The sequence below is a fragment of the Balaenoptera acutorostrata genome, chromosome X, assembly GCF_949987535.1.
Source record: "Balaenoptera acutorostrata chromosome X, mBalAcu1.1, whole genome shotgun sequence".
NCBI lineage: Eukaryota > Metazoa > Chordata > Mammalia > Artiodactyla > Balaenopteridae > Balaenoptera > Balaenoptera acutorostrata.
The window spans coordinates 128,601,057-128,662,004 of record NC_080085.1 but is presented as its reverse complement, the minus strand read 5'-3'; the positions used below and the strand labels follow the sequence as shown (position 1 = coordinate 128,662,004).

Here is a 60,948-nt window from a genome sequence, read left to right as displayed (position 1 = left end):
TTCCAATTTGAATTCCTTTTATTTCTTTTTCTTCTCTGATTGCCATGGCTAGGAATTCCAGAACTATGTTGAATAATAGTGGTGAGAGTGGACATCCTTGTCTCGTTCCTGATCTTAGAGGAAATGCTTTCAGTTTTTCACCATTGAGAATGATGTTTGCTGTGGGTTTGTCCTATATGGCCTTTATTATGTTGAGGTAGGTTCCCTCTATGCCCACTTTCTGGAGAGTTTTTATCATAAATGGGTGTTGAATTTTGTCAAAAGCTTTTACTGCGTCTATTGAGATGATCATATGGTTTTTATTCTTCAATTTGTTAATATGGTGTATCACATTGATTGATTTGCATATATTGAAGAATCCTTGCATCCCTGGGATAAATCCCACTTGATCGTGGTGTATGATCCTTTTAATGTGTTGTTGGATTCTGTTTGCTAGTATTTTGTTGAGGATTTTTGCATCTATATTCATCAGTGATATTGGTCTGTAATTTTCTTTTTTTGTAGTGTCTTTGTCTGGTTTTGGTATCAGGGTGATGGTGGCCTCATAGAATGAGTTTGGGAGTGTTCCTTCCTCTGCAATTTTTTGGAAGAGTTTGAGAAGGATAGGTGTTAGCTCTTCTCTAAATGTTTGATAGAATTCACCTGTGAAGCCATCTGGTCCTGGACTTTTGTTTGTTGGAAGATTTTTCATCACAGTTTCAATTTCATTACTTGTGATTGGTCTGTTCATATTTTCTGTTTCTTCCTGGTTCAGTCTTGGAAGGTTATACCTTTCTAAAAAATTGTCCATTTCTTCCAGGTTGTCCATTTTATTGGCATAAAGTTGCTTGTAGTAGTCTCTTAGGATGCTTTGTATTTCTGCGGTGTCTGTTGTAACTTCTCCTTTTTCATTTCTGATTTTATTGATTTGAGTCCTCTCCCTCTTTTTCTTGATGAGTCTGGCTAATGGCTTATCAATTTTGTTTATCTTCTCAAAGAACCAACTTTTAGTTTTATTGATCTTTGCTATTGTTTTCTTTGTTTCTATTTCATTTATTTTTGCTCTGATCTTTATGATTTCTTTCCTTCTGCTAACTTTGGGTTTTGTTTGTTCTTCTTTCTCTAGTTTCTTTAGGTGTAAGGTTAGATTGTTTACTTGAGATTTTTCTTGTTTCTTTAGGTAGGCTTGTATAGCTATAAACTTCCCTCTTAGAACTGCTTTTGCTGCATCCCATAGGTTTTGGGTTGTCGTGCTTTCATTGTCATTTGTCTCTAGGTATTTTAAAAATTTTATTTATTTTATTTATTTATTTTTGGCTGCGTTGGGTCTTTGATGCTGTGCGCAGGCTTTCTCTAGTTGCGGTGAGTGGGGGCTACTCTTCGTTGCGGTGCACAGGCTTCTGATTGCGGTGGCTTCTCTTGTTGCAGAGCACAGGCTCTAGGCGCCCGGGCTTCAGGAGTTGTGGCTCGCGGGCTCTGGAGCGCAGGCCCAGTAGTTGTGGCACATGGACTTAGTCGCTTCGTGGCATGTGGGATCTTCCCAGACCAGGGCTTGAGCCCATGTCCCCTGCATTGGCAGGCAGATTCTTAACCACTGCGCCACAGGGAAGCCCTAATGACCTGATTTTAACTTGATTACCTCTGTAAAGACCCTATTTCCAAATAAGGTCACATGCTGAGGTACTGGGGGTTAGGATTCCAACAAATCTTTTTCTTTTTTTGGGGGGTGGGGTGGGCAGGCACAATTCAACCCATAACGGAAGTCAAAGAGAACAAAAGGCATATAATACAAAGCAAAGGTCCTGTGCTCTGCCCCTCAGCACCCCATTCTCATTCTAAATGTTTCTAGTTTCAGTTCGTCTGAGAGTTTGCCTCTGCCTTTGTAAATACTATGCTTATATCTATATCAACATTTTTATGTTGTCAACTTTAGACATTATCTGCTGACTTCCTGCTATGCTAGATGAGATTATAGTTCAGTCATCCTTTCATCTTTTTGCCTATATTTTTAACTTTTGACTATGGTAATTGATCAAACATATACAAAAGTACAGAAAATAGTATAATAAAACTCACATGCCCATCACTGAAGTTCATCAGTTATCAACTCATGACCAATTTCCTTTCATCTCTCCCTACCATTATCCCTTTTCCTCATAATATATAGATATATCACTATTTTCAGGCCTTCTATTGGCTACTTTTATATCTTTAAATAATATCCCTATACCTCTATTTCTCTTTCCCTCAACTAGGAAAAATAACTATTGATTTTCTACTTTGTAATGATATTAATGTGCCTCCACTTCCCTCCACTTCTCTTCCTCCCTTCCTCTTCTCAACTTTCTGTCAATTGTTGTTGCAGGTTGGATTCCCACAGAAGCAGGCTCTAAGGTGAGATTAATATGCAGGAGTTTCTTTGGGAGTTCTCTCAGGATCAACACCTGTGGAAGGGAAGGAAGGGAAGAGAAAGGAAGGGAAGGAATCAGGATTGGGTAGATGGAGAAGGTGGGCTGTAATGCCGTCTCAAAAAAGGCTTCAGCCAACCCTACAGGGATTTCTGAAGCTGGGATGGTCTTTCAGAGATAATTTGGTTTTATATTATATTAATTATATTAATAGATATAATTTCCTAATATATATGAATATATTATATAAGTTATGGTGGGGATAGCAATGGTGGTGGTCTTCCATACTTCCTTTGGTTGCTAGAGTGCATCCTTAAGTAACCTAAGAAAGGGTCAAACAGGAAGTAAGTTTTTGAATTCTTACATGTCTGAAAAAGTCTTTATTCTATTCTCATACTTATTTGACAGTTTGGCTATGTATAAAACTTCACTCTGAAATTTTGTATAATTTTTTAATCTCTGCAAGCTTTTAGAATCTTTCCTTATCCTTGGTGCTCTGAACTTTCACAAAACTATGCATAAGCTTGGGTATGTGTTCATTCATTGTGCTAGATACTCAATAAACCTTTTCAGTATGAACTATTTTTTCTTTAGCTCTAAAGTTATTTTTCTAATATATCTTTAATTTCCTCCCCTCCATGTTTTCTCTTCCATTTCTATAACTTAGTAAGATGTTAGTCTTCCTAATTGTCTCATATTTTGTTTCATACTTCCGAGATTTTGTTTGCCTATGTTATTGAGTAATAACTTACATACACTAAAGTGCACAAATCTTAAGTGTAGAGCTTAATTGTTTTTCATATGTACTCACTCATATAATCACTAATCAGATAAAATACTAGAACATTTCCAGCACCCGTGAAGACTTCCTCGTGCCCCACTCCTGTTCCATACCTTCCCCCCAAAGGTAACCACTATTCTGACCTTATCACCACACATCTGTTTTGCTGTTCTAGAACTTCCTATAAATGTCATTGCACACTATGTACTCTTTGATGTCTGGCTTCTTGCAATTAACATGTTTTTTGAATTTAACTATGTTGTTGCATGTATCAGTAGTTTGTTCTTTTTACTGCTGCATTGTATCCCATTTTGTGATTATATCACAGTTTATCTATCCAAATTATTGGATACAATTGAAGGACCTTTGGGTTGCTTCCAGTTGGGGGCTATTACGAATAATACTATGAACATTCTTGTCCATGTCTTTTGGTGGCTAGAAGTCTCACATCTGTTAGGCATATGCCTTGGAGTAGAGTTGCCAGTTCTTGGGGTAGGCACATGTTTAACTTTAGCTTTGGCAAATTCTGCCACAGAGTTTTCCAAAATAGCTGTATCAATGAATGCTCCTACAAGCAATGTGAGAGAGTTTGAATCGCTCCACATTCTTGCCAGCCCTTGGTGGTGTCCTTTGCTATATTTCTGTTCAACATTTTAAAAGTTTCTCTCAACTTGACTTTTCAATTCTTTTATTGAATGTTGAACTTTACAACCATAGTTCTAATTTCCAAGTGGTCTTTAATGTTCTGTTGTAATTTTTCCATAGCAATCTATTCTTGTTTCATATATTCAATCGCTTCTCAAGTCTTTCTGATGATCTTAATAAAGGGTATTTTTGTTTGTCCTTTAAAAATTATTCTTTTTGGTGCCTTAGTCATCTCTTTCCTTTAGGGCCAGCTTTGCTATTTGTTTTTCTTGATATTTCTCTGTCATCTTGTATGCCACCTTCAAATGTTTGGCCTTTCTTTGTTGTCCGATTACACTTAAGAACGAGGCCGACTGGCAGCTTTGAGTACATGGGAGGGAGTTATTGATTTGCAGGCTTTCTTTTAAGATGAAGAGACAGTGTGCTGATAGTTTTGTTGGGGGTCCTCAAAAATTTCATAATATGGAGAAATTTTTTTGGTGGTGGTGGTTTCAATACTGACTCCAGTTTTCCTAGCCCTCCCCGAGACAAATTATTCAATTTCTTTAGAGAAGAACCCTTCTTTTTTTTCATTCTTGGGTTAAAGACTGGCTTTGGGACCTTCTGGGGGAGGTTAACGGCCATATAGAAACCTTCAGTTAATCTGTCTGGGTTAAGTCCCGTGTCTTACTCTGCCCACTGTCATACCTGCTGTCTCAGAATTGGGAGACTGTCTAAGCTAAGTTTGTTCCCTCCTTAGCTGAAGTCCCTTTGTAGGTATTCTAGGCTGTGGCTTCATCAGTCTCCACTGTGGCAGCTTCCAGGAATTTGGGGAAGTTTTTAAGCCATTGTAGGTCCCCCTCCCTTTTTTTTTTTTTTTTTTTTTTACTTTTTAAAAATTGAGATAAAATTCACATAATGTAAAATTAACCATTTTAAAGTAAATAATTCAGTGGCATTTAGTGCATTCACAGTGTTGTACAACCACCACCTCTATCTAGTTCCAAAACATTTTTATCATCCCAAAGGAAACCCTGTACACATTAAGCAGTTGCTCCCCATCCCCTCTCCCCCAACCCCTGGCAGCCACCAATTAGTGTTCTGTCTCTACAGATTTATCTCTTGTGACTATTTCAGATAAACGGAATCATACAATATGTGACCCTTTGTGTCTGGATTCTTTCAATTAGCAGGATGCTTTCAAATTCATCCATGGTGTAGCATCGTCCATGGTGTAGCATGCATCAGTACTCCATTCCTTTTATATGGCTGCGTGATATTCCATTGTATGTATCTACCACGATTCATTTATCCAGTCATCTGTTGATGGACATTTCAGCTTGTTCTACTCTTGGCTATTGTGACGTGCTGCTATGAACATGCATGTACATATATTTGTTTGGGTACCAGCTTTCAAATCTTCAAACCTTCTACCTAAGAGTAGAACCACTGAGTCAAATGGTCATTCTATGTTTAATTTTTGAGGAACTGAAAACTGTTTTCCACAGTGACTGAATCATTTTACATTCCTAAGAGCAAGGTATAAGGGTTCCGATTTCTCCACATCCTCACCCATGCTTATTATTTTTAGTTTTTTGATATTACTCAGTCTAGTGGGTGCTACTAATCAGTCTAGTGAAAGTGCTACTTCCCTGTGGTTTTGATGTACAGTTTCCTAATAACAATTGAATTTGAGCATCTTCTCCCATCCTATCTTGCTGTCCGGTTATATTATCTTTGTTCCTTCATGATGATTTCAAAGGGCAGAAGAGATGTGAACACAGAGATGCGCCACTCAAGCCCCCTCTCAGTGAAGGCCTTCTTGCCCCAGTGGCTGAGACGGCAGCCCTTTAGGGCCATCTACCCCTTCAGGGCTTGCCTCAGCTGCGGAGAGCCACTTTGCCCAAGATCACAGCCCTCCAAGGGTAGCCACATTCAGTGACTTATCCAGGTGATGTACAAATACCTGGCCATCTCGGCCTAACTCGAGACAACTCTGAAGGCCTATTCTAGCTCTAGACTGCCCCGTGGGGTTAGCCAAGGCCTGTAGCACCACTCGACTGCTCTTTCTGTCCATTCTTACTCCCTTCCCACCCTTTCCACAGGTATTTCTCCTGAAGGCACTCCCTAATAAACATCCTGCACACTTAACTCTGTTTTAGAGTCAGCTTTCTGATGAACCCAACCCATAAGAGACAATAAATGCATGTGTCTTGTTAGTCAATTTGAGCTGGAAGTGGAACCAATTATTATTTATTTAATATTCCAGAAATATAGTTAAGATTGGCTTGTATAAACTACTTTATATTGAAAGATTGGGACTCTGTGCTCTGGATGCCCCTATTAAATCTCACGTAGGCATTGAGCTACAAAGTGGTGCCAATTTTGAGACATCCAAGGCCTGATTTTATGATGTTTCCAGCTAAATATTTTAGTTTTTAGTGAAACTAGGTTACTCCCTTAACTGCTCAATGAATTGGAGCCACTGTATGAACGCAGCTGATATTGAAGAGGGCATTCACATTCTGGTCTGTTGGGATGTTTAAGTACTTTTTTAAAACTCAGCTTTGAAATTTCAATCGTGGGAGTCATTAAAGTCAAGGGTATCTCGAGCAGTCAGGGCTGCTTTGTGTTCCTGAAATTGGACTATGTGTCCAACAAAGTCAGTCTTCAGTGTTTGTTTTCACTTCTCCTCCACCATGATCTCCCTCTACTTCTGCATTTCATCTTTCAAGCCTCGCCGGTTGCCCTCCAAGTTCAATCTCAGCTGTGCCTGTGGCCTCTTGGCCTTTGTTGGAACATTGAAGGCCTCCCCTCTTCCCTCAGTCTTTTTTTTTTAATTAATTAATTATTTATTAATCTATTTATTTATTTATTTATTTATTTATGGCTGCGTTGGGTCTTCGTTGCTGCACATGGGCTTTCTCTAGTTGCGGCGAGGGGGGGCTACTCTTCATTGTGGTGCATGGGCTTCTCATTGCGGTGGCTTCTCTTGTTGCGCAGCACGGGCTCTAGAGCACAGGCTCAGTAGTTGTGGCGCACAGGCTTAGTTGCTCCGCGGCATGTGGGATCTTCCCGGACCAGGGATCAAACCCGTGTCCCCTCCATTGGCAGGCAGATTCTTAACCAGTGCGCCACTAGGGAAGTCCCCCCTCAGTCTTTTCTTTGATGACGGCCATAACAAGGTTGAGGACAGAGAGGCCATCTTTTCTGTCCAGAATTGTGTAGCCTTCACACACCCTGGCAGAGCTGGTGGATTGGTGTTAATCGGCACGGTTTCTGTGGAACCATTCCAACCTGCTCTCATGGACTCTTATGGCATCAATGCTTTCATAACCATAAGAAGACTCTTCCACATCTGCTTGAGTTTTGTTAGGGTCTCCCTAGGAAGGGATCTGACCTTGCAGTCAAAGTTCTATTCATTTTGTGAATGAGCAATGTTGTATTCACCTTGTATTGCTTCATAATAAGTTATCACAAATTTAGTGGCTTAAAACAACACACATTTATTAGTTCACAGTTTCTGTGGGTCAAGAGTCCAGGCACAGCTTAGCTGGATCCTCTGCTCAGGGTCTCACCAGGCTGCATTCCCTTGTGGAGTTCAGAGTCCTCTATCAGTCTCTTGTGGTTGTTGGCCAAATCCATTTCCTTGTGGTTCTAGGATTGAGTTCTCTTGGCTTCTCAATGACTGTTGGCTGGAGGCCACTCTTAGGTCCTAAAAACCGCCCACAGTTCCCTGCCATGTGGCTCTCTCTAGGGGCAGTTACAATATGGCTTTTCCAAGACCAGCAGGAAATCTCTCTGTGCTAGCAAGATGGACCCTTATACACATCATAATGTAGTCACAGGTGTGACATCCTGTCTCGCCTTTGCCAGATTCTATTGGCTAGAAGCACAGGTTCCACTCACACCCAATGGGAGGAGATTATACACGGGCATGACTCATTGATGCTCACCTTAGGGGTGTGTACACCACGTCTGTCAATGGATGCTAGCTGTGCACCTTTATTCAAATTTAAACTCTTCCAGAAAGATGCAGCTGAGACTGCATGCTCAAATGCTCATAGGCCTCTTGTCTGGTCTCTCATATCTGTCATTAGAGGCCCGGCTGTTGTCTAGACGGGCTCTCCAGCTGCTCCTTCTTGGTGTACCCCAACACCTCGGCAACAAGTCAGAGGCTGCTTAGATCAGTGTTGGACTGGGTGAATTTGTCTTCACATCTGATTGCTTCCTCTGGAGAAACTCTCTTTTTGACAAATCAGAAGTCCACCTCTGTGATGGTGATCAGGTCGTGCTGCTGTCCCTCCTCCCCACAGGTAGTACATGGCTGGGGGGCTGCAGGCAAGGACCCGTCTGCCTCCTGATTCCTCATGCATCCTTCTCGCCTCCCGCCCCAGGGCCTGGACGGGATGGTGCTCCGGAAACGTTTGCAGTCTTGAACGGAGTCCACAAGAGAACTACAGACATTTTTAGAGGTGGGAACTGTGTGTGACTTTTGCCTCATTCCCTTCCTTGGTCAACCCTGGGGGTTACTGAATGAATTTTTGTTAATGGCTTTTTGATAATGACAAGTATGATATCATTTGCTCCTTAGTTCACAAGCTCTCAGGAGACACCTGTTGCTATGAGAAAGTATCACAGATGCCAAGGAAAGAGGAAATAAGGATGAGAGTAATTTTCTAAATAGACACTGGAGTCCTTGTTGATGTTGGGCTCAGAGTTTCCTGAAACATTAGGGGCCATACTTTTGGGAGGAAAGAGGCAGCCACCAATACAAGGGAAGTGTCAGGATGAGGAGGGACAGCTGAGGTGCCTCCTGAAGCCTGGCAGCTTGGGCACTTGGCTGGGGCTGGCCCACCCCGAGGGACTCGTCCTATGCTCTGGCCTGGGGAGTGCAGGTGGAGGCTGGCCCTTCCCAGGGAAGGGGGCGTTGCCAGCCAGGCTGCAGTGTGAACAGCCAACCTGCTGGGACCCCAGGATACAGCAAATGAGGTGCAGCGGCAATGGCAGCAAGCCTCCTGCGATGACTGCGCTCTGGCTACCAACCGAGGAGGTTCCCTCTCACGGAAAGCTGTGTGCCAGGTCAAGTGATTTGGCCTCTTTGAGTTTTAATTTCTGGATCTGTAAAATGGGAATGATAGTAGCATCTAGCTCACAGTGTTGGTGTGAGGAGAAAATTAACATGTTGCCTGGGTATAGGAAACCCTCAATAACTATACTAATATTTATGTATTCCTGTATGCAAAAAAAGATCTCCAATCTGCCTGGCATTGTGTTAGGTTATTTCACTAGGAGGTGGAAGTGAGTCAGAGACAGAGAGAGAGGATTGTGATGTCCTTCCTAACCCTCAGCCCCAGGCACACAGTGAATGATTCTTGCCACCGAAGAGTTATGACCTCAATCCTCCCATCTCCTACCTGCTCCCCATCTCCTGTTTCCCCACCAGCCACACCAGCCTCTGTGCCATCAGCTAACACTGTCAAGCATGCTCTCCACAATGCCTGCTCTCTCACCTCCTTCAAGTTTTTGTTCACATATCACTTTATTAGTGAGGCTTTGCCTGGCCACCCCATAGAAAATAACATGAAACTCCCCATGTGCCACCCACGCCCCCATATTATTTTTTTCCAGACCGCGCATGCCCACTGCTATTCAATGTTTATTTGGTCATTTATCGTCCACAAGCTCCACAAGGGAAGGGACTTAGAACTCCCAAGCCGCCAACAGTGCTCGGTATACGTATCTGGTGTACTTAATAAGTTATTTGTTGAACAAATGCATAGGAGAGGGGTCCCTTTAGATGGAGGAAGGCGAGTTCTCAAAGGGCCTCATGGAAGGAGAATGGCATTTGGGCTGGTCTGCAAGGAAAAGTATGACTTTTATAGAGAGAAGAGGGAAGGGAAGGGCCTCCAGGTGAAACGCATAGCACGACCAAAGGCAAAGTGGCGGGAAACTGCTGGTTGAGGACAGTGGTTGCAACGCAAATCTTTGGAGACACCTGGAAAGACTCCCCAAGTGCCTGCCCGACGCGGGAGGAGGGCCCCAACCAGTGAGTCGGCCCGGTGGGCGGGGCAGGCGCTGCGCTGGAGCCGCGGCTCCGCCCCCTGTGGCCCGGATGTCGCGCAGGCGCACTCGCTCTCGGGGGGCCGGGGCGCCGGCCTCTGCGGCCGGCTGCGGCCGCATCGGGCAGGTTGCCCGGCTTTACGACGCGAGACAGGCGGCGGGGGCGGCCGAAACCTGTCATCGTCGCCCCGGAGCGGCTGCGCCGGGGCAAAAATGCTGCCGCCCGGCGGGGGCCTGCTCTGGCTTGGCCTGGTCCTGGGCTCCGTCTGCGCCTCTGTCGGATCCGCGGCGCCGGGCAACTCGGCCACAGGTGCCTCCGGCGCCCTCGCCCACACTGCGGGGCTCCCTCCCTACTTCCCTGCCTACCTCCATCCTTAACTCCCTCGCTCCCTCCCTCCTACCATTCCTTCTTCCATCGATCCTTCCTCCCCTCCCTCCCTCCCACCCACCCACCCACCCACCATCCTTCCCTCCCTCCCTCTTTTTTCTCTCCCTCCCTCATCCAGGCTTGAGGCCATGGCCAAAGCCTAACCCTCCCACCCCGGACTGGGGCTTCTTCTGTGCACCCACTCCCACCCTCCCTGGCTTAGGTGGCTGGGCTGTCAAGGTGCTGGGGCCAGCCTTGGACCTCTGGGTACCCTAGCACCTACCCCGGGTGGGGGTTGGGTGTCAGTGCAGATGATCTCACTGAAGCCCCTCCTTCCTGTGCAGATGCTCTGAATGTCCTTCTAATCATCGTGGATGACCTACGCCCCTCCCTGGGTTGTTACGGGGACAAGCTCATAAGGTCCCCAAACATGGACCAGCTGGCCTCCCACAGCCTCCTCTTCCAGAATGCCTTTGCCCAGGTATGTCTGGGCACCTCTGGGTGTGGGTGTGTGCCTCGTGCACTGAGGGTTGGGGGATGGTACTCATTGTGCCAGGCGTCTCTTTAGTAGAGGGGAGCACAGTTTGGAAAATGGCGGCTGAGAAAACCTGGTTGTCCACTGGCAAGGAAGCTTGTGCCTTTCAGGGGTGCTTCTCCTTGGGTGGAGGGTGTGCCCTGGTATACTGTGTTCAGGCTGGTCCTGCCCACCTTTCTTCCCCCAACTGGGGATTGCCTGGTGCTGAGAAGGAGGGGATGCTGCCACAGCGGCCCTCCTTCCTGTGCCCCTTCATGGGGCCGCTCCCTAGACCTTTGCTTGCTCCAGGCACCCGTGAGACGCCATCATGCAGAAGGACACAGTCATCTGCTGGATGGAGGGGCTGCGGCCTTCCTCTCTCGGGGAAGACTTCTTGCTGGCGGCTGGGTGAGGCCCAACTCCTGCTGGTTGGCTTTGAGATCTGCATGACTCAGCCGCCAAGCTGTTAGCCGAGGACCTGGGAGGTTGCCTGGTTACCTTTTAGCTCCCAGACTTTGTTTTCCTCTGAGGACGTGTCCCTCTGCTTCTGCCCCCTACCAGCAAGCCGTGTGCGCCCCGAGCCGCGTGTCCTTGCTCACCGGGAGGAGACCAGACACTACCCGCCTGTATGACTTCAACTCCTACTGGAGGGCACACTCTGGAAACTTCTCCACCATCCCCCAGTACTTCAAGGAGAATGGCTACGTGACCATGTCGGTTGGAAAAGTCTTTCATCCTGGTACTGCTTGCTCCTCAGAGTCTGGGTTCTCTCCATCTTCGTGTCTGAGGACTGGGGTCCCCTCCTGGGGCTGGGGCTCGGTGGACACCTTGTTAGTCACTGCCCCCTTTGTCCAGGATATTATTTCTCAGCTTGGCTTTGTGTTCTCACCGAAAGTGAAAAAGGGTAGAAGGGCTTTTTCTTCCTTTTGGAAACCAGTCATGGTGCTGCTTGGTTCCTTTGGCTGCGTGGGGGGAAGGAAGGGCACTGGCTGGGGGGGGAGGGGGAGCGTTGGCTGCGAGTCCAGCTCTGCGCCTGACCCCCTATAACCCAGGGTCTCTGGCAGTGAAGTGAGACCAGGGCAGCTCTGCTGACTTGCCCAGTGAAGAGGCTGCAATTTGGCAGGGGTTGCCTGCCCACTGTCTGTGAATTAGGTCAGAAAGAGGAGGGTAAGCTGGTACCCAGGGTCTCTAGGGTGCCAGGGGCAACCCAGTCCTGACCTTCAACACTGCCAGCTAAACTGGTTCTCTTTAATGCCAGAATGAGAATGCTGAAGCAGAGAGTTTAAAACTTTTTTGTTTTTAACTTGAAGTAAGGCATGATTATTTGACAGAAAGTTGGGGGAGAAAAAGGGAAGTATAAACTAAAGAATATAAATTGGGAATTCCCTGGCAGTCCAGTGGTTAGGACTCAGCGCTTTCACGGCTGAGGGCCCGGGTTAAATCCCTGGTCGGGAACTAAGACCCCGCAAGCGCAGTGCGGCAGAAAAGAGAAAAAAAAAAAAAAAGAATGTAAATTGCTTGTATTTGCACCACTAAGGAGAGCTGTATTGTGGTGATGTCCCCTGGTTCTGGGCATATTATTTTTCTGATTTGAGATTTTCCTGGATATACAACTTCATATTGTGGAAGGCAGCTGTGCTCACCACTATACCAGCAGTGATGCGCAGCTGTATTTTGAGTGTTGTAGACATAAACGTTTTCCCGCATGGTGACGCTTCGTGCCGTCATTTTTAACGGCAGCACAGTGGTCTAACAGAGACATGCACTGTAGTTTAGCCCCACTTGTCTTCAGGTCTCTGTGCCGCACTCCGCCGGGATGAGCACCTCTGGAGGCTGAGTGAACCGCTGATGGGCAGTGGCACCTAGTCCCAGTTCTGCCACTTCTTAGGTGTGCATGGGACCCGGGGCAAATCGTTCAACCTCTTCGAGCCTCCGATTCCTCCTCTGGGAAGCTAGAGTGGCAGCTGCCTTGATTGCCTTCCCAGGGGAGCATCCCAGGGCAGCGTGGGGTGGGGTGCCTTGAGAGCCCAAGCTCTGTCCCGAGAAGCGCTTACCATGAGGGGCCGCAAAGTTGGGCCCAGTTTGGAAGGCAGATCTGTCAGGCTGTGGGGCCGAAAGGTCGCCAGCAAGTGCAAGTAGAACTTTCTGCAGTGGGTGCTCACATCTTGACACTCTGGCCTGAGCACAGCTGGAGAGAGAGACGAAAGGAGCAAACACAGCAGAGGGGAGATTGTGCTTCAGGAAGGGAGGCCTGACGAGGCCCGAGGGGTGGCGCCTGGCCTCCTTACCCCTGATAATTAGATTGTGGGGTTGTCTTAGCTGGAGAGCAAACACTTTGCCTGCAGCCCTCCTGGAGACACATTTTTCAAGCGGGTCTTTGTTCTCAAGACCCTGCTGTGTCGGGGAGGGGCCTCCTTGAGGCTGACGGCAGCCACCTTGATTGAGTGCCGGGCGCCTGCTGGATGCCGTGCCGAGTGCCCCCGTAGTCCTCTCCCCAGCAGCAGGCAAGGTGGGCTTTCTCATTGGCGTCATTTCCCAAGGAGGAAACCGAGGCTCGCGGAGCGTGCCCGAGATCGCACGGGCACGCGGGGCAGCGCAGGGGTTTGGACCAGGTCCGTCAGCCCGCTCTGCGCTCCCACTGTGCCCGCGGGGTTGAGAAGCCCTCCGCCCACCGCCCCTTCGCCTCCAGTCCTGCCTCGCCAGGTGCTCGCCATTGGAGTCCCCGTGTGTCCCCGTGCTGGCGACGCCCTTCTCCCGCGGCGCTGCCCACGCTACCCTCTCAGCTCCTCCCGGCTCATCTGCACAGGCGGTCCCTCCCTCCAGAGCCCTCGCTGCCAGCCCTCCCCAGACCCACGTCCCCTCTGTGCCCGGGGCTTCTTCACTCACACAGCAGTTCTCCTCTCCAGACAGCTGGCAGTCCTTCCTCGGTGTCACACGTTGTTATTTTGTCTTCCCAGGTAGACTGTAAACTACCGAGCTCAGGGGTGGGTTTCTGCGTCATGAAAGAGCACTGAACCTGGCGTCCTAAGGCAGTGTCAGGGGTTCGAACCCCGGCCTCCTCGTCTCGTGTCTGGTTGGCATCCGGCAAGGCACCCCCCTTCGCGGAGCCTCCCCTTGCCCAGCCAGCCCTGGTTGTGCCCCTGCCTCTGCCGCCTCCTTTGTAGGGTGGGGAGAGGTGCCAGCAAGGGCTCTTTGGGGCTGGGTCAGGGGCTCAGTACTCAGATAGAAGCCCAGAGGGTCGGTTTTCGTGGGGACTTCTCATCATCTGGCCTAGGCTCCTGATTTTATAGATGAGGAAACTGAGGCCAAAAGAAGGGGATGGCCCTTTCCCACTTGTGTGCAAAGTGTACATTTTGGTGGGGGAGGGCACTGAAGGACTCGCCATGGTTTAGTTAATGACTTTCCTTCTTTTTCCCCCTCAAGGAATATCTTCCAATCATAGTGATGATTCTCCTTATAGCTGGTCTGTTCCACCTTATCATCCCTCCTCTGAAAAGTATGAAAACACCAAGGTAAGGCCATGCAAGGGGTACTGCTCTGAGGGGAACCTCTTCTTCCCTGTCTAGCAAATCAAGGATAACTATTGTGTGTGCAACATGCGCGTCCTTTCCAGCTGGTTCTGTGGTGGGCTTTGTGGGTTTGGTTTGTGATCATGAGCTGACAGAGATGACTGTTGGGATCTTTAGCATTAGGTCCAGCGGAGAGGTGGCTGCATTTTAGAAGCTGGCAGGGATGCCTCGCTCTAGAAGCTTATGCTCTAGTGTGCAAGACTCACTTAATGGCTCCTTCGTGCTCACTCTGGATAAGGCTCTGTGCAGAGGGTTCGTTATCGGAGATGCCGAGACATGGAAGGACGAAGAGAGACCTGTGCTCTAAGCACCTCAGCCCAGATTGGGAGAAAGGCTTTCTGTCTATCTGTCTGTCTGTCTGTCTGTCTTGGGCCTAATGGATATGTTCAGGTGCTGAGACCTTTGATAGGGGCTTTAAAATTTTAAAGCATTATGAAAAAAAGGAATCTATAAGGAAACTTAATCTCGGTTCAGAGGAGCCCCCAATGTATAAATGCAACTAAAACTTACATTTAAGAAATTCAGGAAAACAGCTGGAGCACTGAGAAATGACATGTTTCTCAGAGGATTTTAGAGCCACCGTGTGGAGAAGGGTGTGGATTTGGGGAGGTTGGTGGGGTGCAGAAGAGTGTTCTAAATTCATGACAACTTTCATTTCACAATACAGTGAAAGCCAGCGGGCTCTGGCCTTTGGCTTGTGGCTTGAGTATTAAGAGAATGAGATCGGAAGACCCCATCTCAATCCTTCTGTTCCCTGAAATCATCTTGCTACTTTTAGTAGCCTCACAAATGCCAGGTCCCTGTCCCCATCTCCCACATCATTCTCAAGATGGTGGGTCTGACTGCACCAGATCCCTGGCGGTGCTGCAGACCATGTGAACGTGAGCAGGTACTGGGAGGCAGATGGCAGCTGCCCTGCCCAGGGCGGTGTGGACAGGGCAGACCTGTGAAAGGGTGCTCCTCGGTGAGACGGGGCAGCAGCTGCCGCTGTCTCTGGCTGTTTGTGAGGTAGAAGTCATGGTCAAAACTGAAATTGGCCTTGTGGCCAACGTGGCCACTTTAGGAAATGAAGCGGTAGGCTCCATCCTGTGCACGGTGTAGCTGAGGATCTGGAAACTCCATGAGCTGTCACTTCATCTAGTGAACTGTGGCCCTGTCACTTATAAGCTTTAGTCTGTCTTTGAAATTGAAAACAGATATTTTTTTCCTTTCCCTAATGACTAATGATGTTAAGTATGTTTACATGTGCTTATTGGCCATTTGTATATCTTCTTTGGGGAAATATCTATTCAAGTCCTTTGTCTACGTTTTTTTATTGTTGAATTGGAGACAGATTTTTTTTTTGATCGTTAGTTTACTTCGGTTTCCTTTAATTAATTATGACCTAGAGACAGAGGATGAACAACAAGAAGCTAACTAAGTTCTGGTGGATTTCTGGCCTCTGCCTGGAAAAGAAGAAACACTTTTCTGTTTTACTTCTACTTCTATGTGCCCGTGTAGTCTGGATGACTGAAACTTAATGTGCTCGAAATATAAAGGTTAAATCCACTGTGTGGAACTTTCATGACTTCTGTTTCTTGCATTTAAAAAGCTGACTTTGTATGTTTTGTTTTGAAAGACCTGTAGGGGACCAGACGGAGAACTCCATGCCAACCTGCTGTGCCCTGTGGATGTGGCAGATGTGCCCGAGGGCACCCTGCCTGACAAGCAGAGCACCGAGCAAGCCATACGGTTGTTGGGAAAGATGAAAACATCTGCCAGTCCTTTCTTCCTGGCTGTGGGCTATCATAAGCCGCACATCCCCTTCAGATACCCCAAGGTGAAGAGCTGGCTGAGGGCTGATCCAGCACAGCTGTGACAGCTGTGTCATAGTGAAGGTGGCCACGTCCTGCCGTCCCTGGTCACCAGGGACGCCTGATGGCACTAGTATACTCAGTGGTATGCAGATGGGTTTCAGAGGTCAAGGCTAAGAAGTAGGCTTAGGACATGTAAGAATCTTGTTAGAAACACTTGGCTTCTACTTCCTCCACTGGAGGGTTTTTCCCTAGAAGTCAGTGAGTAATGTTGGGTTGGCTAGTGAGTCATCAGGAGAAGGGATGCAGAGCTGGCCACCAAAGTCTGCAGTAAGTGGCGGTCCTTGGTACACAATTCCAGGAGATGTGAAGCCCTCTTCAGTAACTGCCTTTCCCCCTGAGCCCTGAAACACAGGGCACCACGTGGCTTGTTGGAGGCTCGAATCCTGCACGTGCGTGTGTATCATTTAGAGTATGTAGTCTCTTCTTTTTCAGAATATTTTTCAGTTTTTTCCTATCACGTTTTCCCCGGGCCTGAGCAGCCCACCCTTTTGACTTTGCAAAGCATGCCCGTCACTTGCGATGGGCGTGGAGACCAGAGATGTGCTCTTTGATGCTGTGAGTGTCGCGCTTTGATTGGCCCAGGGGATCTCGCCTTCCTAGCAGGAGCTGTCAGACCCCTTGATGGAGTGAGGCCAACTTCTGTCTCTCGTGCAGAAGGAGTTAACCTAGCAGGCCTGACTGTGATCCATTGAAAGGCCTGCTCGTGAGGTTGGCCCTTGCCCTGGCCTCTGGGAACCTGGATCTCGGGAGTGTTTCCACCATTCCCAGAACTGCCAAGTGGCTCCCTAGGCCTGAACTGTTCACGGAAACCCCTCCTTTCCTGCTTCGAGTCTGGCGTTTTGATCTGTGCGGGCAGAGGGTGCCTGCGTGACCAGCCCCAGTAAAAATCCTGGGTGCTGAGGCTTTCACGAGCCTCTGCTTCCCTGGCAGCAGCGTTGCACACATGCTGTCACACAGCTTGTTGCTGGTGGAATTGCGCGCGTCCTGTGTGATTTCACCGGGGGAGGACTCTGGCAGCCTGTGCCTGGTTTCCCCCAGATACCCCCTGTGACAGTCCCCTTTGCTGACTGTGGCTGGTATCCTTTCGCTGCAGTAATTGCAGCCGTGAGTAGGGCTGTGTGTGGACTCCTGTGTGCTCTCCCAGTGAATTTCTGAGGGTGAGGGTGATTTGGAGAACTGGCCACACCTCTGCACACCTTTTCTAGTTGGAGGGGAGGTGGCGACAGGAAGAGGAGGGCATCGGTCTCTAAGGGAAGAGAGCTGTCGCTGCTCGGTTTGTAGGAAACCAGTCGAATGATTTCATTGCCACTGGCATCTCGTGAGAGTGACTTGCAAGTGGGGGAGATACCTGTGTGAGCGCATCGCAGGCTTAGAGAAGAGGCAGCGTAAACACCAGTAGAGGCCCAGCCTTGTGCCTTTGCCAAAAGAGTGACAGCCTGGTGCCTTTGTGTGCTTTTCCCCCAAGGAATTTCAGAAGCTGTATCCCTTGGAGAACATCACCCTGGCTCCTGATCCCCAGGTCCCTGCCGGCCTCCCTCCTGTGGCCTACAACCCCTGGATGGATATCAGGCGGCGGGAGGATGTCCAAGCCTTAAACCTCAGCGTGCCCTACGGCCCGATTCCCGCCGACTTTCAGGTATCAAGGACGGATTTGGGGGAAGTATTGGGCACTTATGGCATGATGTCACGAGTGATGGTGCTTTTCTCAGTGGACATGCTCCGTCCCTTGTGTCTTGCTGAGAACTTTCTCTGTGTGAGGCGGCCTGTGGAGCACCGGGGCTGGGGCGAACGTGCTGGGTGGATAGAGTCTCCCCTTCAGCGTCTCCGCTTCCAAAGAAGGGGGCGTCTGGAGATCTGGGGACTCGCGGGCTGTGGGCCTGGCATGGGGAGGAGCCCTGGGTGACCCTCACTAACTGATAGGAGATGCTGTTGAATCCAGGTGACAGTCTGTCAGGTGTAGGGTGGTTGGCGACTCCCGTGCCACCCAGAACTCTCAGTTTGCTGGTTCTGGCGGGTCCCCTGTGGGAAAGCCGACACGGGCATCCATTACTCTCAGGAGGTGGCTTGGTGAGCGGGGCCTTGGCGCAGAGGGAGCTGGGGCACCAACACGGCCAACGCCGTCCAGCTGCAGTGTCTGGGGTCTGTTTGCCGCGACGTGGGGGTGACTCGTCAGCCCCGCTCTCCCTGGCGTGCAGAGCACACGCTGAGCAACACTCTTTCCGGAATATTCCACACGCAGCCCTGCCTTTCTGTTAGCACGTGAACACTCCAGCAGCCCGTCTACAGGGGAAGGAAGAGGACAGCGTTTTCACAGTGCTTCCGGGGCCGTCTGCATCAGAATCCCCGCGAGGGCTTGTTAGAAGCACGGCATCCTGGTCCCACTCAGAGTCAGGGAGTTGGAGGCTGGGAGTGGGGCCCGAGAACCTGCATTTCCAAAAACACACACCTGGTGATTCTAACGCAGGCAGAAGTTTGAGAACCGCTGCCGTAGGGTACGGGTCGAGACAAAACAAAACCAGACAGACTGCCCAGGTGTCTCTTGCTCTCTGGCCCCTGTGTTCGGACGGCAAGGGTTTGGGTGAGGAGGGCTGCGCATCCCTGCGTCTCGGGTGGCAGTGGTGAGAGTTTGAGAAGCAGCGGGCCCGTCGGTCTGTTGGGTTCCTTCTTCCCCCCGCAGGGGTTCTGAGAGCGAGGTTTGCTGGAGTTGCAGCTCCGAGGCTGCGCCTGGACATCGCGTTAGTGACAGTCACTCCCGATGACCCTTTAAATTTCGGACTGCACACCAGGAAGGGTGCTCAGCATTTTGTGTGTGCTCTTTGGTCCCCGTGGGACCCTAGCGGGGGGCCTGCTCTCTCTGTAGTCCAGGTAAGGACACCAGAGACTTGCCCAGATCACACGGTTACTGCGGAGGAGCGCCCCCTGGGAGGTGTGATGCCAGAGCCCCTGCGTTTGTTTCGTTGGCTCTGACCAGTCTAGGTTCGATTTCCAGTTACCCCACACCAGCTGCATGGCTGCTGACGAGTCATCCTATCTCCCTGAGCCTCGGTGTCCTTATCTGCAAAATCGACACAAGATGGGGGAAGGTTTTCCGCGATGACAGCTGCTCTGGAGGTTTTCAGCGGGGACCACGGTGAACGTGTGGGGTGTCTAGGACAGTGTCGGCTGCACGGCGAGGGTGCCTTCCCCGCCCCCGCGATTGTGTCAGCCCCTCCTCTCACCACACCCACTGGCGGTGTAGCTGCCCAGTTGGACACACGGGTTCACAGTGTGACCCAGAGGACCTCCCTGGTGTACTCGTGTGCTGATCCTCGCCCCACATTCACCTTGCACTTGGCCCTGCTCATCATCTGCCTGCAGCTCTGGGTCTTGAGCCTCTGGGTTCTGTGCCCCCTTCAGCCGTCAGCCCTCTAACTCAGTGCCGCGTGCGTGAGCCTGGGGCCACGCGGGGATCGCCGGTGTGTGGCCCCCTCTCCCCGTGTCCAGCTCCCCTCTGGGCTTTGCTCCCTCCCTGGATAGCTGAGGCCCCGTGGCCGGTCACTTACTCTTCCTGCCAGCTCCTGAGCACGCGCGTCCCTTTATCCTCATCCTGACTGCAATACCCTGACCACAGGACAGTCCGGCCACCCTGTCTGCTCTCAAGCCCGCGTCCTGAGGCAGGGACATGCTCGCATGCCCAGTCCTCTGCTCGGCTCCCTCTTGCCCTCTGCAGCTGTGCTGAACCCTCACCACTCCCCTCCAGCCCCTCACGTCCCTCTGCCCCCGTGCCCTCCTCCCCCCTGCCCCCCTGCCCTTCTGCCCCATCTCTCAGCAGATGACTGTACTTCCTGTTTCAGAGGCAGAGGCTGGTTGCCAGTCTGAGGAAGGGGAAGGCACAGGCTGAACGTGGGTACACATCCTGGCTGTGCCCCTTGCCAGCTGTGTGTCTCTAGGCAAGTTAATCAACCTCTCGGAGCCTCGGAGTCCTCCTGTGTAAGATGGAAGTGGTAATGCTCACCTTCTGGGGTGGTTCGGAGGATCAGATGGTACCCAGCAGGTACTTGGTAAACGGGAGCTGTAAATAACCTCCCTCACTTGTAGCCAGAATTGTGCGTGCCTGTGTGCTGAGCTTGCGGCCTTCTCCCTGGTCTCAGAAGAAGAGCTGCAGGGACTCGGCCCCTCCCTACCCCGTTCCCCCTCCTTGCCGTCTCCTCCCAACTTCCGTCCAGCCTCTACATCCGCTGCCATCCATCCCATCTTCAGAAGTACCGCCTCCCTGGCCCCTGCCTGTTTCCTCCCCTTCCTGCTCCTTCGCCTGCCCTCCACGGGAGAATGAGTGCGACGTGGTCTGTTCTGGCTGTGTCTGTGGCCTCGCTGTCCTTTCATTCTTCGTCCACCTCTGTGCGGCCTTCTGCCTCCCCATCCCACTAAGCATTCTCTCATCTGGGTCAACCCTGATCTTGCTGGCAAATAAAATCCGTCCTCGAGGGTCCTGACCTTCCCTGAATCCCTGCTGCTCTCTCACTGTTGAGAGAGCTACGCCTTCTGGAAATGTCTGCTTCCTGGGCTTCCTTTCCAAGCCTCCTGGGCCCCCTCCACTGCAGTCCCCAGGGCAAGCCCCTCGTTCTGTCTGCCACTTAGGAGGTGCTGCTCTCCGGGGTCAAGCCCGGGCCCCCCCCACACCGTGTTGTTTATGCTCTTCGTCCCCAGCCCTGCCCGCCGAGCCTGCTGTGGATGAGCCCCGGAACCACGTCTCCAGCCCCACGCGCCTGATTCCAGACGTGTCTGTCCACTGCTTGCTAGAGGCCCCGTGTGGCTGCACCGCCATTCCTGCTCTTCCTTTCCTCCTCCTCCTCCTCCTCCTGTGCCCCCGCCCCCTCCGTGCCCCTGAACCGTGCTGCCAGCCTAACGAGAAGCCTGGAGTTCCCCTTGGAGTCCTCAGCTCCTTTCCCTGCTTACTCCTTCCCCTCCCCCGCTCCTACCCCGTCTCCCTAAATTCCTCTTGCTCCTCCGGCACGACTCTGGGGGCCACCGCAGTGGTCTGGTCTTGGTTTGTCGCTTCAACGAGCGACCGTGGAGCCTGCCCCGTGCGCGCAGCGCTGACCTAGTGCTGGTTCCCCTCGAGCCCCTGGCGTCTGCTCCGGGCTCTCGGTGGGGGACCGTCATTCACCTGCAGCCCAGATTGTGTCACTTCCTCTCCTGGGGTGACCTCGGTGCCTTCGTCGGCCTCCAACCCGAGACCTCCACTCCTTGGATGGGCCCTCTGGGTCCGTACCATCTGGCCGTGACCTGCCTTTTCAGCATCCTGTCCTGCTCCCCGGCCCTCCCGTGTGACTCTCCAGCCACACTGGCCAGCTTGCTGGCCCAAAATGCGCCCTGGCCTGCGGAGACACCCCACTGTTCCACGCGCTGCAGCCCCTGCTTAGGGCATCCGCCCCCCGCTTGTCTGACTGCCAGCTCCTCTCCTCAAATGCTAACTCCTCTGTGAAGCCTCCCCCGATTTCCCCAGGCCGACTCGAGGGCTCATTCTCCAGGGTCGTCCCTGGGCCCCGCCAGTAACGCGCCTTTTCTTGTCTCCATGCCTGTCCTCACTGGACGGGTGGCTCAGTGAGGTTGACGACCACATCTGCTGCTTCTCTTGTCTCCAGGGGCCCGCAGAGGAAGGAAGGCGTACCCTTGACTAGTACACAGCCATCCTGACAGGTGTCTCTGGTCCCCAGGAGGACCGAAGTTCCCCAAGTTACAGACTGGAGACTTTTATCTACCAGAAGGTAGAAGTAGCCAGGGTTCAGCATAATCCTTCTAGAAGGTTAGATGGATAGCCACTGTCTTCACCACCTGGGGAGAGGGGGCGAGTCTCATGACTGTTCTCGCCCCGGGTCCAGCTGACAGGACTGGCTGGGACACACGGACGCTGGGGCTGGTCTGATCGCCCGGCAGCTCCCTCGCTTCTCCCCTGTGGCATGGGTAGGGGACTCATCTTTTTCTTTAAGATTTGTGAACAAGGCGGGGGAAGAGTCAGCCCAGCAGAGGCTGTGGCTCTTTCACGGAGCCTGTCTGCTCCGGAAGCCGCTCTGGGGTTGAGGGTCCGTGGAGGGTGTGCTGCTCTCCCTCCTCCGCCACCGTTCTCCTGCCTGCGGGCAGTTTGTTGGGAAGGAGGCGTGCGTGCCAGCCACAGGCTGTGAGGGAAGCGGCTGCCATCTGCTGGGTTACGAAGAGCTCAGGGGAGAGGCCCACTCACGGCCGTTGTTAGAGTTGAGGTGTGTCCCTCAGAAAGATCCGTGGAAGTCCTGACCCCCAGGGCCTCAGAATGTGGCCTTGTTTGGAAATAGGGTCATTGCAGGTGTGACTGGTCAGGATGAGGTCATGCTGCCGTGGGGTGGGCCCTGACCCAGTATGGCTGGGGTCCTCATGAGAAGAAGCGCCAAGGATTGTGGCCACCACCAGAAGCTAGAACGTTCCTCCCCTGGAGCCTTCAGAGAGGCTCTGCCGACACCTTGAGTTCAGACTTCTGGCTTCCAGAACTGGGAGGCGATCTGTCTCTGTTGTTTTAAGCCACCAAGTCTGTCATACTTTGTTAGAGCGGCCCAGGAAATGAATACAGCTATATGGTATCTTTGGTGTGACCCTCAGCAGACTTCGGAAGGCTGAGGGGTCAGTTTCTGTGTACGTGGTTGTCTCCTGGGACCCGCACACATCCATGTGCTGTGATCTGAGCCCTAAAGTGAAAACTGATTTGCGTAGCAAAGAATCCTCCTTGTGGACGTGCGGGTTCCGCTGTGGCTGTACAAGGGGCGGGGGTGAGATGGCAGGGGAACGGGTGTTCCGTTTTGGCTAAGAAGGTCATCAAGGGCACCCGAGGGCTGGGGCTTTAACTTGCAGTCACTCTCATTCTTCTTCTTCTTCTTTAAATTGCAGCGGAAAATCCGCCAGAGCTACTTTGCCTGTGTTTCGTATTTGGATACGCAGGTTGGCCACCTTTTGAGCGCTCTGGACGATCTTCAGCTGGCGAGCAGCACGATTGTGGCGCTTACCTCGGATCACGGTAAGTGTTTTGAAATGCCCGGGTGAGTCACTCCAAGCATCTGACCTTTTCTGTGAAAACTTTCCTAGACTGCCTGAAATAGGTGTGTATTCTCTTTTGTGAATCAGCAGTGCCCTGAGTCTGGAGTCTTGGGTGCTTTTACGGCCACCTTGTTAGCCCTGGGACTTCTCTCCATGGAAGCGGGCCCTCTTTTGGGTCAAAGAAGCATCTTGGGGGCTTGGGTGGTGGAGCTGGGTGGGTGGGGGGACCTTGTAGTAACTGTTGTTTCTTGGTGAGCCCAGCGGGAGCCGTCCATTTGTGTGGGGAGCCCCTTTAACCCATTTCTAACCTAGAGGGTTGCAGGACTTCTGGTTTCTCTTACGAAGATCCAGAACAATCCTGGCAGAGCCCAACAAGGCCCTCAGACCCGACTTACCCCTTCCTCCCCCAGCCCCGCTGTCCTCTCTGCCAGGAGCCTGGGGTTCACAACTCTGTGTCTCTTCTAAGGCAGTTTCTCACTTCTTCCAAAAGTGGAAACATCTTTTTAAAAAAATTCTTTTTAATTTTTGCCCCAGTTATCCTCCCTCACCCCCGAACTGTTCTGAAGCCAGTCTCAGTGGTTCAGTTTTCTGAACAGTATTTCTAACAAATTCGGCTCTTTTGAAGTTTAACCACACTACCGTCATCCTACCTAGAAACAGGAAAAGTTTTTTAATATCGTCGAATATGAAGTGGGACAATGTTAGATCATAGCATGTGCTCACTGTAACAAGAAAGAAGTGTACAGAGCACATCATGTAGGGCCAGAGCACCCTGCCCTTTATCCCACCTGCCCAGAGCTAACTGGTGCTGACAGATCCGGGGTCCATCTGCCTGCCTTCAGTCGTGCATATACATGGGGCTATATGTCATGAGTGTGCATGTGCGTAACGTGTCGTCGTGGAACGTGGCAGGATTGATTGTGCTTGTGTCCTGTTTTGTTCCCTGGCTTGTTTTTTCCACTTAATGTCATAGACACTTCTCCGTGTCATTTCTCACAGGCCTACCTTGCACCTTGTAAAGACCCATATTGTTTTGTTAAGTGTGGAGGTGTAATTTTTCACAGTTTGCCTAATGATCTGCCATCCCCTTCCGGACCTTATTCTCAGCGCCCAGTTTTCTCCACCAGTGCTTCCACAGTCCACTGCACCCCCGTGAAGGCAGGGTCACTCGGAGCTCGCTTTGGCTCGGAGGCAGCTGTAGCTGATTACAAATGGCCTTTCTCAAAGGGCCCTCCTGGGACTGCCTACATCTGAACCACAGAAGCCTTCTTGAACCCATGCACAGCAGCTTTTTGTAATTTGGGTTATTTTTTTAATACGAAATACTCAACATACAATCTCTTTTATATTTTTTATATCAAAAAGGGCACTCAAACATGAAGTGATTGGAAAGTTCCATCTTGGGGTATTCAAGCTATCTTTTGCTTTAAATGAGGGTTGGGGGTGGTTTTTAATCAAGGTTAAGGATCTGGAATCAGAAGTTATATTTTCTTGGTCTGTGGTATGTCTTAAAAATTGAAAAAGATACTATTTTTAAAAGTTGAGCGATTGTGCCACAGTTTCACAGCTCCTGTTTTGGTGGTACACGCCCTCTAGACGATCAGGTTTTGCTTCCTCTGGCTTTAACAACAGGGAATGAAATGGTGTCTAACTGAAATGAGCAAGCCACGAGGTGATTATTCTTTTTCTGTCATTCTGTGTGCTTTTTATGAACCAGGGTGGGCTCTGGGCGAACACGGAGAATGGGCCAAATACAGCAATTTTGACGTCACTACTCGCGTGCCCCTGGTGTTCTATGTTCCGGGAAGGACGGCTCCGCTTCCGGCGGCAGGCGACAAGCTTTTCCCATACCTCGACCCTTTTGATTCCATCTCAGAATCAGTGGAGCCAGGTATGAACATTCAGGAGTGATGCTGCTTGATCTGGCCTTCCTGCGCGCGGAAGGGGAGTGGCAGGCCCAGAGCTAACGAGTATGGCCCCTGTCCACAGGGGCTTGGAGAGGGGGAGGGACAGAGGAGCAGCATGGGGAGGGCTGTCGCAGAGGTGACGGCAGTGTGCTCTGAGCGCAGAGGAGGGGCTAGCCGACTCCACTGGGGCGGGGGCTGCCTGCTTACCAGTGAGCAGAACTCCATTACCTGCTCACTTCTGGCCGGGACTCAGGCCTCTGTGTGGGAGACGTTTGCCAGCTCGGCAGCATCTCCATCTGCTGAAGCACCGGCTCTGTCAAATCAGTGCTTCTGCTTTTGCCGTCCCCAGGAGTGAAGGGCAAGTTTACTTTGACCTCCGTGTCTCAGTCCTCCCAAGCTGGTCCTCTCCAGGTAGCGTCAGTCCCCTGGTTATCCTGGTCTTTGTCTTCCAAAAAGCTCCAGTTTGAGAAAACACTTCCGGAAACATCAGCTGGACAAGATGGCCATCGCTGCCACGGGGGTCGGCCTGTGGGTTCTCTGTGAGTTGTCTCCTGACTCCATCTGCTCAGCGCAGAGATGAGTCGTGTACTTCAGGTGGCATTTGCTCTTTTTGGAGTGCTTTTGCTGTGAACTCTACTAAACCAGGTTGCCCCCTTTTGGGACTTCTGCATTTAATCCATCTTGTTAACGTCTAAATCCTGCACTTTCTATTGATTCTTGTTTAAAATTTTTCTTGGTTCTGGCCCATGATTCTGGCCTTTCTGGATCTTCCCGAGTTTGTTTTCTACGGCCCAATTTTCTTTTCCACACATTTGAGTTCTGTGTGCTGCATGCACTGTCTTCTTTCATGTCATTGATAAAAATGTTAAACAGTTTCAGGGCATGATTATAGCCCTTTATTTGCTGGGAGAAATCTTCTGGCAGGTTGAGAGTCCTTTTTGAAACTTCAGTTGGGAGGTGTTCAGGTTGTAAATTGACGTAACTGCACTGTCATCCTGCTTATTTCCAAATTTTATCTCTAGCCTGTATGTCTTCCCTGATCTTTGGACTTGGATTTCCAACAGCCTGTCCCAGTTGGCCAGTCTAACGTGCCCAAAGCTGAACATTTCACCTTTGACCTTAAGCCTTTCTTTTGACGCTCTTCCCCGTCTCAGGAAATGGCAGTAGTCGCCCAGGCCACAAAACCACGGGGCCATCGGCCCCTGTCTTTCTGTCATAGTCTGTACGCGATTCGTGGTGTGTCAGCAAGCCTGTCACTCTCCATTCAGAATATGTCCACACCACTTCCCCCCCACCCGACTGTCACCACCGTGGACCACACTGCCACCATCTCTTGCTAAACTCTCCTTGCTTGTGACCTTGATCCCTGGAGTTTTTCCTCAGTGATCCTGATTTTAACAGCCGCAGGGAGCCTGATAAAACCCAAGTCAGGGGGTGTCACAGCCCTGCTCTGGGGCTCCTACACTCCTGTGTCAAGTCTGAGTAAAACGTCCTTACAGTGGCCGACAAGGCCTGTCGTCCTCTGGGACCCCACATCTCCCTGACCTCGTCTCTTTCAAGCGTCCGGGGCGGCTGTCTTGCACAACGACCCACGACCTGGATTTGTCTGATTGCTTCCTCGGGACTAGATGCGGGGTAGACACTTTGGACGCGTGCACACGTGTGAGGTTGCGGTTGCAGCCGTACCCCATTGGGGGCACTTCACGGCGGCCTGTGCCATTATTAGCGATGCCAAGTCTGACGGCCTGGTTAAGGCGGTTGTGTCAGCCAGGTCTTGCCCTTGTAAAGGTATCTTTTAAAAAAGCTTTCTTCACCTTTTTTCTTTTTATTTTACTTACAAACCAAATGCGTCAGAAATAAAATTGAGCCGTATAGAGCAAGCGCTTAAAGATCCAGAAAGGCTAGAATGATGGCCCAAGGTCACAATAAATTTTAACAGGAGTCAATATAAAGTGTAGGATTTAGACTTTAAAGATAAATCACCCATAATGAGATACTATTTCGCACCCATTAGAACGGCTGTTATCAAAACAAACAGTAAACAACAGTACTGGCAAGGGTGTGGAGAAATTGGAGCCCTCAGACATTGCCGGTGGGAATGTAAAATGGTACAGTCGCTGTGGAAAAGAGTTTGGTGGTTCCTCAAAAGGTTAAACATAGAATGGTCGTGTGGCTCGGCAGTTCCACTCCTAGGTATATAGCCCACAGAATTGAAAACAGGCATTCAAAGAGAAGCGTGTAGAAGAATGTTCATAGCGTTAATTAATAGCCAAAAGGTGGGAGTAACCCGAGTGTCTATTGACAGATGAATGAATAAGCAAAACGTGGCACGCCCATACAATGGGATATCATTCAGCCTTAAAGGGAAGGAAACTCTGACATGTGCTACGACATGGGTGGACTCTCTGAAGACATGATGCTAAGTGAAAGAAGCCAGGCACAAAAGGACACATACTCTTGTGATTCCACTTCTATGAGGTGCCTAGAGTAGTCAACACAGAGAGACAGAAAGTAGCAGGGTGGGTGCCAGGAGCTGGGGGGTGGCGACGGGGAGCTGTGCAAGGTGAAGAGAGTTCTGTGATGGATGGTGGGGCTGTACTTAACGCCACCGACCCGGACACTAAAAAATGGTTAAGGTGATAAACTTTATGTCGTGTGTATTTTACAACAATAAAAGGGCGATGGATCAAGTGCAGACTTCCAAAAAGGAGTGATCCGCGGGGTGATGCTATGAGGCTTGGAATAGCTTGTCCTCAACAGACTTCTCCCCAGCGGTCTGGGCCTCCACCGATGACCCTTGCCTGAATCACTTAAACACTGGTGGGTCCTAAATTCAAATCGTGTTTAAAAGTGTCAACAGGCTGAGGGCACCTTCATTCTGCCCTGCTATCGGGTGAAGTGCCGAGTCGGCTTTGTTCCTAAAACTCTTGGGCTAAGAATAAATGCTGTAAAAGAACAGAAGTCGGCGTGTAGGGCCTGGGCGCGCGCTCTGCTCGTGCAGCCTGGCTGCAGCGGGCTTCTGCGCTGTAACCCCCTCCGCCGGGCTGCTTCCTCTTTCAGGCCGGCAAGCCGGGGACCTCGTGGAACTGCTCTCTCTCTTCCCCACGCTCGCGGGACTTGCAGGGCTGCGCGTCCCTCCTCGCTGCCCCATCCCCTCGTTTCACGTGGAGCTGTGCCGAGAAGGCCGGAACCTTCTGAAGCATTTTCAGGTCCGTGACTCGGAAGAAGATCCATACATCCATGGTAATCCCCGTGAGTTGGTGGCCTATAGCCAGTACCCCCGGCCTGCAGACTCTCCTCAGTGGAATTCTGACAAGCCGAGTTTAAAAGATATAAAGGTCATGGGCTATTCCATACGCACAGTAGACTATAGGTATACTGTGTGGGTTGGCTTCAATCCCCGGGAATTTCTGGCTAACTTTTCAGACGTCCATGCAGGGGAACTGTATTTTGTAGCTTCTGACCCTTGGCAGGATCACAATATGTATAATGACTCCCAAGGTGGAGCCCTTCCCCGATCATTGACGCCTTGAGTTTTGCCAACGGCACAGGGCATATATAACGCGCTCCCGTCCAGCTGGTGAGAGAAGGAATTAGACTGGTTATTTCGTGATTACCTGTAATATTGGAAGCAACTCCAGGGGTAGGCAGTCAAAACATGCATCAACAATTTGGCCCAAGAATACGTAACAGCCGAAACTTTTGATTTGTCTTTATAATTGGTAATTGGACTGGGCTGAACCTCTTCTTTCCTTTTTTTTGGAACAGTCATAGCTTATTTGTTGAATGAATAAGTACAGAGTGAGCAAACTAAAATTGTCATAACTTTAGCTATCAAGACCATAATAACTGAACATAACACTGTACTCAAGAAATACTTTAAGTATTTGTGAAATTTAGTGCATTTCGAAAAGCAACCGCATGTCAAATTAGGTTTGACACAAAGTTCCTAGTTCTTTTGTTTATAATTTAATAATATATCTTATTTAGCCCAATATATTCAAAATATTATATCAACATGTAATCTAGGTTTCTTTTTAAAATGTAAAGTTAAATAATAATGCTAGATGCCAGTGCCTTAAAGTCTAGCTTCAGTTTTTCTAAGATGGCAAATTTTCTAATCCAAAAATAAAATATGCATGAAGTGATTAATATGGAATTTCTGCATCAAATAATAACTAATGCTCACTAAACTAGAGGCGTGAGATGCATGAGAAATTCAGTTAAAATTTTTCAGAGACTTTCTGGCCCAAGCAATAATTTGTTAGCAAGTAATATGACCTTTGAACCCAAAGGCATCTATTAAAAAGCATCTTTATTCACAGTGGAAAATAGTTAAAGGCATAACTATCCATGAATTGAGTCATTCAAAACCATTAGTGTCCTCGTTCTCTAGAGATGGTTGGTTGCAAACATCCATTTATCCAGGAGACAGGAAATAGTCTACTTTTTAAGTGCTGATTAAAGACAACATTAATTTTGTTAAATTCTAAATTATTTTGAGAACTGTGAAAACTTTTCATTAATATAATATTAGGTGATTTCTAATCCCCCAGAATGTGGTTCTATGTTCCCTAAATAGGAAAGTAACCAGAAAGGCAGGTGGTAGTAATAAGCTTAGCCTACGTCATCTTAAAAATGATGGAATATTCACAGGTCATATTCACAACACGTTGAAGTTGATTAATTATCAGTAGTCACCAGAAGAGTCAAGCACTCTCTTAATAAACATCTAATGTAGTCCTGTATCAAAGTAACTTTTAGTAATTCTTTGTTTACAAGTGCTGCTTTGGTGTTTAACTATTTGTGAAACAAAGTACGGTAAATTAAGTTACTGCACTGTGTTAAATTGTAAACAAAAAGCCAAGATATTATAAGATTACTTCAAATCAGTAAAATTTCAAATACAGATTTATTTATTTATTTTTTTACTAATTAGCCTACAGTGGAGGCATATATGGTAACACAGCAATCTTCTAAGCGATTAAGTGACTTAGTGTTCTGGCAACGATATCTGCTTGAGGAGTGGAGGGCCCTATTCCTCTCTCCTGATCCCGAAGCTCGAGTCTCTTCTGGGAAGCCTCAGCTTTGTAGATGGTTTCCTTCAGCCTTTTCTTTCTCCTTCTTCATCCTATCCTCTTTATCACTTACATCACTTTCACTAAGAATTTTACAATCCGGTCAAATTCCTCATGATGTATTTTCAGCGTATTTAGCTTCATCTCCTACTGCACGGTTACAACGAGAAGTTTTCACCCAGGCTTTTATTTTGCATTCCTGGTTGACTATTGTATGTACACTTCATCATTTTTTTCTCTCTTTATTTCTTGAAGCACAGTTTCAGTATCAAGAATCTCCAAATTCTACTCTTGCGGAAGGCGTAATTGGAACCGTGCCAGAGAGAGCAAAGTGACATGCATTCTGGCCATCACGTGACCGAAGCCACAGCCGGGGCTGGGTCTGCTTTGGGGTGTTTCGCGTGTAGGTCTGGCTCTGCTGGAAGTGCTTCTGTGTCCTCTTTTCTCCGCGAGGGCGTAGCCTCAGAATGCTTCCTCTCTCCTTAGGTTTTAGCTTTTCTTGGCCTCCCTTTACGAATCTCTCCTTTTAGAAGCGTGGCTGCATTTCACGTTCAGGGGCGTGCTCTTCTAAATCATCTCACGGGCGACGGTCGCTTTTTGTGTTTTTGACACTGAACCCAATTTAGAGCCACTTGTGCACGTCTGCAGCGTTCATTGGGATGAGCGGCTGCTCTCTGGTTTTCACACTTCAAAGCCAACCACATTCCTTATCTTGACTCGGCTTTGAGAAACCACATCTTCGTTGCATCACGTAACTTTTCTCTGATCCTGCTGAGCTGGACACGTTTTATTAATGGTTCTCGAGTCACTCTTTGTAGACTTGAGCCAGGGGTTCTTTTATGCAGTTTAGTTGAAACCCGGACCAGTGATCTCAGAAATTTTGAGTGGCCCTAATTCAGTGGCTCAGAAACACGAGGGTGCAGCAGGAGCACCCCAAGGGCTGCTGCTGGGTCCTGCCTGCAGAGCTTCTGCTTCAGGGTGTCTGGGCTGGGGCCTGAGAGGCTGCACTTCGGACACATCACACTGCTCCTCCAAAGAGCGCACTTGAAAACCACTGCCCCTAGGCATGTGCTGACCAGTAGCCACTACGCACATGTGACTATTTAAATCTCAATTAATTAAAATGAAATAAACATTTCAAAAGCAGAATCTCTGTCACGCTTGCGATATTTCATGTGCTCAAGAGCCAGTGTGCGTCGTGGCTACCGTATCGGACAGCACCGATCTACAACCTTTCCGTTGTGCCAGAAAGTGGACTGAACGGAGCTGCCCTAGATTAACTCTGGGCTGATGCACCCGGCTGTTGGCAGGTTCCTCCTATGGGCTGATTCTCTACTCTGTTTGCCCACGAAGACTTGTCCGGTAGTGAGCCACATACGTTTGGTTTAAGCTTAGCGCAGGGAGTTGCCTCTGGCAATCGGTCTCTTCCCCTCCACTCCCACCGCCATCATCCTAGCCCTTCGCACCTCCTTCCCACGTAGTTTACCTCCCCCTCCTCTTTCCTCCCCTGCTCCCAAAGAATCCATGTGTCTTCCTGAAATCCTTCTTTGGTCCTGCCCTTTAAGAACACCGTTAGTGCCTACTACTGGGTCTACACAGACCTCCGCTGAGCAGTCAGAGTCTTCCCTGACTCCACAAAGCCCCTTTCCTCGGCTGACCAGTTTGCACGCTGGTCCCTGACTGTCCCTTGCCGATCCCTGCCTCCCTGCCCACCCTTAGGTTGTCCTCTCCTCCCTTCACCACCCATCCACCCATCCATCCATCCATCTATCCATCCACCCATCCATCCATCCATCCATCCACCCATCCATCCATCCATCCATCCACCCATCCATCCATCCATCCATCCACCCATCCATCCATCCATCCATCCATCCATCCATCCATCCACCCATCCATCCACCCATCCATCCATCCATCCATCCATCCATCCATCCACCCATCCATCCATCCACCCATCCATCCACCCATCCATCCACCCATCCATCCATCCATCCATCCATCCATCCATCCACCCATCCATCCATCCATCCATCCACCCATCCATCCATCCATCCATCCATGATCACTCTGCACCACCTGCTCCCATGCCCCCACTTCCGAGAGGCTGAGGGGTTTGAACTCTCTAGATTGCATCATGGGATGAAATGAACATCGCTGAGGAATCTTGTGGGCACCTTACTTTAAAAGTATTTTTTTCTGATTGTAGAATTAACGTGTTAATTTTAGAAAAATTGGAAAATACAAATGTAGTAAAAGGTAAGAAAATGCGTCAGTATTTTACACCAAAAGAGTCACTTAATATCTTGTCTTTTTGGGGGTGTAAATTTTTTACACTGTTACGATCATACCGTGTGCTGTATCGTGCAATTTTATATTCCTATTTTTTCACTGTTACATGTGGTTATTACAGGTTTTTGCAAAGATACTTTGTACTGGTGGTAGTATATTTTATTGTGTAATTTCATCATAATTTACTTAACCTTCTTTCAGTTATTGGGAATTTAGTCAATTTCCAAATTTGCAGTATTGTAAATAATGTTGTGATGAGCAACTTTGTGAATAAAATGATTTTGTGTACTTCACATTACTCCCATAGGACGGGCTCTCAGTGCCAAATTACCAAAAGCATCTTGATTTCAGTCCTTGCCCCACTCTCCTGCTTCCTTAAGGTAGTAAAACTGAAAATAAAGCAAACAAGCGTACAGATTATACAAACCTTAAAAACAAACAAAAACCCTAACCCCCAGAATAATAGGTGAAAGTGGCATCCTCTGTGAGCTTTGAATTCTTTGCTTATTAATGACCTTGATCACTGTTCTCTCTGTACGATTGTTGGGCATTTGTATTTCTAGTTGTGTGAATTTGCCTTTAAATTTTAGGTTTCGCTTTTATAAGTAATCAAACAAATTGCTCTTTTCCTACGTGATTTTTTTCCTGTCTTTTCCTAGTAAACATGGAGACCCCTGCCAATCTAGAGATTTAATAAATATTCATATTCCTTAGCTTTTCTTGTGGTTGGTTTTTATACTTAATTTACCCTGTCTCTCCACCCCATTATCAGAATAGTATATACTCATCTTGTAAAATTTGGAAGACGCAGGAAGTGGTGAGGATGAACAGAAGCGCGCCTCCAGAACGTGGCCACCGCTGCCGTGGGGACATCGCTTTCTGCTCTTTCTCCTGCCCACGTCCATGTGCACAGATATGGACACGTTCACCTTGACATAGCTCACATCTACCACGTAGAATCCCGTGTCCAGCTGTTTTGGTCTAAAGTAACGTTAGCCTGCTTTTTCATGTTGTTGACAGTTTTTGGTTAGCAGTTGTCATGACTGCACCACCATTCCTACATTAACCTTTTTTTTTGACCGAAATTCTCAAATTTTTGTACACATTTTTTAAAAATTGTGGTAAAATACACATAACATCAAATTTACCATCTCACACGTTATTACGTGTACAGTTCTGTGGCGTTAAGCACAGTCACATCACAGTGTTATGCCGCTGTTGCCAGCATCCATCCTCAGAACTCTTCCTCTTGCAAAACCAAAACTCTGTCCCCATCCAACAGTCACTCCCCATTCTTCCTCTCTTCCAGCCCCTGGTAGCCACCATTCTACTTTCTGTCTCTCTGAACTTGACTACTTTACAAACCTCATATAAGTGAAATCACACGCTTATTTGCATTTTGTGTCTGGCTTCTTTCACTTAGAATATCCACTAGGTTCACCCATGCCGTAGCAGGTGTCTGAATGTCCTTCCTTTTTAAGGCTGAATAATGTTCCATGGTGTGGATAGACTGCATTGTTTATTCATTCATCCCAGATGGGCACTTGGGGAGTTTCTGCCCTTAGGCTATCGCAAATAATGCTGCTCTGAACATGGGTGTACAAATACCTGTTCGAGTGTCTGCTTTTAATTCTTCTGGGCAGATACCCAGCCCATGCTCATCTCTGATCACTTAAAAATGGTGGGGAGGGGGCTTCCCTGGTGGCGCAGTGGTTAAGAACCCGCCTGCCAGTGCAGGGGGCACGGGTTCGAGCCCTTGTCCGGGAAGATCCCACATGCCACAGAGCAACAAAGCCCGTGCGCCACAACTACTGAGCCTGCGCTCTAGGGCCCACGAGCCACAACTACTGTAGCCTGTGTGCCACAACTACTGAAGCCCACGTGCCTAGAGCCCGTGCTCCGCAACAAGAGAAGCCACCGCAATGAAAAGCCCACGCACCGCAATGAAGAGCGGCCCCCACTTGCTGCAACTAGAGAAAGCCTGTGCACAGCAACAAAGACCCAATGAGCCCAAAAATAAATAATAAATAAATTAAAAAGAAAAATGGTGGGGAGTGTGCTGAGAGATGAGCAAGGTGACTCGCCCCGGCTACAGAGGGCAGGATTTCTCTGAACTCTAGCAAGGGGCTGGCCCTTCCCCCTCAGGCCAACCTCAGTGATGCCTGCCAGGCGCCCCAGCTGTCATAGCTCACTGTGTGAAAATTTGGGGGTACACGTTCCTAAATGAGGCTCAGCGCCTTCTCCTTGCCCAAGTCCAGCCTGCAGGTTATAGCTCCTCTGAGGAGTCTCAAGTTCTGGCCTGGGCTCGGGTGTTGGGCTAGAACCCAGCTGCCCACTTCGGCCTCCACCCAGGGTCTCTTTGGGCCTTAGGTACAGCCCGTTGTGGTTGAACCTGCTCTCAGCCTAGCCCCTTCCCACCCCGATGCCCTCGGTGTCCCCTTGGCTCTTCTGGGCAGTCTCTCTCTTCTGTGAACGAGACCTTGAAGCCGAGAGGGCTGTCACTGATTGGGGCCCTCGGGTCAGCCGCACTGTTGCTGTGACGCTCAGAGCCCTCACTGCTGTCGGGACTTGCCCTCCACGTGCTACTGAAGCTCGTGCTGGTGTCTCTCTCATTTACCTACCTGCTGGGGCAGAGGCTGCCTTCCTGTCGAGCGTCTGATGTGGTGGGGAGCCCACCTTCAAGGGCTTTTCTTTGGGACAGAGTTTCCTGCCCAAGAGCCCTGGCAGCCAATAGCACCAGTCACCGGAGGATATCCTTGTTTGGCTCTGGATTCCGGACGATGGTTTTAGGCCTCTGATGGGGATGAGTCCAGGCTGGAGGAAACAAACGTGGCTTGGGTTGGCTCTGAATGAGGTGTCTGGGAGACCACCTGCGGGTGCCCGCACAGGATCACAGGAGGAGCAGAGACCCCCTGCCGGGGGGAACAAAGCCACGAGGTCTAGTGTACTTGGCAGTTGCTGGGAAGCAAGAGTTAGGATGCGGACAAAGAGAGGGGCAAAGGCCAAGGGTTAATAACCACTTTTGCTTCTTCCTGCCTGTGACAGGGACTGTGTGATTTATGCTGGAAAGACGGTTTGCAGCAGGACCGAGGCTGGCATTTACAAAACCCTTGTCCTAATTTATCGTCGTTCCGAGTGTGTTTTGGAAAGAACCTTTTGCAGGTGATTTATATTCAAAACTCATTATTTACTTAACAGGTTTTATCAATTAATCTCTTCCACACAATTGAAAAGGTGGCCTTGTATGTGTTAAGTGCAGCATGAGTTATTGTATGAATAAATCATATACATTTGCCATTATCAGTGTGTGAAATTCTTGCTGCTACTTCAGGACTGCTCGCTGCTGCCTTAAAATATCAATAAATGGAGGCCTTTACCAGATCTTAGTGCCGCAGTCCAGGTGCGCAGCCGGGTGAGGGCAGCGCAGGTGCGCCATGGGATGGGTGCAGGAGCCGGGTTCATGGTGGTAAGGGTGACTTAAACTGGAGCGTAGAAGCACCTTTCCGCGTGGTGATACTTCTCCCGGCTTGCCCTGCAGTTAGAGACTCCCCAGAAAGGAGGAAGTAGGGTGGTCAGTCAGGTGAGCCTCTGTTTAGGGAGACCAGATACGCAATAGCGATCGCTTAGAGGAGGGCTGACTTGTCTTCTCGAAGAAAATGGGTGAGTTCCTGGGGTCCCAACTGGAAAAGTCATCACTCAGTACCTTGACTTAAAAGTGCCTTGGTGAGGCTTGCCTCGCGGATGGCCTTCAGTGAAGATTTGGAAGGTCTTTGGGGGTGAAATTGAGGATACTGGAAGACACAGCATCCATTTCCAAATGGGTCAGGACAGGCTGGATGGATTGGGTGACTCTAAGCAGGTGAAGTATGTCCCATGTATTTATTTGCTGGCTTGTTTACTGTGACCAGGTAATACATATGTGCGGTACAAAGTTTAAAAGACACAGACGTGTGTGCAATGAAGAGTCATTTTCTCTTCCATCCCGTCCCCAGCCCCCCCTGCTGTCCCCTGAGGCAAGCATGGTTACAGATTTCTTGTGAAATGGTGAAATTTGAGAAGGATAAACGTAGTTAGTCCTAACAGAGGGGGTGGGGGCCCAGATCCAAGGTGCTGGGTTGGGGGGTGACCCAAGAAACCAGTCACACAGGCAAACCTTCAGCATTTTGGCCAGCAGCTTGGTACGGAGACCTGGTGTGACATAGCTGCGGGCTACATAAATGGGCGTCCAGGAGGAGGGAGGTGGTCACCCCACGGCCAGCCAGCACCTAGAGAATCGTGTTTAGCCGGGGACCTGGAGCGGTCACGGAAATGTGGACCAACAAAAGACCCAGCATGTCCTGTGAGGCAAACAGCTGAAGGAGGAATGTTCAACTTGGGAGACAAATGACTTGGGAGCAGGCCGAGGGGGGCGACGGGGAGCAGTGCAGGGCACTGTCTTGAAATCTCTGCAGAAGCATCATGCGAAAGTGAGACTGGACACGCTTGCTAATGGGCCCAAAGGAAGAAGCAGCACTGACGCTGCAGGGAGACAGATGGCGGCTCAGTGGAAGGCTGAACTCTCCAACAGCGACTCCGGGTTGGAAGAGCTTGCTTCTAGGCGTGGTGAGCTCTCTGTCACCTGAGGTATGTAAGCAACACCTAGGCCGGTGGTTCTCAACGGGGGCAATTCTGCCTTCGGGGATATTTGGCAATGTCTAGAGTCACCTTTGGTTGTCACAACTGGGGCCGGGGTGCTGGCATTGAGTGGGGAGAGGCCAGGGCTGATAGGACGCATGCACAGGACAAAACCCAGCAGGCCCCCCTGGCAGGAGTGCTGAGGTCCAGAGACCCTGGCAGGCAATCATTTGCTGGAGCAGGACTAACTCCCAAAACCCCTTCTGTCTCTGACCCTTTTATGATTTGGGGAATACACACTCAATTATTAAAATAATGTGCTGACTATATAAGGGGAGTGGCCCTTTGCAAATAACGCTGAAAAAAACCTTTCAGGAGGGGCTTCCCTGGTGGCGCAGTGGTTGAGAGTCTGCCTGCTAATGCAGGGGACACGGGTTCGAGCCCTGGTCTGGGAAGATCCCACATGCCACGGAGCAGCTGGGCCCGTGAGCCACAACTACTGAGCCTGCGCGTCTGGAGCCTGTGCCCCGCAACGGGAGGGGCCGCGATAGTGAAAGGCCCGCGCACCGCGATGAAGAGCGGTCCCTGCACCGCGATGAAGAGTGGCCCCCACTTGCCGTAACTAGAGAAAGACCTCGCACGAACTGAAGACCCAACACAGCCAAAAATAAAGAAATAAATAAATAAAGTAGCTATAAAAAAAAAAAATTAAAAAAAACAAACAAACAAACAAACCTTTCAGGAGGGCAAGGAGCTTTCAAATACAGATGAAGATTTTCAAACAAAAAAAGTTTCTCTAGTAGTAATTGACTGAATTTCTTCTTTCTTCCTGTCCAGAGAGATTTTTCCCATCTCAGTTTTCTCTCTGATCGCAGAGGAGTTATATATACTAGGTAATTTCTTTTAAAAAATAAGATTGGATTCCTCCCTTATTGTGAAAGTATTTACATATTCATCACAGAAAAATTAGAAAAATGTACAAAGCAAAGACAATCTGACTCCACCGTTAACTCGGCATAGCCCTCCCTTCCTGTGCACAGTCTATGCAACAATTGGGCCCTGTTCTGCATCCTGTTTTTCTCCATACTGTTTTACAACCTGCTTTTCACGCTGCATGATTTCTAAGGTCTTCCCCAACCCCAGCTTTCTATGACACGATGTGAGCACGTGATGCTGTTTCCCGGAGGACAAAGCCGGAAACCTCGGTGTGTCCTTCGTCTCCCGTGGCACCTAATCCATGTGAATATTTCTACAAAGGTTAATATCAAGACTGCTGCTCTTCCCAGCCTTGACCTTCATACCGTCCATGCCACCATCTCCAGTCACTTGGACGTGCAGCCACTTCCTAAGGGATCTCCCACTCCTGCTGCACTGCAATCCAATTCACACAGTTCTGATCTTTGCAAATGCAAATCTGATCGTGTCACTGTTTGCACCTCCCTCACCTCCAAATGTTTCAGTGGCTTCCCAGTGAAACAAGGACACGCAGAAAACACTTCAACCTGGCCTTCGTGTAGACCCTTCGTGGTTTGGCCCCTACAGACCTGCCACGTCTCCCCCATCCTGACTCCTCTGTCCTCAAGGCCAGCTGGACCCTCCCGTCCCAAGAGCATCCTTCCCTGCTGCGTCATACCCACCCCACTCCCTCGTAGCCCTCAGCTCACTTGTACTTTCACACTCATTTCGGGAATGACTTCATTTGTATCTGTTTTCACGGGAAGCTCCATAGGGGCACAGAGTGTCCATTTTTGCGCCCTTATCTCCTAGTGCCTAGCACATGGTAGCACACACAACAAATGTCTGTGGGATAACTAGCACCTGTGTAAGTATTAATGTAACACTAAAGGATTAAATTGTAGAAATGGAATGTCCAGGTCAAAGGCACGTGTGGAAGACATTTGTCATAAGTTTGGCCACCAGCATCGTAAACGTCTTCCTCTGCTGCGGCAATTCCCCACGCTCTTTTTTTGGGTGGGAGGCACAGCCCACTTGCCATCGGAGAAGCAGAAAATATCGGGTCCCCACCCTCCCTGTGGCTTCCTTGTGGCTAGAGAGCGGGTATCCGACGTCTACCCAGCTAAGCAGACACGCGCTCACAACCAGCAAGCAGCGGCCTCCCACCTCCCGCCTCCCGCAGGGACAACGGCAGTGTCATTGCCAGGCTGCTCTGTGGTGCGATTTTGGTTATGGTCATGGCAGCTGCCTGGTCACCTACGTCCCTACCTGATCCTGAGACAGCAGCCTTCCCTGGGACTCAGTGAGTTACTCAATAACCTGGAAAAAAGAAAAAAAGCCAGAATCTTTTCTGCTTCAGTTAACCAGAGCCAGTCAAGCAGCTGGGGCTCCTGACTCATGCAGTCTGTGCACGTGACAATCTGGAAGCTGGTGCCCAACTGGCCTCCGAAGAGGTGGCCCAAATTTACACCCCCAGCAGCAGAGCAGGGTACCCGGGTTGATAGCTCTCCTCTGGTACACCTTCTGTCACTTTGCAGTGACCTTGTTCTCAGGAAGGGGGCATTTCCTATTCACTTCTCTATGCCAAGCTTCTAACCCAGTGCCTGGCACATTTTAGGCACATACGTGTTTGCGAAATGAATGAACGAAAGGAATTTCTAAAACAGAATTTGAGGAAGACCGAAGGCGTCTTGAGGGCATTGAGAGAGACTCAGAGTTGGGAGGACGCCCAGGCAGCTCCTTATTCCACGAGGGGGCGCTGAAGCGCAGAGCCCGGAAGCCGCTGGGCCAAGGACTCGCAGGTGCCCGGGCGGGCAGGCCTCAGACCCAGGTCCACGCGTCTCTCCTCCCGCCACCTCCGAGCCGGTTCTCGTGGCCCCGCTGCAAGGGCTGCTGCGTGGCATCGTTGCTCTCCTTGGGTCTCCCCACCCAGGAGGTAGATTTCAGCTGAAATAATGTGCAAACGAGCCAACTCAAAGCTGTGGAGCTGCCAGAATATCAACTTGTGAAAGGGGAAAGGCTGGTGACCCACCCGTTCGGAAAATTGCCTTTGTATGTACCTGGAAGGCGCACACGTGTGTGTGTATGTGTGTGTGTGTGTGTGTGTGTGTGTGTGTAAGGATCAAGCGCCGGCCCCTCTATGGCCATATTTTTCATTTCCCTTTATTCTTTGTATTGCTTTCAAATCAAAGGGAAGCTGTGGCAGAGAACCTCTTGCCCCGAGCTGCATATATGAAAATGAACAAGGTTCTGGGAGCCGTGTGTTTTCAATAATGGATCAGCCGTGCCGCCCTTGCTCGGAAATGAAGCGAGACTGTTGCTAGGTTGGAGGTAAGAGGCAAGGGGTGGGGGTGGGAGTACTAATTCCAGCGGTTTTACCACATCTCCCCAACTATCCATTTAAGCATCACCACCTGGTAGAATAAGAATCAATTCCAAGCCCAACCTTCTCTCTATTTAAAGGATTTTTTTTGACGTTTCCATCATCACGGCTTGATAAAGAAAAATATTCACAAAGCCGAGTCCGTTTTGAAGAGAACGTCTGTAAAATTGGGTCAGCAGACACGTTGCACGTTGGCACACAAGATGAAATATAACCCTGGTCTGCTCGGAGCTTCACAGCCACAGGGAAGAGCTTTGTTTCCACGTGGCGCGCTTGGATTTGTGCCTTTCGGCTGCGATCCTCCCACCCAGCCCGGGCCGCGGGGCCGCCGGCGCCGCTCCTCCCTGCAGCCGCCGGGGCCTGGCTCGGGCTCTGGCCGGCGGTGGAGACGGCGTGCGGTTCCTCGGGCGACCACTGGAGGCCGCTGTGGCACCAAGAACACGCGGAGGGCGCCCAGCTGGCGGAGCGGGCGTCTTCTAGAAGTAATGACTGTCACACTCGCACACCGACTGTTCTCGAATTCTAGTCCAGGATTTAAAAGACACTGTTATGAATTAACGAGAAGAAAAGACTCGGCAGATGAAGCGCGGGTCTCGGATTCCCTGGGGTTGTTTTCTAACTACTCTCTAACTCATTTTCCCCCCTCTGGGACTGGGTCTCATTTGCATGCCATGAGACGCAGGCTTTATATGTGGTGAAAACGCCCTCCAAAAATGACACAAGAGGAAGAAAAGCCGCGGCTGCAGCCTGTAGTATGTATCCCCCAATACTTTTGCAAAGCAGGATATTTTACTGTTTTCTCCCTCAACCAGTTTTGGCGGCAGGTGCCAGCCACCAAGTGGGCTGCAGGAATAGGGTTGCCTGATAAAATCCAGGACGCCTGGTTAAATACGAATTTCAGATGAACAATGAATACATTGCTTACTATCAGTACGTCCCAAATATCGCATGGGTCATACTTAACTAAACAATGATTTGTTGTTTATCGGAAATTCCAATTTAACTGGGCATCCGGGATTATGATTTGCCAATTCTGACCACCCTCCACGGGCAGGGTGACTCGGGTGGGGTAGCAGTGAGCTGCCCTGAGGGGACTCAGAGCCTGGGAGCGGTTAGGGCTGAAGCCAGGCTCCAGGAGTTCTGGTCCAAGGTGGGCGGTGATAAGTCCACGTGTTCAGGCAGAGAACAAATAGGTCCTTAGACCCGCCTAGCGGTTAGGAGTCAGTTAGAAGCAGCAACTGGAGGTAATGCTCTACTTTTCTCTTTTTGTTTACTGCCCTCGCTCTAACACCTACGCGGGCACACCAGTTTCGGGGGACTTTATTCCGAGCTCCACTGAGTTCAACCATTGGTCACCGGGTTTGGGCTCTGGGAGGCCCTGTGCACACAGGATGCACTGATACAGGCCGTGCCCCTGGCGTGGGCACCCAGACCCCACAGTGGAAGGACCAGCAGTGATTTAACTCTGGGAAGCCCAAGAAGGAGGTGAAGCCTGCCAAGGGGCATTTGCCTGGTATTATAGGTGGCAACATTGGGCATTTTGAACGGGGGGCTCCTGAAATCACTGGGGGCCCAACACATTCATGTCCACATCTCCAGACTCTTCACAAGGCTCTCCCATCTGGTTGGAGGGCTCCAGGACTCAGTGGGGATGTGCAGCCATGGAATTTCTATCTTCTGGTCTTGGCAACTAAACCAGATTTCCCAATGAGCCCCCCACCTCTGGTCCCCTTTTTCGGGTTAGCTTGGACCTTCAGGTGGCCAAGCAGAATTCCCACGAGGGTCCGGAAGAGCCCACACAGATCCAGGTTGATCCTATTCTGCTGCCTGAAGGCTGGATGACCATGTGCAAGCCACGCACCCTCTCGGGCCTGAGAACGTGTCACGCCCGGGCAGTGTCTGGCATCTGTTCCAGAAGTATGTCCCCTCTTTTTTTCCAAGCTCCATGAGATCAGGGACCCTCTGATGAATCTGCACACTCCAAGCTGCCACTGCTGGAGTAGAAACATTAAGAGGGAAGGGGGACTCTGGTCAGGGGATACTTCTGCTAAAAAGAAGCTACTTAATGGAATAATGACTTTGTAAGTATTAAGGTCTCTGACAGTTATTTATAACATTTCTTCATTGTTTGCCTGGAGGTTAGGGATTGTGTTCCCATCTCTGCCCTCCCAGTCCTGAGATTGAAGCCTTGACCCTGATCCTGCCCGTGACCCATGGGGTGACCTGGGACAGATCTCCTTCCTGGGCCTGGGTCTCCCCATCTGGGGCCAATCCTTCCCAGCTGTCACACTCAGGAGTCCTGCAAAAGGCCTGCTCTTCTCCGCATGGGAGCTGTGTTCACTATGAGCAGCAACATAATCTCTTGGGTTTATTTTCCTTCTTTCTTTATAAACTAGACTTGGATGAGTTTAACCTCAAACCAAACTCACACACACACATTTCCTGACTTCCTGGGGCATATCTTCCTTGTCATATCTTCTTTACCACTGCCTTCTCACACTCAGCACTCAGATCAGGGCCTCACGAGTGCTTGAAAAAGTATTTGTTGCATCACTTTTTGATCACTCTCTGAGAGCTTGTAAGAGAAACCATGGCAGGTAAGAATGGGCCCTGATTTGAGAGTGTGAATTCTGACTCCACCACTGACTAGCTGTGTGTCCTTAGGTAAGTGCATTAACCTCTCTGAGTCTTAGTCGCGTCATGTGTAAAATGGGATGATACACCTGCCTGTCTCACTGGGTTGTTTTCAGGATTTGCTCAGACCAGTGAACTGTACAGACTTTCCAAACACAAAGCCTCAGACTGGTTATGCTACCGCAATATCACCCTGCATGTGGACGGCCCTTGACCTTGGGTGTGTCACCTTGGGGGTCAGTGGTCATGCTGACACTTGGACCCTGGTCTCCTAATCTCTGATCCAGATGGCTTTTGGTTCACTATTTGTGGTCTCATCAACGTGACCTTGACAAACTATGTACCCACGTAGGAGAAAAGGTAGACTGTTTTCCCACTAGGAATCGGGAGCCTCGGCTTTGCTAGTTCCCAGCATCCTCGCTTTCGCAGCTGGCTTGTGCTGATCAAAGCAGGTCAAAGGTGGGGGTGAGGGCTCAGAGGCCAGGCCTTGTTTGCTAAAGCATTTCCTCTCGTGGAAGGTTCCTGCTGTCTTCGTCACCGTGTCCCACTCAACCTGCAGCCTAGAGCCCTTTCATTTTCTCCCTTTTGTCTTGATGCGCTGCAGCTGTGTGTGCTGCAGACCCGCAGCCTGGATGGGGGAGGGGCCCGCTGTTTCCACGCCTCCATCTTCCAGGAGCCGCCTGGACCAACATGGGCAGCTTTGTCTCCAGGGACAGTCGGAAGATTCCCAGCTGGGCCAGGGGTCCCTGCACCAGCCCCCTTTGCTGCTCTTAACCCACTAGGGTTTGCCACCTCTGCTGCGTTTATCTTGCGAATCCACTTTCCCAAATCCGTGGCCTTAGATTCCATAGGAAGAGAAGTTGCGTCATCTGCAAGCACTTTGGCAAATATGTGAATGAGCTCTAGGCTCATGTGTGAGGACTCGAGAAGAACAGGATCAGCTCTGTGACACTTTTTTGTTCTTTTCTTAGCCAGCTCCCCTTAGCCACTGGAAGGAGGGACCGCAATAACCGCCTGTGTCTAGAGGAGTTCATTCCCTCCTGAGTTGCTTTTCTCAGCCCATCAGCATAGAGTACCACCTCTTCCTGGCCAGGCCCATGCTAGCCTCAGCTCTGGCTGGGCCATCAGATCTGGGCTCTGGGAGTGACACAGTTCCCAGCTCAGGGCCTGGGCGTGGGTGTTCGGGGGGAGGGGTGCTGTCAGGAAATGGAGCAGGCTTGAATGGGCATGTGAGTGTGCGGAGGGGCGGGCAGGGTGGGGTGGGTCTGCAATGCATGATTGACTCCAGCTTCAAGTTGCTGGTCGGGCGTCAGAGGTGGGGAGAACTAGTCAGATCCTGCCAGCCACTACCAAAGTCAGAAAGTATGGCGATGTGTTTCAGAGAGGTTCTCAATGCGGTCCAGAACAGGGGTGGCGAACGGGTCTCTTCTTGTACACCAGGCCCTACTGACTGCAAAAGGCTGCCCAGAGTGAGGCTTGAGAGAGTTTCTGAGGATGCGACTGGGCCCAGAGGAAAAGATCAACTCACCATGTCTGCGTGGACATGGGAGTAGGAGGGTGAAGCAAGTGTTTGCCAAATCACGTGCCAGTGAGGAGATGGGGCTTCTCGTCTGAACTCTATGTCGAAGACATTTTGTGACTTCAGTAAGTCACTTAGCTCTATCTATCTATCCAAACATATATATACATACACACGTATGTTCTACATATAATGCATATATGTATATATTTGTGTATGTATTTATGTATGCATTTCTATATGTATATTTGCGTGTATATATTTGCATAGATATAGCTATAGACCTGGGGGGCTGGCAAGCCTGAAATCTGCAGGGCAGGCCAGCAGGCTGGAGATGCAGGGAAGAATTGACGTTGCAGCTCAAGTCTGAAGGCCATCCAGAGCAGAACTGCTTCCTCTTTGGGGGAACCTCAGCCTTTTTCTTTTAGCACCTTCAACTGATTGGATGAGGCCCACCCACACAATGGAGGGCAACCTGCTTTACTCAAAGTCTACTGATTTCAGTGTTAATCACATCTAAACAATACCGTCACAGAAAATGTGGAGCGGTGTTTGACCAAACAGCTGAGCACCATGGCCTAGCCAAGTTGACATATAAAATTAACCATTAGAGAGGTGATCTCAGGAAACACCTACAGAGGAATACAGAAATGCTACAAGGCAGGAAAGCAACCACCAAAGTGTGTGTTATGAAGTCAGTTACCACTGTGGGCAATGGCAGCTTAATCCCTCTGGAGATCTCTAGGTACCAAAGTAGAATACCTGCCTCCAAGTTGTCCTGCCTAAGGGATGAAGGCCTAGGTTGTTCATATACTGACTCCCACCGGTCATTGGTTCAGAGCTGCTTCCAGCACAGGGTTAATTCCTCATCCTTCAGGCCTGCCACGTGGGCAGGGGGAGCAGACACTAGTGGTCAGAGATAGCGCTCAGGCAAAGAGACACACATACTGGCAGCAGGAAGCAGGGCCGGTGTGCATGGAAATGCTAAGGGCTGAGGGACGTGGATGGGACACAGAAAATATCTACAAAACCAGAGAGAATGATACATTCTCAATCTCCCTCATTGAGGGTTTATAACAGTAAAATGAGAAAATAGAAATGAAAGGACTGGAATTTTAGTCTTTATAAATGAGGTATAATTAATTATTTAATTAAAAAGCTAGAACTTTCAATTAACCTAAATACCATATTTCTTGAATATTCTATTTAACCAATATCCTACTGACAGGGGCCATGTCAGGGTAATTCCTATTCATCTTTCTGGTCTCAGAGAGAATGTCATATTTTCTCTGTCCCCTCTGGCTAGGTCAGGTCCCATGTTATACACTCTCAAAGCACCCTGTTCTTTTCCTTCAGAACACTTCCCAGCTCCCTGAAGGAAGGAACCATATCTTTCTTTTTTACTATTGATACCCCATCACCTAGCAGAGTACCTGAAACATAGTAGGTGCTCAATAAATATTTGACCAAAAAGATGAAGGGGTTATAGCAGAAAACCTTTCTTGGAATCCATTACATTACATTGGCAAATGCTGTAAAATAAATTCATACAGTGACTCGAACCGGGATCAAAAGGTATCTTTGAGAACCTGCTTTAATGAAGAGACAATAATGGGACTTCCCTGGTAGCGCAGTGGTTAAGAATCCGCCTACTAATGCAGGGGACACGGGTTCGAGCCCTGGTCTGGGAAAATCCCACATGCCACGGAGAACCTAAGCCCGTGCGCCACAACTACTGAGCCTGCGCTCTACAGCCCACGAGCCACAACTACTGAGGCCATGACCACAACTACTGAAGCCCGCGTGCCTAGAGCCCATGCTCTGCAACAAGAGAAGCCACCGCAGTGAGAAGCCGGCGCTCCACAACGAAGAGTAGCCCCTGCTCGCCGCAACTAGAGAAGACCCAACACAGCCAAAGATAAAGAAATAAATTTAAAAAATAAATAAATTTATAAAATAAAAAGAAGAGAGAGAATAATGACTTCTTCTCAACATGGCAATTCTTGGTTAGTAAATGGGTGTTCTTAAAGTACTTGAGTGAAGTCCAAAGCTTAGAATTCTTAATTCCAAAGAATTAAAGTCCAAAATTTCTTCTCTCTGATTTCTTAGTCCGCTCAGTCTCAGCCACAGGTATCCTCCATGTCTGGGTAGAGTAGGGCTTTCTTCAGCAGCTGCCCCCTGGCTGCCTCCGCCTGGAATGGATATTGTTCCTCGGAAGTTGAACTAGCCTCTTATGTGCTCTGCTTTTAGGATTCCCGTCACTGCGGCCGTGCTGGTCTTCTCAGCACACATTTAATCGGCCACACCGTGGTAAGGAGTTGGTCTTTATCCCAAGTGTGCAATGGATCCACCGAAATATTTTAAGAAGGAGGCCGTCACGATGATTGGATATGAATCTTAAATAGATCTTTGGACTGCGGAGTGGAGTGTAATTGGAAGGGGAGTTGAGATAGGTGGAAGAAAGACCAGTTATGAGACTGGAAGAGGCCAGGCTAGAGTGCATGACAAGATGGTGGCAGTGGCGATGGAGGAAGTGGAGGAATGGCTTTAAAGATGTTGCGAAGTAAAATCAGTGGTACTGATTTGATGTGGCGGATGAGAGAAAGTTCTTTTTTTCATGCAATGACTATGTAGTGCTTTTTCTTTCTTCTTCCTTCCTTCCTCCCTCCTTCCCTCCCTCCCCACCTCCCTCCCTTCCTCCCTTCCTCCCTTCCATTCTTCCTTCTTTCCTTCCCTCCTTCCTCCCTTCCTCCCTTCCTTCCTCCCTTCCTCCCTTCCATTCTTCCTTCTTTCCTTCCCTCCTTCCTCCCTTCCTCCCTTCCTTCCTCCCTTCCTCCCTTCCATTCTTCCTTCTTTCCTTCCCTCCTTCCTCCCTTCCTCCCTTCCTTCCTTCCTTCCTTCCTCCCTCCCTCCCTTCCTTCCTTCCTTCCTTTCTTCCTTCCGTTCAGTCATTGAAAAACACTTACTGAATGCTGCCTACATTGACTCTATCTTTTGGGAACTGTGCTCTGTACAGCAGGGAGATAACAAGAGGCATCTGCTCTCAAGGAACTCAGTCCAGTTGGAGAAGCTGGGAACAGTTTCAAACAACTATGTGATCATAACAATTTCTTCCATGTGCTGACTCCTCTATGCTGTGCCAGGCACTTGACAAATTGAGGAGTCCTTTGACCTTTGGGTGTGTATTTATTTTATGTGGTTTCAGTGATTGTTTCAGAACATGTAGCCATTTGTAACTCTGATGGAGGCACTGGGAGGTTGGTACACAGGAAGGAGTCTAGCCCAGCATCTAGCATCTGCAGATTCACATGGTTTTGCCCTTCTCTACCCATTCCTGCCCACAGAAAAGCTCTATTAAGGATTCGAAGGTGCCCATTAAATTTCCCAGTGATACCTCTTTTTTGTGGGAGCCCTATGTATTACAGTCTTCTTTGAACCCCAATTCTATAATGGCAAGTATTCTGGGAATCATAGGCGTCCATCATCACCTCTGACTTTCTACACTCGTCCCGAGTGGGAGACCAGGATCCTGAAAAAACTCTTGAGCAGAGCATGACTGTGATTCACTGGGCAGGAGGAGAGGACCTGTTCCCCTTCTTTATCCCAAGAACATCCTGCAGATATTTCAACAGTGGGAAAAAAGAATAAGGAGGGTTCATTCCCGCAAGCTCCTCATGGACTTGAGACCACTCTTCTGGGCCCCCTTGCCATAATGCACTCCTTCTTTGGGGTCTGGACCCCAGTTGGCCCAGCCGCTGAGAGTTCCGGTGCCCCCATCTTTCCCCCAGCTTCCTCTCAGCCCCCCTTTCTCCCCTCATCTCTCAATGCCCCGAAACCTTAATATTTAGAACTTAAGTCTGAGTAATGAACTTTGGTAACAACCAGTCGAGGGTGGAATCAACCCAGTGACCTCAAGGGGAAAGACGTTTTTCTAAGTGACTTTTTTCTTTTAGGTTTTCAAAGGAACGGGTACTGGACTCTTCATTTCACACGTCACAAATTTGCATCTTCAAAAGCTGGGAAACGTCAACACCTTGGGAAAGTAGAGTGGAAAATCTGGGGACATCTGCTCTCATGAATTGTAATCTCCTGGACCAGGCCGTCACTAGGCTTTAGGGCCCACGACCCCACTTAGGGCCGCCTTCAACCCTCTTAGCTTCGCATAACACACAAGGCCAGGCAGCACGTTCCCTGAATTAGGCTGCTTGCAAAACCAGAACCTTGTTTCCACAGAAAGTCAACAATGAAGCCGTTGTGTTTCACTGGAGCGAGACAGGCTAGGAGGAGCTCGGCTTCCCACGGTGGGCTAACACCTTCGCTGGGGCCTTCGTCTCCAGCCCAGGCCCACAGAGATGGGCGTCAGCATTCCTCAGGTATTTCCTGAGGGCCCCTCTCACAGTTCCCTCTCAACGTGTGCATTCATGGCCAGGTCATTTATCCTGCCTGCCACCTTGGGCTGATGAAAATGTTGCTTTGACTTATGGCTTGAGCACTTCCTCAGAAAGTTGGGGACCCCAAGCGAGTTCCACTCCTAACTTTCTTCATGGAAAGGTTTTCATTGTTTATAGTCTGTGAATTTTGGCTGGCAGCCAATGCCGAAGCCAAGAGGAAGGCTTACTCTGTGGGATTCTGCCTGCGTCCACCACCATGATAAATATGTGATGTTATTATCAGTATATTTGACTTTCTATAAATCCTTTCTTTGTCTGAGAGGACATCTGTGTGGTTTGCAAGTTCATACATTGTCCTCTGCTGTTCATTGGCAATTATGGATTCATTTAATTATTAGGAGATTAATGCCACCTCTTTTTGAGCTCTAATACATCACGTGGTAAAGAAAGCCCAGGCATTTTTGGATTAAGAAGAACTACCCTTCCACCAGACCGCCCTTATAATTCCTGGAGAAGATGAGTCAATTATACTAAGACTTAGAAGTACAGAAAAGACAAACTTTCTGTGGGGTGAGGCTTGGTAGCAAATAATAGAATTATTATTTTACTTTGAGGACAGTTGTCTTTTGGATTATAACTGAGAGGCGTTGGAAAATCTTTTCTGACAGTCTTTAGAAATAATAGAAATGGTCATGCCTGGTGTGGTTTAGGCATTGCACTGTTGCAATTTAAGGGGATGCAGTGATGCTGTCTAGATACCTAGGTGCCATCTAAGGGTGATGGTTAGTGGTGGGCAGGGTTTCCCAAGAGCAGCTTCTTGGTTGGGTCACCACATTCTAGAGAAGTGATTAAAAACAGAAACTTACTATTACTGGTTTATTATAAAGGGCACAACTCAGGAACAGCCAAATGAAAGAGATGCACAGGGCAGGGTATTGTGGGTGGATAGGGGGTGACACGGAGCTTCTGTGACTTCTCCGGGCATGCCACCCTCCCAGCACCTATGTGTGTTCACCAACCAGGAAGCTAGAGAAGTGGTTTTTAACCTTTTTTGAGTCATGGGCCACTTTGGGAATCTGAATTTTTGTTTTACTTCATATCCCCACATGGTCATACGCACCTGTGCACACATTTGTACATATAAGTTCGTGGAATTCCTTGAACTCCTAAAGACCTATCCTAAAAGGCCATGAACCCCAGGTGAAGAACTCCACTTCTGCAGGCTGGTTCTCAGTCTTAAGCTGTGTCATGTCAGGGTGCCAGAAGTGAGGACAGACTCATGCCAACTGAAATACTAGGCAGTGACATAGAAAGCAAGAAGTCAAAGAATCTGTAACAGTACTTCCCTCTTTCCAGTAGCCAGAATGTTTTTGTGTCTCCTTCTTGGTATCCAGAGACCTGGGAAGCAGAGTCATTAAGCCAAATATTGCTTGGAGAGGTGGGTGGCCTGGGGGTGGGCATTTTTTACTCCAGCACTGAGGGAGCTCGGTGCTCTGTTCCTGTCTTGAGCAAGGATCATCTCCTTAGCAACCCCAGATCCAGGATTTCTCTCCTTCAGATGGTGCTGGATATGCATGACGACTTGCCCTTCTTTGAACTTGGTTTTCCAGGCTGGTCAGCCCCCTTGATGGACTCGCTCTTTCTTTAGACAGCACCTGTGCTCTGGAACCCTGGAGCCGTGTCTGACTGTGAAAGGGTGCTCACAGTCTTAGCTTAAAACTCACAGGTATGGAGGGTTCGTGAGAGCAGGGGATGGAACCAATCCCTGGTGTTCACAGCGTCTAGCTGTCCTAGGAGCTTGCAAGAAAACTGGAAGGAACTCCTGACAGTTTGATGTGGTTTGTGGCCTTCATGTTTCCTTTGTGTCTACCTCAGCCCTGCAATAGAGTTGCACTTGAGGCAGGAGAGGGCGGCAGCCTTGTGTAGTCAGGGAAGCTGTGATCCACCATGTCCCTCAAATGACTGATTCAGAGCATATATATGCATATTCTAATGCGGTGTGTTTGTACTGCAGACCATAGTTCCAGCCACTTTGCCAAAAATCCATCTGTACAGTGTGCCCCATTGGCTTCCATATTTGAAGATCCAAGGTAGCCTGCAGAATGAAATGGTTGAGTGCCAACTTGGGGGGGGGGTTTCCATGGTGTCTTGAAACATTGATATTTGGGTATTCTCTGATATCCAGAAACATCTTCATTGACTAATGTAACCTAAGATGGTAGAAGGATACCTTCCTAAGCCAACATGAAGACTCAGTTGGCCTTTTCTGAACCCTAATGAGGCAATGTTATTTTGGCACGCAGGGAAACCTGAGAGAATTGGTATAGTAGCGATGCCTGAGAAGGGAACCTGCAGCCCAGGCTTTTATTCACCAGTAGGTGCACTGGACATCTGGAAAGATGAGTATCTCAGAACAGTTATTACCTCCCTGTCCAAAGTTTGATAGTTGAGCTGAGGCCTAGTATTTCTAACAATAAGAGCAAAATGTTGCAAACTAATGACTGACTGGTCCTGGAGAAAAAGGAGTGTCTGTGCCACAGATCACTCGTCCCTGGGGCACTGCTTTGTATTTTCATTCTTTAGACTAGCCTTACACCTCATAAATCTGTCAGTCATTTCAAATAAAATTTCTGTTTGTGTGGGGCAAACCATTTCCAGCATTTTATCAGAACGATCTGGCAAACCGGTAAGGCAATGAAGACTGTATTCCACATTGAAATAAGGAGAGAAAGTGAGTTTTTATCTTAACTGATCATTTCTTTGCTACCTCTAATGCTGCACACCTATTAAAAAGCTAGTGTCACAGTTCCTTCAGTTTGGAGAATTTAAGTTGAATCTTCTCATTTGGGTTGCCATCTGGTGTGCTACTAACAGAGGCCATCTGTTAATACTTTTCCAGGAAGCTTTTTATAGAGCAGTGAAGTGGCAACTCTCAAAAACACATTGTAATGACTTACAAGATCTTGGGTATCCGTACAAGTTGAGGCTGATATTTTATTTCTACCAACAGTATTTTCTTCCATGGAGGAGAGACAGAGGAATCAATAAATATGGCGTATTTGCATGCAAAAAAATGCTTATCCCTAATATGTGGAGAGCCATGAGGCTACCAAGTTATTGGTCTTAACGGTATTTCAAAAGGAGGATTGTAAATATATACTGAGAAGTAATACCAATGATGATGGTGTTGGTCGTCATTGACTGAACAGTCACCGTCTTCCGCCCACTGGGCCAAGTGCTTTATATTCATTATCTTATTTTCTCAACTATGTTTAAAATTTTTGCTCTTAGAAGATTCCCAGTATGTTCAAAATAGACTTTCTTTTTTGCATTTGAGGTAAGCCAATGGTGGAGATGTCAACGTCGTGACAAAGTTTAAAAAATGATTTGAAGAGCAGTTGGGACAAGGCTCAGGTGTCCCTTTGTGTTCATCAGGCCACGGGGGGAGATGTACACAGGGACACATTTTAGGCAAGTCAGCTTGTCCTTGTTAGACAGTATGATTTTTGGAGGATTGGCTAAAGTAAGCAGTAATATTTAAAATATCTGTTTTATTTTTGTTATGTTTTCTTTTACATTTACTGTTTATGTCTTTTAAAAAAAACACTTCATTGGGGTCTGATTGACATACAAAAAGCTGTACATATTTAATATAAACAACTTGATGAGTTTGGAGACAAGTATACACCCATGAAACCATCACCACAATCTATGTCATAAACATACCCATTACCTCCAAAAATTTTTTACCACCATCTTTATTTACTATTATTTTTTATGATAGAACACTTAACAAAAGATCTATCTTCTTAGCAGATTTTTAATTATACAATACAGTACCGTTAGCCTCTGGAACTGGAGAAATCAATGTTTGTTGTTTAAGCCATCCAGTTTATGGTACTTTGTCATAGCATCCCAAAGTAAGACAACCACCTTTTCTTTATCCATTCATCCGATAATGAACATTTAGGTTGCTTCCATGTCCTGGCTATTGTAAATAATGTTGCAATGAACATGGGATTACAGATATCTCTTTGAGATCCTGATTTCAATTCCTTTGGATATATACCTAGCAGTAGGATAGCTGAATCATATGGTAGCTCTATTTAATTTATTGAGGAACCTTGGGACTTCCCTGGTGGTGCAGTGGTTAAGAATCCGCCTGCCAATCCAGGGGACATGAGTTCGAGCCCTGGTCCGGGAAGATCCCAGATGCCGTGGACCAACTAAGCCCGTGCACCACAACTACCGAGCCTGCGCTCTAGAGCCCGTGAGCCACAACTACTGAGCCCGCGTGCCACAACTACTGAAACCCGTGTGCCTAGAGCCTGTGCTCTGCAACAAGAGAAGCCACTGCAATGAGAAGCCCTTGCACCACAATGAAGAGTAGCCCCCGCTCGCTGCAACTAGAGAAAGCCCGCATGCAGCAATGAAGACCCAACGCAGCCAAAAAATAAAATAAGTAAATAAGTCTATAAAAAAAGTAATTTATTGAGGAACCTCAAAACTGTTTTCTATAGTGGCTGCACCAAATTACACTCCCTCTGACAGTATGCAAGGGTTCCCTTTTCTGCATATCCTTGAAAACACTTGCTATCTTTTTTTTTTTTTAATAATAGCCATCCTAACAGGTGTGAAGTGATATATCATTGTGGTTTTGATTTGCTTTTCCCTGGTGATTAGTGATGTTGAGCACCTTTTCACGTCCCTGTTGACCATTTGTATGTCTTCTTTGGAGAAATGTCTATTTAAGTCCTTTGCCCAGTTTTTAATTGAATTATTTCTGGTTTTTTTGCTGTTGAGTTTTAAGAGGTCCTTATATATTTTGGATATTAACTCTTTATCAGATACATGGTTTGCAAACATTTTCTCCCATTCTGTAGGTTGTCTTTTCATTTCATTGATTGTTTCCTTTGCTGTGCAAAGGCTTTCTAGTTTGATGTAATCCTCCTTGTTTATTTTTGCTTTTGTTGCATGTGCTTTTGATGTCATATCCAAGAAATCATTGCTGAAACCAATGTCAAGAAGCTCTTTTAGGAGTTTTACAGTCTCAGGTCTTACATTTAAGTTTTTAATCCATTTTGACTTTACTTCTGTGTATGGTGCAAGATAAGGGTCTAATTTCATTCTTTTGCATGCAGATAACCAGTTTCCCCAACATTATTTATTAAAGACACTATCCTTTCTCCATTGTGTATTCTTGGCACCCTTTGGAAGATCAGTTGACTGTATATGTGTGGGTTTATTTCTGGGCTCTTTATTCTGTTCCATTGGTTTATATATCTGTTTTTATGCCAGTATCATACTGTTTTGATTACTGTAGCTTGTAATATATTATGAAATCAGGAAGTGTGATGCCTCTGGCTTTGTTCTTGCTCAAAATTGTTTTGGCTATGTGGAGTCTTTTGTGGTACCATATGAATTTTAGGGTTGATTTTTCTATCTCTGTAAAAAATGCCACTGGGATTTTGATAGGGATTGCATTGAATCTGTATATTGCTTTGGGTAGTATGGACATTTTAACAATATTGATTCTCCTAATCCATGAACACGAGGTATCTTTCCATTTACTTGTGTCTGCTTTAATTTCCATCGTCAGTATTTTATAGTTTTCAGTGTACAAGCCTTTCACCTCCTTGGTTAAGTGTACTCCTAAGTATTTTCTTCACTTTTGATTATAAAAGTAATACAGGTTCATTGCTGAAATTTAAGGAAATATAGCAAAAGTTATAAAAAGGAAAAATCACTAATGATTACTAATGATCATATTAAAATCATCATCACTTTTTTAAAAAAATAAATGTATTTATTTATTTTTGGCTGTGTTGGGTCTTCGTTTCTGTGCGAGGGCTTTCTCTAGTTGTGGCGAGTGGGGGCCACTCTTCACCGCCGTGCGCGGGCCTCTCATTCTCGCGGCCTCTCTTGTTGCGGAGCACAGGCTCCAGACGCGCAGGCTCAGTAGTTGTGGCTCATGGGCCCAGTTGCTCCGCGGCATGTGGCTTCCCAGACCACGGCTCGAACCCGTGTCCCCTGCATTGGCAGGCAGATTCTCAACCACTGCGCCACCAGGGAAGGCCCATCATCACTTTTAACGTTTGAAAAACAACTTTTAGTTCTTTTTCTATGCTCTTCACACCACGCCCACCCTCCTAACAAATGAGTCCCCCTTTATGTGGCATAGTAGTAACCTGTAATATTTCTTCAAGACACTTATTGAAATCTGTAGTAATATATTTATTTGTGTATTTGTATGCTGAATACATGTGCTGTACCAGACTGTAAATGCCACAGGGCAAGTTTGGGTTCTTGTTCATGATTGTATCCCTAGAACCTACTAGAGTGCTTGCTACATAATCAGTGCCTGATAAATATTTACTGAATAAATGAACTTATATATATGTGATTTAAAATCATATAATTAGATTTTCTTTTATTAAAATACCACACTGTTTCAATTTCAATTATGTTTTAAATTTTTGTACTCTTAGTGGCTTCCCAATACATTCAAAACAGACTTTCTTGTTATATTTGAAGTAAGCCAAATGGTGGAGGTACTTATATATTTAAAATATATAATATAAATATATATATATTTAAATTGAGATTATACTTTAATACTATTTTATAACATGTTTTTATTACTTTACCCTGTATTGTATTTTACTTGGCAATATATTGTATTTTGTAACTATTTTTATAATTCCGATATTTTTGTCAGATAATTTTTGATGTGTGGTATTTTATCTTATAAGATAAACGGACCAGGATTTTTTATACTGTTTTTGATATTTTGTTCCTGTAAGTACTGTTGTATGTTTTTTTCACTTTTTGAAAATTGAAGTATAGTTGGCTTACAGTATTGTGTTAGTTTCAAGTGTACAGCATAATGATTCAGTATTTTTGCATATTATATTCCATTATAGGTTATTACAAGATAATGGGTATAATTCCCTGTGCTATACAGTATATCTTTGTTGCTTATCTGTTTTATATATGGTAGCTTGTATCTGTTAATCTCATACCCCTAATCTGTCCCTCCCCTTTTCCCTCTCCCATTTGGTAACAACAAGTTTTTTTTTTCTATGTCTGTGAGTCTGTTTCTGTTTTGTATATACCTTTGCTTGTTTTATTTTTTAGATTCCACACATAAGTGATACCATATAATATTTGTCTTTGTCTGACTTTTTTCACTAAGCATAATACTCTCTAGGTTCATCCATGTTGCTGCAAATTGCAGTATTTCATTCTTTTTTGTGTCTGAATAATGTTCCATTGTGTTCCATATATATACCATATCTTCTTAATCCAACTGTCTCGTTTTTGGTTTCATTTTTTAGTATATTTTTTATTGAAGTATAGTTGATTTACAATGTTTCAGGTGTACAGCAAAGTGATTCAGTTATACATACATATATATATTATTTTTCAGATTCTTTTCCATTATAGGTTATTACAAGATATTGAATATGGTTCCCTGTGTTATACAGTAGGTCCTTGTTGTTTACCTATTTTGTATATAATAGTGTGTATCTGTTAATCCCCAATTTCCAATTTATCCCTCTCCCCCTTCCCCTTTGGTAACCGTAAGTTTGTTTTCTATGTCTGTGAGTCTGTTTCTGTTTTGTAAATAAGTTCATTTGTATCATATTTTTAGGTTCCACATATAGGTGATATCATATGATATTTGTCTTTCTCTGTCTGACTTACTTCACTTAGTATGATAATCTCTAGTTTCATCCATATTGTTGCAAATGGCATTGTTTCATTCTTCTTTATGGCTGTGTAGTATTCCATTGTGTGTGTGTGTGTGTGTGTGTGTGTGTGTGTGTATATATACCACATCTTCTTTATCCATTCATCTGTCAATGGACAGTTAGGTGGCTTCCATGTCTTGGCTATTGTAAATAGTGCTGCTATGAACATTGCAGTGATGTATATTTTCAAATTAGAGTTTTTTTCTTTTCTGGATATATGCCCAGAAGTGGGATTGCTGGATCATATGGTAGCTCTGTTTTTAGTTTTTTAAGGAACCTCCATACTGTTTTCCATAGTGGCTGAACCAATTTACATTCCCACCATCAGTGTAAGAGGGTTCCCTTTTCTCCACACTCTCTCCAGCATTTATTCTTTTTTTTTTTTTTTTTTTTTTTTTTTTTTCAATTACATTTCTATTTACTGACAACAAATATGTGGAAACTAAAATGTAAAACAATACCCTTTACAATCACTCCAAAGAAAATGAAATACTTAGGTATTAACCTGACAAAACACATACAGGATCTGCATGCTGAAAATTATAAAATGCTGTTGCAAGAAATCAGAAAATCTAAATAAATGGAAAGACATACTGTGTTCATGGATTAGAAGACTCAACATAGTGAAGATATCAGTTCTGCCCAAATTGATGTATAGGTTTAATGCAATTCCTATCAAAATCCCAGCAAGATTTTGTTGTTATTTTTTTTGTAGTCATACATACACAAGCTTATTCTAAAAATTTACATGGAAAGATGAAGGAACTAGAATAGCTAAAATAACTACGACAAACAAGAGTAAAGGGGGGAGGAGTCGGTCTCCCTGACTTCAAGATGTATTATACAGCTACAGTAATTATACAATACAGTAATTATATAATACAGTGTATTGCAGAGTCAGGGACACATAGATCAGTGGAACAGAATATTGAACACAGAAAAAGACCCACAAAATTCTGCCCAACTGATTTATTTTTAAATAATTTGCTGTTTTTCCATTCTGCTTTTTTAAAAAAAATTTTATCTATTTATTTATTTTTTGGCTGCGTTGGGTCTTTTTTTTTTTTTTTTTTTTTTTACTGTCTGAAACATTTATATTAACATATTTCCATACATATTTCCATACAAATACAAATATAAGATTTTTAGAAATTTCATGTAATGTCTGAAACATTTATATTAACATATTTCCATACAAATAACCCAATGACAGTTTAGTATTAGTTGTTTTGTTTGTTTTTTTATACTGCAGGTTCTTATTAGGCATCAGTTTTATACACATCCATGTATACATGTCAATCCCAATCGCCCAATTCAGCACATCACCATCCCCACCTCATCGCAGTTTTCCCCCCTTGGTGGCCATATGTCCATTCTCTACATCTGTGTCTCAACTTCTGCCCTGCAAACTGGCTCATCTGTACCATTTTTCTACGTTCCACATACATGCATTAACATACGATATTTGTTTTTCTCTTTCTGACTTACTTCACTCTGTATGACAGTCTCTAGATCCATCCACTTCTCAACAAATGACTCAATTTCGTTCCTTTTTATGGCTGAATAATATTCCATCGTATATATGTACCACAACTTCTTTATCCATTCGTCTGTTGATGGGCATTTAGGTTGCTTCCATGACCTGGCTATTGTAAATAGTGCTGCAATGAACATTCGGGTGCACGTGTCTTTTTGAATTACGGTTTTCTCTGGGTATATGCCCAGTAGTGGGATTGCTGGGTCATATGGTAATTCTATTTTTAGTTTTTTAAGGAACCTCCATATTGTTCTCCATAGTGGCTGTATCAATTTACATTCCCACCAACAGTGCAAGAGGGTTCCCTTTTCTCCACACCCTCTCCAGCATTTGTTGTTTGTAGATTTTCTGATGATGCCCATTCTAACAGGAGTGAGGTGATACCTCATTGTAGTTTTGATTTGCATTTCTCTAATAATTAGTGATGTTGAGCATCTTTTCATGTGCTTCGTGGCCGTCTGTATGTCTTCTTTGGAGAAATGTCTATTTAGGTCTTCTGCCCATTTTTGGATTGGGGTGTTTGTTTCTTTGATATTGAGCTGAATGAGCTGTTTATATATTTTGGAGATTAATCCTTTGTCCGTTGATTCATTTGCAAATATTTTCTCCCATTCTGAGGGTTGTCTTTTCGTCTTGTTTATGGTTTCCTTTGCTGTGCAAAAGCTTTGAAGTTTCATTAGGTCCCACTTGTTTATTTTTGTTTTTATTTCCATTACTCTAGGAGGTGGATCGAAAAAGATCTTGCTGTGATTTATGTCAAAGAGTGTTCTTCCTATGTTTTCCTCTAAGAGTTTTATAGTGTCCAGTCTTATATTTAGGTCTCTAATCCATTTTGAGTTTATTTTTGTGTATGGTGTTAGGGAGTATTCTAATTTCATTCTTTTACATGTGGCTGTCCAGTTTTCCCAGCACCACTTATTGAAGAGACTGTCTTTTCTCCATTGTATATCTTTGCCTCCTTTGTCATAGATTAGTTGACCATAGGTGCGTGGGTTAATCTCTGGGCTTTCTATCTTGTTCCATTGATCTATGTTTCTGTTTTTGTGCCAGTACCATATTGTCTTGATTACTGTAGCTTTGTAGTATAGTCTGAAGTCAGGGAGTCTGATTCCTCCAGCTCCATTTTTTTGCCTCAAGACTGCTTTGGCTATTCGGGGTCTTTTGTGTCTCCATACAAATTTTAAGATGATTTGTTCTAGCTCCGTAAAAAATGCCCTTGGTAATTTGATAGGGATTGCATTGAATCTGTAGATTGCTTTGGGAAGTATACTCATTTTCACAATGTTGATTCTTCCAATCCAAGAACATGGTATATCTCTCCATCTGTTGGTATCATCTTTAATTTCTTTCATCAGTGTCTTATAGTTTTCTGCATACAGGTCTTTTGTCTCCCTAGGTAGGTTTATTCCTAGGTATTTTATTCTTTTTGTTGCAATGGTAAATGGGAGTGTTTCCATAATTTCTCTTTCAGATTTTTCATCATTAGTGTATAGGAATGCAAGAGATTTCTGTGCATTAATTTTGTAACCTGCAACTTTACCATATTCATTAATTAGCTCTAGCAGTTTTCTGGTGGCAGTTTTAGGATTCTCTATGTATAGTATCATGTCATCCGCAAACAGTGACAGTTTTACTTCTTCTTTTCCAATTTGTATTCCTTTTATTTCTTTTTCTTCTCTGATTGCCGTGGCTAGGACTTCCAGAACTATGTTGAATAATAGCGGTGAGAGTGGACATCCTTGTCTCGTTCCTGATCTTAGAGGAAATGCTTTCAGTTTTTCACCATTGAGAATGATGTTTGCTGTGGGTTTGTCATATATGGCCTTTATTATGTTGAGGTAGGTTCCCTCTATGCCCACTTTCTGGAGAGTTTTTATCATAAATGGGTGTTGAATTTTGTCAAAAGCTTTTTCTGCATCTATTGAGATGATCATATGGTTTTTATTCTTCAATTTGTTAATATGGTGTATCACATTGATTGATTTGCGTATATTGAAGAATCCTTGCATCCCTGGGATAAATCCCACTTGATCGTGGTGTATGATCCTTTTAATGTGTTGTTGGATTCTGTTTGCTAGTATTTTGTTGAGGATTTTTGCATCTATATTCATCAGTGATATTGGTCTGTAATTTTCTTTTTTTGTAGTGTCTTTGTCTGGTTTTGGTATCAGGGTGATGGTGGCCTCATAGAATGAGTTTGGGAGAGTTCCTTCCTCTGCAATTTTTTGGAAGAGTTTGAGAAGGATGGGTGTTAGCTCTTCTCTAAATGTTTGATAGAATTCACCTGTGAAGCCATCTGGTCCTGGACTTTTGTTTGTTGGAAGATTTTTAATCACAGTTTCAATTTCATTACTTGTGATTGGTCTGTTGATATTTTCTGTTTCTTCCTGGTTCAGTCTTGGAAGGTTATACCTTTCTAAGAATTTGTCCATTTCTTCCAGGTTGTCCATTTTATTGGCATAAAGTTGCTTGTAGTAGTCTCTTAGGATGTTTTGTATTTCTGCGGTGTCTGTTGTAACTTCTCCTTTTTCATTTCTGATTTTATTGATTTGAGTCCTCTCCCTCTTTTTCTTGATGAGTCTGGCTAATGGCTTATCAATTTTGTTTATCTTCTCAAAGAACCAACTTTTAGTTTTATTGATCTTTGCTATTGTTTTCTTTGTTTCTATTTCATTTATTTCTG

The 60,948-nt window shown here is 47.2% G+C and overlaps 1 protein-coding gene and 1 long non-coding RNA gene across 16 annotated transcripts; both read left to right on the top strand.

Moving 5' to 3' along the window:
• The first annotated feature begins 9,923 nt into the window (after window positions 1-9,923).
• On the top strand, window positions 9,924-31,993 carry IDS (iduronate 2-sulfatase). Of its 15 annotated transcripts, none has more exons than XM_057537967.1 (11): window positions 9,924-10,165; window positions 10,567-10,703; window positions 11,298-11,475; window positions 14,160-14,248; window positions 15,924-16,124; window positions 17,627-17,797; window positions 23,056-23,182; window positions 24,920-25,093; window positions 25,459-25,520; window positions 28,170-28,318; window positions 30,448-31,993. In XM_057537967.1, the coding sequence occupies exons 1-10, from the start codon at window positions 10,069-10,071 to the stop codon at window positions 28,305-28,307; spliced, it is 1,374 nt and encodes a 457-aa protein (XP_057393950.1). In that variant the 5' UTR covers window positions 9,924-10,068; the 3' UTR covers window positions 28,308-28,318; window positions 30,448-31,993. The 15 variants fall into 15 exon arrangements, with proteins under 15 accessions (XP_057393950.1, XP_057393949.1, XP_057393948.1 ...); XM_057537966.1 differs by having other exon boundaries at window positions 30,443-31,993; XM_057537965.1 differs by having other exon boundaries at window positions 28,170-28,352.
• On the top strand, window positions 17,817-22,915 carry LOC130706372 (uncharacterized). The gene is made up of 3 exons (XR_009006631.1): window positions 17,817-19,026; window positions 19,133-20,194; window positions 21,786-22,915. It is a non-coding gene; the product is annotated as an uncharacterized LOC130706372 (long non-coding RNA).
• Window positions 31,994-60,948: the final 28,955 nt, after the last annotated feature.

Coding starts and splice junctions, on each gene's coding strand:
- IDS (XM_057537952.1), top strand. CDS start 10,069: ATGCTGCCGCCCGGCGGGGGCCTGCTCTGGCTTGGCCTGGTCCTGGGC. Junction 14,249..15,923: donor AAAAGTATGAAAACACCAAG/GTAAGGCCATGC, acceptor TTGTTTTGAAAG/ACCTGTAGGGGACCAGACGG. Junction 17,798..23,055: donor CGATTCCCGCCGACTTTCAG/GTATCAAGGACG, acceptor TTTAAATTGCAG/CGGAAAATCCGCCAGAGCTA.